The 72,089-nt window shown below is 42.6% G+C and overlaps 1 pseudogene; it reads right to left on the reverse strand.

Moving 5' to 3' along the window:
* Window positions 1-27,829: 27,829 nt before the first annotated feature.
* On the reverse strand, window positions 27,830-52,184 carry LOC147888474 (uncharacterized; annotated as a pseudogene).
* Window positions 52,185-72,089: the final 19,905 nt, after the last annotated feature.

Genomic DNA, 72,089 nt, shown 5'->3' on the forward strand with positions numbered 1-72,089 from the left:
ACTGAAGATAAAGAGGACCTACGGTAGGTACCAGCCCACTACAAGGCCTATACGATTTAGGATCATAAGATCTTATACCAACACGCCAAAAGGTCTCGGGCGGACAATTGTTCTCAATGTTATATGGGCCAACCCTAGTAAAGGAGCTAAACCTAGCCTCGGAAGAACAAGACCCCTAACCCGTATTCGTCGCTGATGACACCCCCAATAAGAAGAATGCCTTAACAACTCTCCTGTTGAGATATCGAGCTCCACTAGTGATATGCTAGGGTGACCGTTGTGCATTTATGTCACCGACTTGTTAGCTGCAGATGCGGTTGGTACACCACCCATGAATAATAACTGGATGACAACTATCTTTATGTACTCTAGTTAGTGGCTTAGTTAGTATGCCATCTAGGTTAGCTGAGTTTGGTTTTAGACCCACATATAGGGTACTTAGAGAGTTCCTTTTGGCTTTCACAACTAAGAAGAGGAAAACTGTTTTCAGCCTCCACCTTTGTGTGTATTCCCCCATTGTGTATGTGAGAAAGCTGCAAGTGAGACTCCTTCCTTCTCTCCCACTCTCTTCACATGGTATTAGAGCTTGGTTCATGGTAAGGAGCTCAAGAAATCAAACCAAGTTTGTAGTGTCTTGGTAAGAGGATCCGTGCTGCTTTCCTTTTTCAAGTTTGGGAGCAAATCTCTGTAGGTAGCACAGCCGGAAAGTGCAAGAGTGCACTGTCTCAGATTGGGATGCCCTTCGTGGTGTGGCGAGAGGGCAGTATATTTCGGGGCCATTTTGGGGCCCGCCGTTTTGGTGGCGGAAGTTTTTCGCAGGCACTCAGAAAAGCACCTTTTTTTTGCTATGCGACCACTATTGTGCAGGTTGGTGAAAAGTTGCCGCAGAAATTGCATCCTATGCCTGTGCACAAAGATATTGGGAGTGACAGAATCATTCTTATTGCCCGTTGATGCAAAATTGTCACTAGGAAGTGACAGTGTGGTCAAATACCACTTTTTCAGTTTTGCAAATTTGCCCTTGTGAGGTAGAAGTTGAGTTTTTTGTAGTGACAGAATATTTTTGCAGTGTTCTGTAATGGCGTCTAATGCTCTTTCATAGACAGTCACTGAAAAGATTGACAAGAACAACTTTCAAGCATGGAAGTTTAGAATGATGAATTTCCTTAAGGGAAAAGGCTATTGGGAGTTCATTACTGGAGCTAAACAAGAACCAGTTATTCCTAATGTTCCCAATCAATAGGAGTTGCAGGCATTTAAAGGATGGCACGAGAGAGCCAAAAAAGTTATGTATTGGCTGTCTATCAGTATTTCAAACTCTATTATTGTGCATATTTAGGATGTAAGCACGATGAAGGAGGCATGGGATACTTTGACAAAAATGTATAGCACAAATATGCAAGCCAAGAAAATGCAACTCAAGCAGGAGTTGCATTCCCAAATGGGCCGTCGAAATCAGCCACTACTTGGACAACGGATTAATCCCTAAGCCAGGCCCTTAAAAAGGATAGAGCCTGCAAAATCATTAAGGACACAGTGCCATATTAGCTGATAGCTAGCCAACTATACTGCCTGGGCAAGGATGGCATCTTGCAAAGAGGCGTGTGTGAACACGAATACATAGAGGTGCTTGAAGAAGCCCACGCAAGAATCGTAGGAGGTCATTTTGCCACTGATGTTATAGCACGTAAAGTGTTGCAAGCAGGTATCTGGTGGCCAATGCTCTTTGGAAATGCAGCTGAATTTATCAAACGATGCGACCCCTACCAGCATATCCAAATTCCGCATAGGGCAGCAGACATGATGCCCCTTACAAGAATCTTGGCCGACCAACCCTTCAAAAAATGGGGCATCGATTTCATTGGTCCCATAAGCCCAATAACTAGGGGGATCGGGGCATGATACATCATCCTCGCCACTGACTACTTCACCAAGTCGGTAGAAGGAAGAGCCATGGTAAAGGTTGATGCAAGATCCACTGCCAAAGTCATTACACGGTTTGGATGTCTAGTGGAGTTAGTCAGTGACCGAGGAACTCACTTCCTCAACGAAACCATAGCAATCCTGATGAGTGAGCTTATGATTATTCATAGGAAGTCAATGCCATACTACCCCAGAGCAAATGGCTTGGCCGAGAGCTCCAACAAAACATGCTATAAGATCATCACATGTACGATAGAAGCCAATCATACCAACTGGGAGCATAAGCTCATAGCAGCATTATGGGTCTATAGAACCTCCTACAAAGTGGCAACACATTGTACCCCCTTCAAGTTAGCCTTTGGGGTGGAGGTAGTAATGCCAATGGAGTATGTAGTGCCTAGACTCTGTCTTGCCATAAAAGAAAGATTCACAAAAAATGCGCTAGTTGAATGGCTAGTCGACCTCGAAAACTTAGAAGGGACAAGGTTGCATGTAGCCTACTCTCTCCGAGTAGAAAAGGCCCAACATAATAAGTGGTTCGAGTGCAACCTCAAGAACAAGGACCTGGTAGAAGGAGATTTGGTGCTCCTATATAGTGTCCGCAATACCAAACGTAAGCTTAAGTATCGAGGTATGGGTCCTTACCACGTAGTTGAGATCACTCCCCAGCGGTCGTGCTAATTAGCCCCCCTTGATGGAATAGAAATGGATGGCTACCTAAATGGGAGCAAATTAAAAAGATACTATGGACCACTCACTCTCTCCACCCTTCAAGCCGTGCATAGAGAAAAATAACTCAAGGCAAAGGTGGCCAGGATGAAGCGCCAGGCCATCGAGGAAGCCAGAATTTGTAATGCTAAGATCCGACAGTGTAGACAAATGACCTTGCTTAAGGCAACAATTGAACAAATGCAACTAATGGATGAGTGAACAGTAGAGCCAGCCAGGTTGCTTGGTTAACTACATGTTCCATGCATGCGCATCAAAGCTCTCGTGGACCTAGGAGCGAGCCACAACTTCCTCTCTTGAGAGGGATGGGAAAAAATACAGGTAACCCTAACCCTCACCCTTGCTTCAATAAGAGCTATAAACGTCCAACTTCTACAAACTTTGGGTTATGTAAATCTAAGTCTAATGGTTGTTCGCCAAGCTATGGATATACACTTTTATGTTCTCCCTACAAAAGCAACTGAAGAACACATTATTCTAGGAAGAACCTGGTGCTATGCTGTCAACTGTCAAATTGACTGGCATGCCCACACTGCTTCACTCACCACTCGAGGGGGTCACTATGTATAAACCCTCTATATCACGTGCGTTCAAGGCCTATTTCTAAAATCCCTTATCTGTAAATTTTTCATTAATAAAATGTACCCCTTTTCTATACAAATCTGTAAATTTTTTTCAAAACTATTTTAAATAGTCCCTTATGTATATTTATTTCTGTAAATTTTGGAAATTAAAAAAATCCTTCTGTTGAACTCACGTGATAGGGTTACATATGATGAGTGACCCCCCTGACACTCACCAATGGTGGCCAAACGGCGGCGATAGTTCTGCTATGTGGACCAAGCCCCCACTCTTTGGCTCAATCTCACCGATCCACGATAATGAAGTGAACACAGCAAAGCCGACCGGAAGCCCCAGCCTCCACTAGCACCCCCTTAAGGTCCCAGCTCGAAAAGAGAAGAAAGCTTGCCGCAATGGTAAACCAATGACATTGCCCACTTGACCGACACCACCATCTTCTACCCAAGAAATTCAAGAGGTGTAAGTACAAGATGCTATCATTCTGTGCCCAACGTCACTTCGATCAGAACCAACACCCAGAGAATGGAAAAGCAACAACGATAGCTTCGGTCGCCCGAAGAAAGCTACTCCCAAACCCATCCACTACCAGAAGAAAGGTGCACCGCTCACCCGCGCCCTTGCCTCATCCACCGCCACACACTGCCAACGAAACAATAGCAATCTTGACTAGTGAGTTTATGATCATACATAGGAGGTAAATGCCATACTACCCTAGGGCAAGTGGCTTGGCCAAAAGCTCCAACAAGACGCACTGTAAGATCATCACATGTACAGTAGAAGCCAGTCGTACCGATTGGGAGAAGAAGCTCATAAGCAGTGTTATGGGCCTACAAGACCTACAAAGTGGCCATGCATTGTACCCCCTTTAAATTAGCCTTCGGGGTGGAGGTAGTAATGCCAATGGAGTATGTAGTGCCTAGCCTCCCTTTTGCTGTGAAGGAAAGACTCACAGAAAACGCTCTAGCAAAATGTCTAGTCGACCTCAAAAAGTTAGTTAAGAGACAAGGTTGAGTGTAGCCTACTCTGTCCGAGTAGAAAAGGCCCGATGTAAGAAGTGGTTCAACCGCAACCTGAAGAACAAGGATCTGGAAGAAGGAGATATGGCACTCCTATACGTCTAAAATACTAATCGTAAGATTAAGTACTGAGGTTTGGGTCCCCACCATGTAGTTGAGTGTGAAGATAGTGGGAGAGAGGGAAGGAGTCTCACTTGAGGCTTTCTCACAATCACAATGGGGGAATACACACACAGGTGGAGGTTGAAAAACAGTTTTCCTCTTCTTAGTTGTGGAAGCCAAAAGAACTCTAGTACAAAGAAATAGAAGAACCCTATATGTGGGTCTCAAACCAAACTCAACTAACTAAGGTGGCATACTAACTGAGCCACGAACTAGTGTAGATAAGGATAGCTGTCATCCAGCTATTATTCGTGGGCGGTGTACCAACTGCATCTGTAGCTAACAAGTCGGTGACATAAATGCACAACGGTCACCCTGGCATATCGCGAGTGGAGCTCGATATCTCAACACTCCCCCTCGAGCTCAATCCCAATTCCTGCACACCAAGCAGGTCTCTGAACTTGCACAGCTTCTCTGCACCCAATGCTTTCGTGAATATGTCAGCTACCTGATCCTCCGTGCTGACATAAACTAGATCAATAAGACCTAGTAAAACCTTCTCCCGCACATAGTGATAATGCACCTCAATGTGCTTTGTTCTAGCATGAAAGACTGGGTTCTTTGCCAAGTGTATGCTGCTCATGTTGTCACAATAAATGACAACTGGCCCATCTGTAGACTGATGCATATCATAGAGTAGCTTATGCAACCAAGCTACCTCACATGCAGCCATTGCTGCACCCCTGTACTCAGCCTCTGTGCTCGACAAGGCAACTGTAGGTTGTTTCTTGCTACTCCAAGTGATTGCAGCACTCCCAAAAGAGAACACATATCCACTGGTAGATCGTCTATCAGAAATACTACCAGCCCAATCAGCATCAGTGTATCCATGCAACTGTATCTGAACCCCAGCCTCATAAAATAGTCCATACTGCAATGTGGACTTCACATACCTGAGTATCCATCTAGCCGCATCCAAATGCGGTTTCCTTGGAGCCTGCATAAACTGACTTACCAACCCAATAGCATAGCTCAAATCTGGCCTAGTAATAGTCATGTAAATCAAACTTCCTACTATGTGTCTGTACATAGTAGGGTCTTCCAGAAGCTCACCTGCATCTGCGCTCAGCTTCACATTCTGCTCCAAAGGAACTGAAATAGGCTTACAGCCTGTCATCCCATATTTGGATAGCATGTCCAATCCATACTGCCTCTGCAAGAGCTGTATCCCACTTGGTGATCTAATCACCTCAATGCCCAAGAAATAACGCAGCTCTCCCAAATCCTTCATCTCAAACTTTTGCCTCAATAGCATTTTCACATGAAGGATATCTTCATCACTATCACCTGTGATGATTAAATCATCAACATAAATGACAAGCAGCATAATCCCTTTCTCTATTTTTCTCACATAGAGTGAGAAATCTGCCTTGGAAATCTGAAAGCCAATAGTGACAAGATACTATCCTATCTTGTCAGACCATGCTCTAGGTGCTTGCTTCAAGCCATACAAGGCTTTCTTTAACCTGCAAACAAACTTAGGATGAATAGCATGAACATAACCTGCTGGCTGCTCCATAAAGACCTCTTCTTGCAAATCACCATGCAAGAAGGCATTCTTTACATCCATCTGATGTAATGACCATCCCTTTGATGCGGCCATAGCAATGGCTGCTCTTACGGTTGCCATCCTTGCAACTGGGCTGAAAGTTTCTTCATAATCAATGCCATATGTCTGTGCATACCCCTTGACAACTAATCTTGCCTTGTATCTATTCACAGAACCATCTGCATTGTGCTTGATCTTATAAACCCACTTACAACCAATTACATTCTTGTCTTTAGGCAAAGGCACCAATTCCCATGTAGCATTTACATCCAAGGCATCCATGGCTTTCTCCCATTTTTCATTTCCCATGGCTTGCTCAAAAGAAGTGGGTTCTGGTTACTGTATCACTTTGACCATATAGGCATAGTGAATGGCTGTAAATCCATCAAATTTCAGCCTATCCACTGGATACCTAACCCTGGTAGACCTACGCAAAATAGGCTCACTTCTAGGTGCTCTCAAAACATCCCTGGTCTTCCTTACTCCAGGTGTAACAACAAAAGGAATACCTAACTCATCATCAATGCTCTGTTCTGAGCCACTGGATTCACCATCCACACAAGAGTGACCTGCATTCACATCAAACATGGGCTGATTTTCCTTTTCGTGATACCTGCATACCACTCTCTGCATTGCTTTGAGGAGATTCTCCTGATCTCAATCTGCCTATCCATGGCGAAGTATGTGAACCACTGCTAGACGACACTGTAGGTCCACTTATATTTTGTGATTGCTACTGTAAATTCTGTGCAGCATTACCATTTTGTGCATCTACATCAATCATCACATTTACTGGTTTATACCAGCTACTCATCTCATCAAAAACAACATCTCTGCTCACTGTAAACTTACGAGTAGAGGGGTTATAGCATCTATACCCTTTCTGCAGAGAATAACCAATAAAGACGCACTTCTCAGCGTTTGGATCAACTTGGACCTTAACTCATCTGGCACATGGACATAGGCAATGCAACCAAAAATTTTCAAATGAGAAATATCTGGTTTCCTACCAGTGTACATCTCCTCTGGCATCATGCCATGTATTGCTGCAGTGGGAGTCCTGTTCATTATATAAACTGCTGTAGCAACTGCTTCAGCCCAATAATAATCTGGTAGATCTTTTTCATTTAGCATAGCCCGAGATACCTCTCCAATATGCCTGTTTTTCCTTTCTGCAATTCCATTTTGATGTGGGGTATGACTGCATGAATATTGCTGCTTTATACCATGCTCCTGCAAGAACCTTGCAAACTCATTTGAGAGGTACTCTCCCCCTCCATCTGACCTTAGGCATTTTATTTGCAGGCCTGTTTCTTTTTCAACCATAGCTTTGAAAGCTTTGAAGTGCCCAAACACTTCACTTTTCTTTTTCATAAAGTACACCCAAAGTTTTCTGCTGAAGTCATCAATAAATGTGACAAAATAGTGACAGCCACCAATATATGTAGCTTTAGTAGTCCACACATCAGAGTGGATTAATTCCAATGGCTTTTTACTCTCTTGAACATGCCTAGGAAAAGGTTTCCTTGCCTGTTTCCCAAATTGATAGGCTTCACAAACCTTGTGCATTTCTGCAACCTTGAATTTAGGCAATCCTGCAACAATATTTTGGGCTTGCATTGATTTAAGTCGCTGTATATTAACATGACCAATGCGTTTGTGCCAGATATCAATATCTGCAACTACACCGGTCCCATGTGCAAACATTGCTGCACTCAATTCAGGCATGTCCGCATCCAACGTAAACATCCTGCTTTTCTTCTTTCCTTTTGCTATCAAGCGACCATTATTTTTCATATCCTCAACAAAGCATCCATGAGGATTAAATCTGACTTGCAAGCCCTGCTCAACCATCTGACCAACAGAAACCAGGTTCTTGGTGATGTTCGGGACATGAAATACATCAGACAAGTATTTCTTTTTCCCATCCTGCATAGACAAAGGAATTTTGCCAATCTGCACAATAGGATGTGCAGTATCATCACCAGTCTCCACAAATCCTGGTTTTTCCATTTTCCTTACATCTTGCATCCATTCAGCATGACCTGTCATGTGGTTTGATGCACCTAAGTCAACATACCACACATCATTGCTTTCTTCTACACTTGTCATAGAATTTGTCATATGTTGCACCATAAACAAATGCTCATTTCTGTCATCACCCTGTCTACTAGAGGATGCATAATTGCCTTGCTGCAATTTTCCATCCATAATGTCATTCTGCTTTTTTGTAGCAGTCTTTAGCCATATGCCCCATTTTACCACAGTAGTAGCATTCAACATTACTGTTTGCATTTTGGCCTCTCTGCCATCCACCACGACCTCTTTGGCTCCCCCTGCCTCTAGAGTTACCATGTCCTCCTGCATAGGACTGGTTTTCTTCCATTTGCTGCATATTCTGATTTCTACCATGGCTTGCAGATCGGCCTCCTCTACCTCTGCCTCTACCTCTGTTAGCATTTGAGTAGAAGACAGTTTCTTTTGAAGTTCCTGCTGAAGAAGATGCACCACCATTTCTCTGCTCTTCAGAAATTAGAAGAGCAATCAACTCCTCAAAATCAAGAAATTTTTCACGGACGGCAATGGATGTCCGGAACTGTGCATAATCCTTTCCTAGACCATTCAAGGTCACAGAAACTAAATCGTCATCATCCACTGGCGACCCAATGGAAGCAAGTGCATCTGCAATTTTCTTCACCTTCATGTGGTAGTCATTGATGCTCATATTTTCTCTCTACACATTGTGCAGCTCCTGCTTGAGCTACATTTTCCTGGCTTGCATATTTGTGCTGTACATTTTTGCCAAAGTATCCCATGCCTCCTTTGGCGTACTTACATCCTGAATATGCACAATCATGGAGTCCGAAATACTAATAGACAGCCAGTACATAACTTTCCTGGCTCTCTCATGCCATCCTTTAAATGCCTGCATTTCCTGTTGATTGGGAACATTAGGAAGAACAGGTTCTTCTTCATTTCCTATAATGAACTCCCAATAGCCTTTTCCCATCAAGAAATTCGTCATTCTAAACTTCCATGCCTGGAAGTTGTTCTTGTCAAGCTTTTCAGTGACAATCTATGAAAGAGAATCAGATGCCATTATAGAACACTGCAAAATATTCTGTCACTGCAAAAAACACAGCTTTTGCCTCACACGGGCAGATCTGCAAAACTGACGAAAGTGGTATTTCACCACACAGTCACTTCCTAGTGACGATTTTGCATCAACAGACAACAAGCATGAATCTGCAACTCCCAATGTCTCTGCGCACAGGCATACGATGCAATTTCTGTGGCAACTTTTCACCGACCTGTAGAACAGTGGTCGCACAGCAGAAACAGGGCCTTTTTCTAAGTGCCTGCAGAGAACTTCCGCCTCCAAAACGGGCCTCGAAATGACCTTGAATCAGAAAAATAAAGAAACTTCTGTTGGGATATCTCAAGGTGTATGCCTCAGGCACACCTTATGTTTCTATGTGTGAGTGCTAGAGGCACAGTTAGGTGCCCACAAGCACAGTTAGGTGGTGGAAAAGCCACATAGGATGATTGAGTGAATCTAGGAGCAGATTGAGGAGATGATTGTGGAGCTTTGAGGTCATCAGTGATGTCAGTGACCTTGTATGAGGTGCCTACTTAAGGACCTCTTTCTTCTTCATTCTATAAGCAAGTATTCTGATTTTGTGTCAACTCTACTCTTTCCTTTCAGTGTTCCAACATGGTATCAGAGCCATTTGATCCCCCTTGAGCCCATTTCTGCCACATCATCATCTTCTTCTTCATCTTCTTCTTCTCCATTTTTCTCTTTCTTCCCAAAATCTTTGAGAGCTTGGTTCTCCACCTACAAACGACCATTGCCCAAACCCTCTGAGCTGGAAACTCCTCTAGTATGAGCGAACTTCCACCTGCAAGCAATTGAAGAAAAAACGTCTGTGGTGGCTGCCATTCTCCAAATAGCGAATTTCTTCTGTTGCTCAATACTCCCTGCCTGCTCCGCCATTGCCTGAGCCCTCTTAGGAGTAGATGGGCGACCTCAAGACGAAGATTTTGAGCCATTTTTCAAGTCATTTGGTTCAGTAACGAGGGAGAAATCGTCAAAACTCAGTTTCAGCCTGTAGCAACTCTCCCGGGCAAAAGTGCACACCATTTCGTCCAACCTCTGTGCTGGACCTTCTCTGGTATATGAGCTTTCTTTTGCTTCAAAAAGCCCTCTTTTCCTTGCTTTGAAGAGTGAGCTACAAGCCCTCCAAGTTCAGCTTTTCATTTTTGACAGTTTTGGACAAGTTTTGAAGATGATGCTACATAAAATGCTACTCTAGCATTTCTGGTCTTTTGAAGTTTTCAATAACTTCATTACAAGTGTTGCTTCAGTTTTTCTTTGATTTGCTAGACCTGGTTGTGATTGGAAAGTGTTCATTTCATCCACTTCTATGAAGCATGTAAAAGGAAGCATCATTGTTTGAAATCTAGTCACTACTATTTGCTACATTAAATGCTTATATTTTGAAGCATTTCAGTTGTTATTCTAAGCCCTGTAAGAGAGAAGACACTACCCAATACTTGGGTTAGAGCCTCTCATGGCTTGCTTATGCAAAATATGTGAAAAGCCAAAACATAAAGCAATGTCTTGTTATGCTACAAAGGATGAAAATGCCAACCTGACTTCCTTGTTGAAGATTGCCAAAACAATGGTTGCCAAAAAGGAAGCAACTACAGAGATCTACCCTCTCATGGCACTTTTATTTGACTCCAAGTACAAGAAAAAGATGAAGCTCAGATACTTAAGATATGCTTCTCTACACAACTATGGAGATGACAAGATAATTGTTCTCTTGAAGGATATGACTTTCAGATCCACTTGTTCTATCATAGTACCATCTTATAAGGCACTAGACACTGCCCATGTGGTAAGACCTTGCCTTGACATGGATATTTTGCCTCCACAAGATGAGGCATCCCATGAAGATTATGCATTTTAAACTCATCTCTATGTATGCTCCAGATCTCTCTTTTTATGTCAAGGTACTCAGCCTGGATAGTCCTCCAAAATGAATGAAAATAAATTATTGTGTTGTGTGTGTTTGTAAACACCTCTGGTCACCTTATGATGTAGGCCATGTGTATGTTTGTTCCATGGTACCTCCTACAGACATTGTGTGCATGTACATGTAGGAGAGATAACCATTGGAAGGTCTGTTTGTATCCCTTTCTGTTTACCTTACACCCAAGGAAACCCTTGCTAGCATGAGAACCTAGCCATAGATTTATCCTTGACCACCATGAGATGGCATGAGAAACTATGAGACTAGATGTATCCTTGACATAGCTTGAGGCATTCCCTTGAGGGGGGGTTTGTTGGGATATCTCAAGGTGTATGCCTCAGGCACACCTTATGTTTCTATGTGTGAGTGCTAGAGGCACAGTTAGGTGCCCACAAGCACAGTTAGGTGGTGGAAAAGCCACATAGGATGATTGAGTGAATCTAGGAGCAGATTGAGGAGATGATTGTGGAGCTTTGAGGTCATCAGTGATGTCAGTGACCTTGTATGAGGTGCCTACTTAAGGACCTCTTTCTTCTTCATTCTATAAGCAAGTATTCTGATTTTGTGTCAACTCTACTCTTTCCTTTCAGTGTTCCAACAACTTCGCCCTTTCCCGCAGCATATAATGCCCTCTTGCCACACTACGAAGGGCGTCTCAATCTGAGACAGTGCACTCTTGCACTTCCAGCTGTGCTACCTGCACAGATTTGCTCCCAAACTCGAAAAAGGAAAGCAACACTGGTCCTCTTACCAGGACACTGTGAACTTGGTTTGCTTTCTTGAGCTCCTTACCACAAACAAGGCTCTGATACCATGTGAAGATAGTGGGAGAGAGGGAAGGAGTCTCACTTGAGGATTTCTCACAATCACAATGGGGGAATACACACAAAGGTGGAGGCTGAAAAATAGTTTTCCTCTTCTTAGTTGTGGAAGCCAAAAGAACTCTAGTACAAAGAAATAGAAGAACCCTATATGTGGGTCTCAAACCAAACTCAACTAACTAAGGTGGCATACTAACTGAGCCACGAACTAGTGTAGATAAGGATAGCTGTCATCCAGCTATTATTCGTGGGCGGTGTACCAACCGCATCTGTAGCTAACAAGTCGGTGACATAAATGCACAACGGTCACCCTGGCATATCGCGAGTGGAGCTCGATATCTCAACAGTTGAGATCACTCCCCAAGGGTCGTGCCAAATAGCCATCCTTGATGGGATAGAAATGGATGGCTACCTTAACGGGAGCAAATTAAAAAGATACTACAGACCACCTCAGGGGGGTCACTATGTATAAACCCTCTATATCACGTGCGTTCAAGGCCTATATTTAAAATCCCTTATCTGTAAAATTTTTTATTAATAAAATGTACCCCTTTTCTATACAAATCTGTAAATTTTTTCCAAAACTATTTTAAATAGTCCCTTATGTATATTTATTTCTGTAAATTTTAGAAATAAAAAATATCCTTCTGTTGAACTCACGTGATAGGGTTACATATGATGAGTGACCCCCCCGAGCAGACCACTCACTCTCTCCACCCTTCACACCATGCCTAGAGAAAAAGAAATCAAGGCCAAGGTGGCCAAGATGAGATGTCAGGCCATCGAGGAAGCCAAAATTTGTAATGCTAAGATCTAACAGCATAGACAAATGACCCTCGGTAGAGCCAACTAGGTTGCTTGTTCAACTACAGGTTCCGTGCATGCACATCAAAGCACTCATGGACCCAGGAGCAAGCCACAACTTCCTATCTCAAGAGGTATGGGAAAAGCTACAGGTACCCCTAACCCTCATTGTCACTTCAATAAGAGCTATAAACAGCCAAATCCTACAAACTTTGGGTTTTGTGAATTTAAGTCTAACGGTTGTTCGCCAAGCAGTGGATATATGATTTTATGTTCTCCCCACAGAAGAAACCTAAGAATAGATTATACTAGGAAGAACCTGGTGCTATGTCATAAATTATGAAATTGACTGGCATGCTCAGATGGCTTCGCTCACCAATGGTGGCAAAACAGCGGTAGTTTCATTGTGTGGACCAAGCCCCGCTTCTTCAGTTCCACCCTCGCTAATCCACAATGATGAAGCTACACAACAAGATAGATTGGAAGCCTTGGCCACCACCAACACCCCACCAAAAGTTCTAGCTCGAAGGGGAAAGAAATCTAGCCACCGTAGTGGTAAACCAGTGCCATTGCCCATTCCACAGACGACACTGTCCTCTGCTCAAGAAATTCGTGAGTAGCAAGTACAAGATGCCATCCTCTGTTCCTAACGTCACTTCGATCGGACCCGACTCCTAGAGGACATCAAAGCAGCAAAATGAATGTTGCAGTTGCCCCAAGGAAGCCTCTTTCGAAACCATCCGTTACAAGAAGAAAGCCACACCACCAGCCTATTCCCCCACCTCATCCACTGCCACTTCGATTCCCTAGAATCATCATCTTGAGGGAAGGCCTACGTCATGATGTTGATCTTGAGGGAAGATGTTGAGAATTTAGGCTCAACATCATGTGATCACGTGTGCATAGCACCATGATGTGATCATATGTGCATAGCACTAACCTTATAGAGTGCTATAAAGAAAAGGGTTAGATCCCCGAACCCTAACCCTAAATGGATTTGTATATATTCTATTTTTCAACTAAATCTAGTGTACAGTTAGTCATTTGTGGTGTGCTCTCTAGCTGTGCCCTCTCTCCTCATCTCCACTCTTCTCCTCTCCCCTCTTCATATTTTGTCAATACTGACTATGTAAAAGAGTAAAAGAAGAACAGAGGGGTGTGGGGGGGGAAAACGAGTGAGTGAGTAGAGTGCACTTGTGTGGTGCGTGAGTGATTATGAGCTCAACATGCAAGATGATGAACAAATGCAAAAATGGATCCTAATCACCTAGTGCTGACCATGTGTGAGCATGTGGTATGTTCGGTAGGGACTAGTGGGCTGCAGGTGTGTCGGGTGAGATGCCTACTATACTGACTCACCTAGACCTGGACTCGATGATCATGATGAATGGGGTGTAGGCGGACACCATACTACAGCATAGCGTGTAAGGAGCATTTTGAGTAAGTGTCCAGCTTGTTTTTTACCTTGGACACCAGGGGCACATTTGCAGTGGACTTCGTTGTTGTAGCATGGTTTGTCTTCTTGGGAGAAGCAAGTTTTTGTGAGTCCACCCTTGGTGCCGACCCTTGCTTTCATGAGCAACATGGTACCATCGGAGGAGGTACGTTTGCCATTACTTCCAAGTGTTCATACCCAAAGGGAGGTTCTTGTGTAACTCTTCGTGGGGGAGGGGTCAGTTCTTGTGGGGTTCCTCGGCTGTTTGTGGCGATACTGGTGTTGATTCTGACCATCCGTGGTACTAATATGTACTCGGTACCTTGGTGTTGGCTTGCTTTATTTGGTTCATCATCGGCAGGTTCTTGTGGTGTTGTATCTCGAGGAGACACAGGTTCTTGTGGTGCTACCTTTGACACCTTTAGGGTTTGCACCATCGATTTTTGGACCCAGGCAACCTTCTTGCCTTGGCTGCCCAAGTAGTTGCCATTGATCAAGCTGTTGGAGGGACTGAACATTACATTCCATCACACCCTTTTAATGGGAATGTGTCAAACCAAGAGCTAGTTGGTTTTTCTCGAAAAGCTCTTTACCGAGTGGTTTGGTCAAGATGTCTGCAACATTTTCTTTGCTATCACAATGTTGCATTGTGATGTCACCAAGTAACACTCTTTCTCTGATGAAGTGCTTTCTGACATCAATGTGCTTTGTCCTAGAGTGATATATTGACTCTTGGCCAATGCTTGAGCCGATTGATTATCACAGTATATTATTCTTGGCTTTGACTCATCAAAGTAGTCTATTTTTTACAATAGTCTTCTGAGCCATATAGCCTCACATGCACCTGTAGTGAGTGCTCTATATTTTGCTTCAATTGAAAACAAAGAAACAGCTGGATGTTTGTTTGACAACCATGATATAGCACCTTGACCAAGGAAAACTGCTTATCCTTGTGTCGATCTCTTGGTCTCATGATCTCCGTCATAGTCACTATCATAGTATCCATGCAACCATGGATGATTTCCTTTGTATTATATCCCAAACTGTCTTGTACCTTTGATGTATCTCAAGACTCTTTTGGCTGCATTCGAGAGTGAGACTGTTTTGGATTTGCCATAAATTGTGCTAGTGAGCTTACTACATAACAAATATCTGGCCGAGTGATAGTCAGATATATAAGAGATCCGATGAGCTACCTGTAGTACCTGTCATTGACTGTAGGCTTTTTTGAATCTTTAGTAACTTTCGAACTCTGTTCCATGGGAGTGGCTGCAATCTTGCAATCTGCCATATAAAACTTCTTTAGGAGACTGTTAACATACTTGAGTTGACTCATGAATGTGCTATCTAAATCTCTCCATAACTCAATTCCAAGACAATAGTGCATAAGTCCAAGATCTTTCATGTCAAACTCTGCAGATAAGTCTTGTTTCAGTTTGCAAATGAAGCTATCCTTGCTTCCTATCACAATCAGATCATCTACATACAAAAGTGCAATATTAATGTCTTCCCCTTGAACTTTGTAATAGAGAGTATGATTTGCATTGGACTTCATGTATCCTAGATTAGCAAAATACTTATCAATTCTGCTATACCAACTTCTAGGTGTTTGCTTTAAACCATAGAGACTTTTCTTGAGATGGCAAACCTTATTCTCCTTTCCTAGTTCAACATAACTTGCCAGTTGTTGCATGTAGACTTCCTCATCTAGATAACCATTGAGGAATGCATTCTTGACATCAAGCTAATACACATTCCATCTGCTGAGTGTCGCTAGTGATATCAAGAACCGTATGGAATCCATCTTCGCTACTGGAGCATAAGTCTCATCATAGTCTTAACCATATTGCTGTGCAAATCCTTTTGCAACTAGTCTGGCTTTGTATCTTTAAATACTGCCAACTAGATTGTACTTCACTTTGTATACCCATTTGTTTGCTATGGCCTTCTTTCCTCGTGGAAGGTCACATAATTCCCAAGTATCATTCTTATACAAAGCATCCATTTCTTCATTCATAGCAGTTTGCCATTCTGGCTTGTCTACTGCATCTTCGAAGTACACTAGCTCTTCTGTAGCCATGATAGTAGTCATAAGAGCATAGTTGGTGGTTTCCACTTGAATTGTTTTGCCTCCCTGAGCATATGTCAATCTGGCTGGAGGTTTGCTTCCCCTAGTAGACCGTCTGAGCTGTTGTGGCTCTGCTTGGGGTGTTGCTGGCAATTCTTGCTCTTCTTCATCAACCTGTTTTGTAGATGACTGTGAAGTCGATGCTTCTATCTCCTGTGTAGGTGAGGTTTTCCATTCTGATTCCTCATCAAAGATTACATCTCTAGAGATAATGACTTTACGGTTGATGGGATCATACAATTTATATGCTTTGCTTTCTTCACTGTAGCCAACCATGATGCATTTGCATGACTTTGCATCCAATTTTCTGCGATGATCATCATGTATGTGGGCATATGCTATGCAACCAAATATGGAGAGATGCCCAATGTGTGGCTTGTGTGTAGTGAATGATTCATAAGGAGTCATACCATGTATCGGTTCACTAGGAAGCTATTGGTAAACTGAAAAGAAAGCAAGGAGTCAACACAAACTCAAAAATCTTGCTTATGGAATGAAGAAAGATGAGGTCCTTAAGTAGACACCTCTTACATGATCACTGACATCACTGATGACCTCTGAGCTCCACAATCATCTCGTCAATCTGCTCCTAGATTCTCTCAATCATCCTATGTGGCTTCTATCCCACCTAATTGTGCTTATGGGAACCTAACTGTGCCTCTAGCACACACACATAGAAACCAAGGTGTGCGTGAGGCATACACCTTGAGATATCCCAACAAAACCCCCCCTCAAGAGAATGCCTCAGGCTATGTCAAGGATACAGCTAGCACAAGGTGTCACATGCCATCTCATGGTGGTCATGGATCTATCAATGGCTAGGATCTCAAGCTATCAAGGGTTCCCATGTGTGTAAGGTAAACAAAAGGGATACAAAAGATCTTCCAATGGTTATCTCCCCTACATGTACATGCACACAATGTCTGCAGGAGGTACCATGGAGAAAAAAACACATACACATGGCCTACATCATATGGTGACCAGAGGTGTTTACAAAACACACAAAACACAATAGTTTATTTCATTCATTTTGGAGGACTATCCAGGCTGAGTACCTTGACTCAACAAAAGAGAGATTTGGAGCATACATGGAGATGATTCAAAAAGCATAATCTTCAAAGGATGCCTCATCTTGTGGAGGCACATCAACTGAAAGTAGATTGGCATTTTCTGTCTTTGAAGTTGCTTCCTTTTTGGCAACCATTATCTTGGCAATCTTCAACAAGGAAGCCATGTTGGCATTCTCTTCCTTTGTAGCATAACAAGACATTGCTTTATGTTTTGGCTTTTTACATATTTTGCATAAGCAAGCCATGAGAGGGTCTAACCCAGGAATTGGGCAGTGTCTTCTCTCTTACAAGGCTAGAATAACAACTGAAAAGCTTCAAAATATAAGCATTTAATGTAGCAAAGTCTTGTGACCAAATTTCATTGAAAGAGGAGAAATGGTGAAGATGAAGAAGAAGAAGAAGATGCTGTGGCAGAAATGGGCTCAAGGGGGATCAAAGGGCTCTGATACCATGTTGGTAAACTGAAAAGAAAGCAAGGAGTGAACACAAACTCAGAAATATTGCTTATGGAATGAACAAAGATGAGGTCCTTAAGTAGGCACCTCTTACACGATCATTGACATCACTGACGACCTTTGAGCTCCAGAATCATCTCCTCAATCTGCTCCTAGATTCTCTCAATCATCCTATGTGGCTTCTATCCCATGTAACTGTGCTTATGGGCACCTAATTGTGCCTCTAGCACACACACATAGAAACCAAGGTGTGCCTGAGGCATACACCTTGAGATATCCCAACAGAAGCCGATTAAGCATGTAGTTCACTATAGCTATTGCTTCTACCCAATACTGATTCGGAAGATGCTTTTCACTATGCATTGCTCTAGCAATGTCTACTAAAGTCCCATTCTTCCTTTTAGCTCTTGCATTCTATTAAGGAGTATCTGCACATGTGAATTGTCTTCCAATGCCATAATTTCTGCAAAAGTTCATGAATGCTGAAGACATGTATTCACCTCCTCTATCTGATCTCATGACCTTGATCTTTTTGCCTGTCTAGTTTTCTACCATGGCTTTGAATTCTTGAAACCTGGAAAACACTTCAGATTTCTCTTTCAAAGTTAGACCCAACAATATCTACTGTAGTCATCGATGAAAGTCAAGTAGTAAAGTGAACCATTGATGCTGTGGGTCTAGGCATAACCCCATACATCTATATGTATCAAATCAAGAATACCTCATGCACGAGAGGTACTTCTGACAAAGTTGGTTCGCTTTTTTTTGCTGAAGCAACATGCTTCGCAAACTTTTCCAAGAAACTGTAGCTTCGAAATCCCCATTGCCATATTATGATTCCTGAGATCTTACAAGTACTTGAAATTAATATGACCATATCTCTTGTGCCATTTTGTAGATAGTGGCATCTATTGTAGTTGAGCTGACATGGCATGCTTATTTGGTACTGTAGCTAGCATTTTGTATAAGCATCCTTCCTTGACACCTTTTGCTACTAGTTGACATCTTTTGGATTTAGCTCTGATAGTGCATTCATCTCCATCAAAGATGACTCGATAATTGTGTTCTGTCATTTGACCTACTAACAAAAGGTTATTGCTGAGCTTTAGAACATAGAGCACATCTTTCACCAATCCTTTTGTACTAGTGAAATTGGTCATAGGGATAACGCCTATCCCTGGAACCAGATTTGGTGTATTGTCTACTGTGTAGATGACATTTTTGTGACCTTCTAATGGCTTCATTTATGTGAACCATTCCTGATGATTTGTCATGTGAGATGATGCACTGCTATTGATATACCAAGGATCCTGTTCCACTTGGTCGACTTGATAGCTAAAATCCTCTTTGGGATTGAGATCATTGTCTGGGTACACTGTATCAGTTTGCTACATTTGCTCATTTGCAATGTTCATTTGCAAAATGACTATGACTAGAATGTCCACCACGATGAATTCCTCTACCTCAAAAATTCCCTCGATTATTGTTGGATTGACCGCCTTGGTCGTACAGCTTCTTGCAGCAATCTCTTTCATAGTGTCCAAACTTGTGATAGTAGTTGCACTAGATGTTTGACACATTGGTGGATGCATTCCCTCGTCCTTGGAATCTTCCTTGGTTGGAATGATTTCCTCTGCTAATTTTGATGTTGTTGAGGATGATGATGATGCTGATTCTGACTTTGCTGATGATGACCACTTTTTTGGAATGATCTACCTTTGTCTCTGCCTCTGCCTCTACCTATGCTTCTATCTGAAGCTATGAATGCTTGATCATTAGAATGACCTTTTCATGCTTGAATTTCTTGAGTCCTGAGTTCTTCACCAAGTAGTACTGATTGAAGTTCTTCCAGTGTTGGAATTTGTCATTGAATGGCAATACTTTGGACTAGATTCTCGTATCCCTCTCCTAGTCCATTCAGGATGACTTGAACCATTTCTGTGGGGTTCATAGTCTCTCCTGCTACTGCAAGTTGATTGTTATAGTATTTTATGCGGAGTACATAAGCATGACCGGTTTCACTGCTGTTGTGAAAACTCTGGTTGATTTGCTTTCTTAGTGTGAGAATCCTGGATGTGTTCTTGGACTCATAGAGAGTTGCGAACATATCCCATGCTTCTTTCAATGTCTTGACTGTGTTGAGTTGTCCTAGTTCTGCTTGATCAGATGATAGGCATACTTGTCTTATCCCATTCTGCCCGAGCTCGGGCAATGGTAGGATCTGCTACAGGTGTGGAAACTATTTTTGTAGCTGTAGATCCCGTTGCTAGTGCTGTGACAACAGATGGAGTAGAGCTACTTATGGCTGGATCATCCAATGGTCTAGGTGTAGACCCATCGACATACTCCCATTTGTCCTAAAGTACAAGAATGGTCTCCATTCAGTATTTCCATGTACCGTAATTGGAGTTGTCTAACTTAACAGATGCCTCTAGATTGAGGTTGCTAATCATAGACATGGTGCAAGAAATGTACTCAAAAGTGTCGTGAAAATCTCTATATGAATCAATTGCAAATACATTGACTATGCCAAGTGAAATCTCTGAACCGTCAGTGAAGATAGAACTGCAATATGTAAAATCTGATTTGTATTACAAGGCTTGTGGCAAATGATGCCGGGAATAGCCAAGAGGCTTTACAAGGCTGAAATTATGTGCACAATGCCGTGAAATAGCCAAATAGGCTTTACAATGGTGGCATGTGTGTGTGAAATCAAGTGCTATCTACCCATTGAAACAATGTGCAATGCCTGTGTACTCTTTGAAATCTACTCACTGAACTAATGAACGTAAGGTTTCAGGTAATGTAATGATGTGAAACCGTATGTGACCGTATGGATTGACTTCGAGTAGGTACTAGTCGAGAATTTCGGGCATGGCTTAGATTGGCAACTTGGGGAAATTCAAAGCGTCCCCTCTATGGCGATCTAGTCTACTCTGATCTAGATCTATACCAACCGTCAATCGATGAAAGAACAGCAAATAATTCCTTTTCTTTTGTTCTTTTTAAGTGATGGGTCAAATGCATCAATGTAGAGGTGAATGTGCGTGAAGGAAGTGGTTTCATCAACGAGGCTCAAATGTGAGTGTAACTTGCATCAAAATGTGCATGTGATATGATGAGCATATAGAGCATGAAAAATCAAGCGACTTTTCTTTTTGGAGTACCCTCAAATTCTTCCTGGATCAAGAGATATGACTTGATCTAGGGGAGGGGCAAAAGGAGTACAAATGGTGCTCAATGATGATGTGTCACTATGGGTCACATGCAGTGATGATGTGGCATTGTGCCTAGCAAGCAGTGTGCCAGTCGAGCCCTGTGCTGAGGTGATAGTAGTGGTCACATGCAGTGACTTTGGACCACTTTGTGTGCCTGCAGAGGTCTCTCCCCCCAATCGAATTAGCGGTCTTCTACCTAATTATTAAGTAAGCCACCCGTGATTATGTAAACCAATTCCTGGTGGATTAACCCCTGAGCTATGTGGCACAGATGATGTAATAATTGATGATGTCAGCAAAGGTGATGTGGCAATGATGATGTGGAGCTGATAACATGGAACTGATGACATGGAAGTTGAGCTGGCAGGGGTGATGTGGTAGCTGACGTGGCACCTGAGTTGGCAATGATGACATGGCAATGTCACGAGGCTATTGACATGGCCTGAGTGATGTGTCAAATAAGGCCGACATGGCACTTACTGATGTGGTAGATAGAGTGCCACGTGCCACATGTCACTATGTTAACCAAACCTTAGAAGGAGAGGGTGAATGACATGGTAGAGCTATCTACCACGTGTCATTCTTTTGGAGGGCGAAATCTTTCAGATTCTGTCAACTTCCCTGTTTGCTCTTCTGTTGTCTCAATTTTCTAATGCGGCCCGTGATCGCTACGCATTGGATTAGATAGCCCGTGAGCTCCTTGCATTAGAGGTGTGCGTTGAGGAGCCATCAACTTCTCCGATGGCAATGTAGATCTAATGGTTGGCTGGAGCAGTCAGCCGTGCCATCAAGCCTACATAGCAACTCCTCTACGAGCCTCCAAGCCTCAAACTACTTAGTTGGAGATGTCTATTGGCTCGCCCGTGGGCTGAGCCGCTTGGAGGTGGAATTGTAGATTGGTGTTGCTACCTCAACGAGAGGTTGGAGGCAAGAGTAGTTTGTTTGTTGGAGAAGGCCGTGAGCCATGCGGCTATTGTTGAAGGAAAAGCCTTGTCGGTGAGCAAGAGTCGCTTAGGTTCCTACTGGTCATGTAGAGGGCACACGTTTGCAAAGGTGGTTGCATTGTTGCAGCCTGTGGCTTGTTTACATGGCCTGTGACACAATTGGCTATTCGTTGACGGTCGGATGGCTGAAGCTCTATTGTCAACAAGTTGGGGTGTTCATTAGGATTCGGTTGGGAGTTGTGAAAACTGGGTGCTGCGATTAGAGAAAGGAGAGGTCATTTGGAGAGTCGGCTGGCTGATACACCTTGTTGTGAGTCGGTTGGGTGAGGCCAGGGCATTGTGAGCTAAGAGTAGATACCCGTTAGAGCTATAGAGGTGCTTTTTGGTGGAGCTATGTAGCTAGAAGGCGAGGCTGGAGCTTCCTCAAGAGCTATTCAGATAGGCTATGAGGCAAGGCAAGTTGTACTCACTCATTTGAAGAGGCAATGCATTGCTGGCTATGAGGCACTGGTGAGGCTCTAGCCTTGTAGTCTGTGTGAAACCTTAGGAGCTCTTACTATAGGACTCACGAGAAACCTCACAAATCTCCCTTTCTTTGAAATCTCTGAAGGATGGAATTCTCTCAAAATGAAAAACAAAAATCTATAACAATAGATCTGTCAAGGAACAATGAATCTCTCTCACACAAGGATCTCAAATAATGAAAGGAATGAGGGAAATCTCTCTCTTTTTCAATAGATCTCTCATGAACTCTTGAAAGAGATGAACGGAAATCCTATGGATGGAATTTTATTTCAATGTGGAAGTTCTCTCAATGGAAGAGAACACTCAATCTCACAATCTCTCTCACACTCTCAAGGATCACAATGCCTCAGTGGAAGGCAAGGCAGCTCTAATACCATGACAAAATATGAAGAGGGGAGAGGAGAAGAGTGGAGATGAGGAGAGGGCACAGCTAGAGAGCACACCACAAATGACTAACTGTACACTAGATTTAGTTGAAAAGATAGAATATGTACAAACCCATTTAGGGATAGGGTTAGGGGATCTAACCCTTTCCTTTATAGCACTCTATAAGGTTAGTGCTATGCACATATGATCACATGATGGTGCTATGCACATGTGATCACATGATGTTGAGTGTGAACTCTCAACAAGTATCCCATTGGTCATCGCCATAGAGGTATCCCGCCGATCGTCACAATCCCAACATCCCACTGACCATTGCCATGGCCATAATCAAATCATGCCGGTCATCGCCATACAGGTATCCCATTGACTGTCGTTGCGGTCCCAACATCCCACCAATCGATGCCAAGGAAAAACACCACCGACCATCGCCATCCCAAATCACACCGCCCATTGCCATATTGCATCACACCAATCGCGGCGGTCTTGGCTGCCAGAGGGGATGGGAAATCTATATAGATAGGCCGATCCCGCTTGGTCGTTGCCATAGTAGTTGCACCCAAAATCTTGCAAAATTTGCCCAGAATTTTGACAGTTTCTTGCCCTCTTCCACCACCATCTGAATAGCCTGTGTATGTCCTCCCAGTCTTCTTCATCCACTGACTCCCTCATCACTCAACTGCCATCCCTCTTTCCAATGGATACTAAACACGAGTTCTTTGAGTTCGAATCGGACTTGGGACTCCACCCTCGCCCTATCCCCAAAGCCACTGGTCCCTCAGACTCCCAAAGCACTCCGTCTACCATGATTCGCATGACTTCCAAGATCCCCTTGGAAGACTTGCAAGGGGAAGAAGCTTAGGGGGGTCACTCATCATATGTGACCCTATCACGTGAGTTCAACAAAAGGATTTTTTTTTTTTCTAAAATTTACAAAAATAAATATACATAAGGGACTATTCAAAATAGTTTTGGAAAAAATTTATAGATTTGTATAGAAAAGGGGTACATTTTATTAATGAAATTTTTTACAGATAAGGGACTTTAAATATAGGCCTTGAACGCACGTGATATAGAGGGTTTATACATAGTGACCCCCCCGAGGGAAGAAGAGACATCCACCACGCAGGCCACTCAAGAAGGTACGCTGGCGAGGGAGAACAAGCTCTAGCAAGATTTGGGAAGAAAGGGAAGAAATGGTGAAGATGAAGAAGAAGAAGATGATATGGCACAAATGGGCTCAAGAAGGATCAAAGTGCTCTGATACCATGTTGGGGAACTGAAAGGAAATCATGAAGTGAACACAAAATGAGAACGCTTGCTTATAGAATGAAGAAAGGTGAGGTCCTTATGTAGGCACCTCTTACACGATCACTGACATCACTGATGACCTCTGAGCTCCACAATCATCTCCTCAATGAGCTCCTAGATTCTCTCAATCATCCTATGTGGCTTCTACCACCACCTAACAGTGCTTATGGGCACCTAACTGTGCCTCTAGCACACACACATAGAAACCAAGGTGTGCCTGGGGCATACACCTTGAGATATCCCATCAGTTTTCCACAAAAGTTGCACTTCATTTTGCTCTTTCCCTTGAAGTTGTTTTTGGCCAAATATGCCTCATGTTCTTTGTAGTCACTTCCTTATTTGATTTTCCTTTCCTCTTCCAAGAGGGATGCCTCAATTTCCACCAGACTTATCTCTGGTATATTGGTGACTGTGGTGACAATAGTGCCATATTCTTCAGTTAGGCTTTTTAGTAAGATGGCAATCACAATATTTTCATCAAGATTAAACTTGATGCCAAATAACTGACTCAATATGCTCTTCATTGAATTTAGATGTGAAGATATGGATTCTCCTCTATCCAATTTTAAATCAAATAACTTGATAAGCAAGCTAAACTTAGAACATCTCCCCTGTGCTCAAAAAACATGCTCAAGATGAGTTCATGCAGCATGAGCAGTCTCACATCCATCAATCTGGTGGATAAAAGAATCACTCAATCCAAGAGAAATTATGACTAGTGCTTTTTCATCTTAAGGAAGCCATGAAGCTTCTCTTTTTCTAGTTGTAGGTTTAGTTTCTTTTCCATTAGCCACCTTCCATATTCCCTTTTTCATGAGAATAAATTTAAGTTTGGTCTGCCAAGTGTGAAAACCCTCTCCCTCAAACTTATCTATCTTGAGTTTGGAGGCCATTTGGGAAGGTCTTACCAATTTCATGTCAGTGTCTAATCCCTTTGCAAAAGATCAATCTTTCTGAACAAAGAAATCACCTTCACCATACAGATGCAAATTTCTAGATGGAAATTTTGAAAAACCTAGTTGTTTGGCATATGCATAACCAGTTGCTTCTCCCACAACCTCTTAATTGGGGTCTTCTTTTCCTTGTACTTTGTCCTTGTAGTCTTCTTAGCATTTGTAGAACATTTAGAACTTCAAAGAACATTCACTGAACTAAAAAGCTAATCTCTGAATTGTACTTTAACTCCTCAAGCATCACCTTAGCATTTAGTGTAGCATCAAACTTCAAAGAAAGTCTAGAAATTCTTGCAAAAAATAGAGGAACCTTGGAGGATTGATACCTCACTCTACACAACATCAAGTAGGGGGCATTTTGTGTGCAATCAAAGGTACCTAATAAAAGAAGACTCAGTAGAAATCTCAGATGAAATGATGTGTCACACCATCTGGGGTAGCAACATCTTCTTCAACTGTGAAAGCCATGTCTTCTCTAAACCTGACTAGTTTTTCTTTAGTTTCTCCTCATTTTCTTGACCATTTGTTCTCAAATTTCACTAGCAGGTAGCCCATAGGGTCTAGCAAGCTAAATTTACAGAAATGGTGCAAAATAAAGCGAGAAGCAGCACGAGTTGTAGAAGCTCTATTTCATCAACTCCTCCTAGGTTGAAGTGTGCCCTAACAAGGGGAAACTATAGCTGAAAGGGTAGGAGCAATGGTGGCTTGTAGGTGGAGAATAGACTTAAGGCATTTCAAGAAGGAAGGTGGAAGAGAAACTCCATTAGGGAAAGAAGATGGAATCTTCTTGGAATCTTTAAAGAATCTCATGGATTCTCTTCCTAGGCACTAGGATTCTCAACAAGCTTTAATACTACATGTTGGTTCATAGATGAAACAATGGAGCAAAGATGAAATAGAATGAAAACTTCTTTATTCATGAGTGGTTACATATATAGGCAATTGCCTCCATGTTGGTAGATCCTAGATCCACAATCATCTCCATGATTATCTTAATCAGTCACCTCCTAGGATCACTCCAAATTCACACATCACACCAACCTGACATATCTAACTTGCCAAGTCACTAGAACCTTCTAGCACACCTACACTTACACACTCCTTGCATAGGACTCGCAGCCCATAGGCACACACACACACACATCAATTTGTCCTTCACTCTTAAGGGATATATGAATGTAACTTTGATTCTTTTGTCACAAATTTTTTGCCCTTTGTAACTTTGAGTACTTTAAATAAACTTAAATTTCAAGTCAACCTATTTGTGCACTATCTATTGATGATTATTGATAAAGCTTATTTGTGGCAGAACTTGAAGGGCTTGTGTAGATGGCAATGGACAAGCTGTTTGTAGTTGAAGGGTTCACACTACATGGTAATCTTCACCGACAGAGGTTGATGGTACGTTTATTTCTCAAATTTCCTTCCGAGAGACTATGTACATGTGGTTGGGGAGAGGATTTTACAGCTACCTTTCCTTATTTTTAAGGTCTTATCATGTTATATCTTTTGGTTAAAAAGGCATTGATGAATAATTTAGCTTAGGATCAGCCAATTAAAACCATAGAATTAATATCCACTAAAAACATATCCACACCAAGCAGAAGCATCAATGAATAGAAAATTCTAAACTTTAGCCTTGGATGTGAGTGTTGTCCATCCAAATAGGTAAATCTTGTTGCCACAATCCTACAAGATGCAATGAATGTATCTATATTATCATTGCAATAGGCACATATAGTAGGTACAAAACTCATCTTCAACCTAGTATGATCTCAAATCTCTACTATATTGAAAGCCAACTACCGCTAGCTAGGGTATTATGATCAAACCCAATTATATTTTGGCATACGTGGGATTTGAGTTGGAGATTATCACTTACGATGTGGGTACTACAAGGGAACCATTGACTCTCATGGCATCAGTGCATAGTCTCTCAAAAATGTGTTAAGCAAATAGACGGATTGCAAATTCACCATAATGTCCCAGAACTCCTAGCCCATAATCCCTAAGAAAATTACACTATAGGAGACAAATATATTTTAACTTTTTTGAAGTGATAATTGCAACCTATTCTTAATTCCTTACAATGCCTAGCTCATTGACCAGCTACAAATCAAGCACAAGACCCATATCATGACTCCCATATGGAAAGATTGCTAAATGGACTATTATGCCTTCTTAATTTTTGCTTCACATCAATTTCTGGTGCAAGGACACAATGTGGGATCACCCTCTTCTCTATTGTTCCATTTTTCCCCTGATAACTTACCTTACACTCCATTCCTTTGATGCAAATTTTACATAGTCCTCTTCTTTATCAAATTTACCACTGCACGCACACAGAACTGAGCAACGAGAAGTTTTAAATGTATGCAGCTTATAGAGGGCCCGAGTATATACACATATCATTCCAATAAATATCTCACAAGAACTACCAAGGATAAATTACTGCTCGTAACCATGATGAAAGATTCGGGAGTAAGCCAAAAAGTATTAAACATACCTTGCACTTGAAAGCTTCACCATGGCAGCGTCAATGGCTCTCAAAGTCCAATCACCATCATGTAATGAAGAAGAAGGTATATTTATCGTTCTTCTCGATGGAAGGAGACAAGCCACCACCGAGCTTATTTTATCAAAGCACTTGGCACCATACCATCACAGCCCGTTTTGAAAGCTGTCCATTTCATATTGATCCTTGAAAACATAGAGGTAAACTGATTTTGACCCAAAAGTGAGACATCAGATCCAAAACATCATAAATGAGCACCCAAAACTTCATTTTTCACTTCTTGTTGCAAGAGTAACTGCATATAAGAGATATATTATGAATACCATTAATGAATGCTCACTTGTATGTCAATATTCAATTGCTAGCATGTGATCCTTTTGGTTCTTCAATCTAAATAGAAGGATGGAAAAGTAGCATGACGAAATAATCGAAAGCGTGCTCCACTTCCACATAGGATCCAAGTACCAGTTGGCACATTCACCGGTTCTGCTTTAAAGCAAAACCAAGAAGACACAAAGCGAGAATTCTAAATTTGAATCTATCTGTCTGGTGAAAATCGTAAAGTTCAAGTAACACGAGCCATAGTTGCTCAGTGCAAAGATATCAAAAGAAAGATTTTGTATGATTTAAAAGAAATTTCCATGACAGTAAGGAGGTGGTTGAAAGCGTACCCTCCTAAGGTGCTTGCACGCATTGTAGAGGCAATGACAGCAAAGATGAAGGCTGGAGCCCAAAGCCCGGGGAGGTGTAGCCTCCAAGTGGCAAAGTGAATGTAAGAGGCACCCACTGTGCAAAGGATATAAAGGTGATATAGCTGGAGGATGAGGCAAGTGAGCCATAGCCAAAATCCATGCACAAGGTTGCCGTGTGGTCCATGTAGATGATAGTCTAAACGATAGAGGGGTATTGAGCTCACCTAAAGGATCATTCTCTCTCTAACACTCTCAGTGGTCTTGAATAGATCACGGGCTTTTGTGCCTCTAAACGCAAATCGAACGGGATACGTGAACCGATCCTCCCCTTGGTGGAGAAGAATACCTGCCAGAGTGTGCTCACCAAACTCAGGATTGATATAGAAAGTCTTTGACCAATCTGGATTGCGTAGAATGGGTTCTGAAGCCAGAGCATTCTTGATTTGTGCAAACCCATGGTCACAATCCTCATCCCAAGAGAAATCAACCCCATCTTTTAATAGCATAGTCATGGGTCATGTCAAAGCAGCATATTGATCAATGAAGCGGCAATAGTATCCTGCTATATTGACAAATGAGCATACTTGACATTTGGTTGTTGGTGGGGAGAGCTTGAAGATGGCTTCTACCTTCTTGGGGTTAGGCTTGATGCCCTCAGATGAGACAATATGTCCCAGTAACCTCCCTTGAGTGGCTCCAATGGTGCATTTCTTAGGGTTGAGACTGCCATTCGCATCATTGACCCTTTGGAAGGCCAACCTAACCTTCATAACATGCTCCTTGCGTGATGAGAATATCCAAAAATCATCTAAAAACACCTCCAAGAAATCCCCCAAACAAGGAGCAAACACCATCTGCATAAATCTTTGAAAGGTAGCAGGAGCACTGGTGAGGCCAAATGGCATTACTTTCCAAAACAGATGTTGCATGTGGAACGGATAGACCAAAAGTGCTCATAGATTCTATTATGTGACCTTCATTTTGCTTGAACATCCTTGGTAAATGATTTTACTAAACACCCTTGGCAGCCAATAATGAGAGCACGTATATCCCACAGTCCATAACATGGACAAATGATTATTTTTAAATAAACCTGCATGCAAATGAGAGGGAGGAGGACAAAGCACATAGGAGCATGCATGTACCCTTCTACCATGAAATAATATTGAAAAGCAACATATAAGCTATTTTATTTGTTACTTACTAGCATGATAGGTGCTTCAAAGGCAATCATTTTTATTGTGCCAGTAAGAAGTAAAAGCAAAACACCAATCCGAAATGTAAAAGCAAAACATCAATCCAAAATGTACCCATGTAGCTAAGCATAACATACATACAACCTCACTCTAATTAAAGATATGCTATAGGTTGGTAACGAGAGGTCATATGACAAGCTACATATTATGGAGACTATAATATCTAATTTCATTTGTAACATTTGGTACCCCTTTCAACATTCCCTACAAAATTGGAAAAAAGGGGATGCACTTAAATAATGAAACCTAAAGAGTCTTGAAAATTTGTCCAGATTTTGACATTGTAAGAGATAACACTCATTTTCTAGAAAGTTAATTAAATAAACAATTGAATTTTTTATACATCTTAACATAAATACATTGCTACTTTACAAATATTTCAAATGTTCTTTTTTTTCTACATTGAACATTTTTAAAATGTATAGAGAAAACATGGAATAATCCCACAAGATTGAGCTTCCATAAGCATGTAGATACACATTAGGAGGATTGGACTCGAAAGTGGCCTCTTGCATTAGTCCCTAAGAACTCTCTAATCTCAAGATTAGGAAACTAGCGATGGAAAGGCTTGGGCACCTTGGGCATTTACTCATTAGGGGAGGTTGGACTCAAAAAGGGCCTCTTACAATAGCCAGGATGCCACTGGACAGATATGGCATGTAGATATGTCCCTTGCCCCTAAATGGGAGCCCTCAAGGGCCATATCATCAATTGAATTTTCCTTGGTTGCACAAGGAAATACATTTTCCTTGGTGCACTAATATATAACTCGAAGAACCAGCATGGTGGTTGTCATAGTTCTTCTATTTGCCAGCATAGTGGTCATCATAGATCTCCTTCTGTGAAGAGTAAAAATAGGTAACTCCATAAATCCAAGAACCAACACGATGGTTGCTCCCAGACAACCTTGAATTTTTCTAATCTGCATGGGTGCATTGCCCTGTGAGAGGTGGCAAAGCTGCTACAAAAGGCTAGGTGAGGATGAGAGGTGGTTAGGTTAGAGATTCTGCTGCGGTGATGTTCAAATTGATAGACGCGACATTTCATTATTATGCCAAGAACCAATGTGTGGTCTCTCCAAGTGAGCGTTGAATTTTAACTTTTAATTTGGATCTAAGAAAAAACACACCCTACCTATATTAATGTAAAAATGGTGTATAAAATTACCCCTACTATTAATATATTTCTGTAAGTCTTGAATTAAAATACCCCTGATATTGAACTCTCATAGTATACTTACATTTCCCAGATGGACCCCTCTAGTTCTCTATGCCCAATGCCTTTGTGAATATGTCAGCTACCTGATTCTCTGTGATGACATAAACTAGATCAATAAAACCTACTAGAGCCTTCTCCCGCACATAGTGATAATGCACCTCAATGTGCTTTGTTCTAGCATGATAGACTGGGTTATTTGCCAAGTGTATATTGCTCATGTTGTCATAATAAATGACAACTGGCCCACCATCTGTAGACTAATGCATATCATAAAGTAGCTTATGCAACCAAGATGCCTCACATGCAGCCATTGCTACACTCCTATACTTAGTCTCTGTGCTTGACAAGGCAACTGTAGGCTGTTTCTTGCTGCTCCAAGTGACTGCAGCACTCCTAAAAGAGAACACATATCCACTGGTAGATCGTCTATCAGAAATAGTACCAGCCCAATCAGCATCAGTGTATCCATGCAATTCTATCTGAACCCCAGTCTCATAAAAAAGTCCATACTATAATGTGGACTTCACATACCTCAGTATGTGTCTAGCCACATCCAAATGCAGTTTCCTTAGAGCTTGCATAAACTGACTTACCAACCCAACAGCATAGCTCAAATCTAGCCTGGTAATAGTCATATAAATCAAACTTCCTTCTATGCATCTGTACATAGTAGCGTCTTCTAGAAGCTCACTTACATCTGCACTCAGCTTCACACTTTGCTCCAAAGGAACTAAAATAGGCTTACAGCCTGTCATCCCATATTTGGATAGCATGTCTAATCCATACTGCCTCTGCAAGAGCCATATCTAATCACCTCAATGCCCAAGAAGTAACGCAGCTCTCCCAAATCCTTCATCTCAAACTTCTGCTTCAATAGCATTTTCACATGAAGGATATCTTCATCACTATCACCTGTGATGATCAAATCATCAACATAAATGACAAGCAACATAATACCTTTCTCTGTTTTTCTCACATAAAGTGAGAAATCTGCCATGGAAATCTGAAAGCCAATAGTGATAAGATACTGTCCTATCTTGTCAGACCATGCTCTGGGTGCTTGCTTCAAGCCATACAAGGCTTCCTTCAACCTGCAAACAAACTTAGGATAATAGCATGCACATAACCTGGTGGTTGCTCCATATAGACATCTTCTTACAAATCACCATGCAAGAAAGCATTCCTTACATCCATCTGATGTAAAGACCATCCCTTCGATGCAGCCATAGCAATGACTGCTCTTACAGTTGCCATCCTTGCAACCGGACTGAATGTTTCTTCATAATCAATGCCATATGTCTGTGCATACCCCTTGACAACTAATCTTGCCTTGTATCTGCTCACAGAACCATCTGCATTGTGCCTCACCTTATAGACCCACTTGTAGCCAATTGCATTCTTGTCTTTAGGTAAAGGCACCAATTCCCATGTAGCATTTGCTTCCAAGGCATCCATTTCTTCATCCATGGCTTTCTCCCATTTTTCTTTTCCCATGGCTTGCTCAAAAGAAGTGGGTTATGGTTCTTGTATCACTTTGACCATATAGGCATAGGGAATGGTTGTAAATCCATCATATTTCAGCCTATCCACATGATACTTAACTCTGGCAGACCTGCGCAATATAGGCTCACTACCAGGTGCTCTCAAAACATCCCTTGTCTTCCTTACTCCAAGTGTAACAATAGAAGGAATACCCAACTCATCATGAAGGCTCTGTTCTGAGCCACTGGATTCACCATCCACATAAGAGTGATTTGCATTCACATCAACCATGGGCTGATCTACTTTCTCTTTTCCCTTTTGTGATACTTGCACACCAATTTCTGCATTGCTTTGAGGAGATTCTCATGATCTCAATCTGCATGTCCATGGTGAAGTATGTGAACCATTGCTAGAGGACACTATAGCTCCACTAATATTTTGTGATTGCTGCTGTGAATTCTGTGCAGCATTACCATTTGTACATCTACATCATCAATCACATTTACTGGTTATACGAGCTGCTCATCTCATCAAAAAAAACATCTTTGCTCACTGTAAACTTACGAGCAGAAGGGTTATAGCATCTATACCCTTTCTGCTGCAGAGAATAACCAATAAAGATGCACTTCTTAGCTTTTGGATCCAACTTGGATCTCAACTCATCTGGCACATGAACATAGGCGATGCAACCAAAAACTTTCAAATGAGAAATATCTGATTTCCTACCAGTATACCTCTCCTTTAGCATCATGCCATGTATTGTTGCAATGGAAGTCCTATTCATTATGTAGACTGCTGTAGCATCTGCTTCAGCCCAATAATAATATGGTAGGTCTTTTTCGTTGAGCATGGCACGAGCTACCTCTCCAATATGCTTGTTTTTCCTTTCTGCAAGTCCATTTTGGTGTGGGGTATGACTACATGAATATTGCTGCTTTATACCATGCTCCTGTAGGAACCTTGCAAACTCATTTGAGAGGTACTCTCCCCCTCCATCTGACCTTAGGCATTTTATTTGTAGGCTTGTTTCTTTCTCAACCATAGCTTTAAAAGCTTTGAAATGCCCAAACACTTCACTTTTCTTTTTCATAAAATACACCCAAACTTTTCTGCTGTAGTCATCAATAAAAGTGACAAAATAATGACAGCCTCCAATAGATGCACCTTTAGTATTCCACACATCATAGTGGATTAATTTCAATGGCCTCTTACTCTCTTGAACATGCCTAGGAAATGGTTTTCTTTCCTGTTTTCCAAATTGATAGGCTTCACATACCTTATGCATTTCTGCAACCTTAAACTTAGGCAATCCTGCAACAATATTTTGGGCCTGCATTAATTTAAGTCACTGTACATTAACATGACCAATGCGTTTATGCCAGATATCAATATCTACAACTACATCGGTCCCATGTGCAAACATTGCTACACTCAATTCAGGCATGTCTGCATCCAATGTAAACATCATGCCCTTCTTCTTCCCTTTATCTATCAAGTGACCTTTAATTTTCATATCCTCTGAAACAAAGCATCCATGAGGATTAAATCTAACCTGCAAGCCCTGCTCAACCATTTGACCAATAGAAACTAGGTTCTTGGTGATATTCGGGACATGAAATACATCAAATAGGTATTTATTTTTCCCATCCTGCATAGACAAAGGAATTTTACCAATCTGCACAATAGGATGTGCAGTATCATCACCAGTCTCCACAAATCTTGGTCTTTCCATTTTCCTTGCATCCTGCATCCATTCTACATGACCTATCATGTGGTTTGCGCACCTAAGTCAACATACCACACATCATTTCTTTCTTCTGCACTTATCACAGAATTGGTCATGTGCTGCACCATAAACAAATGCTCATTTTTGTCATCACCCTGTCTACTAGAGGATGCATAATTGCCTTGCTGCAATTTTCCATTCATGATGTCATTTTGCTTTTTGTAGCAGTCTTTAGCCATATGACCCATTTTACCATAGTAGTAGCATTCAACATTGCTGTTTGCATTTTGGCCTCTCTGCCATCCACCATGACCTCTTTGGCTCCCCCTGCCTCTAAGGTTACCATGTCCTCCTCCATAGGACTATTTTTCTTGAATTTGCTACATATTTTGATTTCTTCCACGGCCTCTAGATCGCAGCCTGCTCTACCTCTGCCTTTACCTCTTCTAGCATTTGAGTACAAAAGATAGCTTCTTTTGAAGTTCCTCCTCAAGAAGATGCACCACCATTTCTCTGCTCTTCAAAAATTAGAAGAGCAATCAACTATCCAAAATCAAGAAAATTCTCATGGATGGCAATGGATGTCCAGAACTGTGCATAATCCTTTCCTAAACCATTTAAGGTCACAGAAACTAAATCATCATCTTCCATTGGCGACCCAATGGAAGTAATTGCATCTGCAATCTTCTTCACCTTCATGTGGTAGTCATTGATGCTCATATTTTCTCTTTGCACATTATGCAAATCTTGCTTGAGTTGCATTTTCCTGGCTTGTATATTTGTCCTATACATTTTTGTCAAAGTATCCCATGCCTCCTTTGGCGTGCTTACATCCTGAATGTGCACAATCATAGAATCTGAAATACTGATAGATAGCCAATACATAACTTTCATGGCTCTCTCATGCCATCCTTTAAATACCTACAACTCCTGTTGATTGGGAACATTAGGAATAATTGGTTCTTGTTCAACTCCAGTAATGAACTCCCAATAGCCTTTTCCCTTAAGGAAATTTGTCATTCTAAACTTCCATGCTGGGAAGTTGTTCTTGTCAAGCTTTTCAGTGACTATCTGTGAAAGATCATTAGATGCCATTACAATAAACTGCAAAAATATTCTGTCACTACAAAAAACACAACTTCTGCCTCACAAGGGCAAATCTGCAAAACTGACAAAAGTGGTATTTGACCACACAGTCACTTCCTAGTGACAATTTTGCATCAACAGGCACTCAAAATGATTTTGTCACTCCCAATATCTCTGCGCATAGCCATACGATGCAATTTCTACGGTAACTTTTCACCGACCTGCAGAATAGTGGTCGCACATAAAAAATAGGGCACCTTTTTGAGTGCCTGCAGAAAACTTTTGCCACCAAAACGGCCCCGAAATGACATCTAATCAAAAAAAAAATGTCACCAAGGGCTTTGGCCTTTCCCGCAGCATATACTACCCTCTCGCCACAACACAAAGGCGTCCCAATCTGAGACAGGGCACTATTGCACTTTTCGGCTATGCTACCTGTAGAGATTTGCTCCCAAACTCGAAAAAGGAAAGCAACACTGATCCTCTTACCAAGACACCGTGAACTGGGTTTGCTTTCTTGAGCTCCTTATCATGAATTGAGCTTTGATACCATGTGAAGAGAGTGGGAGAGAAGTAAGGAGTCTCACTTGCAGCTTTCTCACATACACAATGGGGGAATACTGTTATGGATAAAATTGTCTAAGGAAAAAGGCATTAATATGTATGTGTGTTTGTATATGTGGCAATAGTATAATAAAATATGGTGTGCATAGGGCCCAAGGTTGAGGTGGCAAGGCATGACCATGTGCCACCCTTCCATGTAAGAGGACCCATAAGGTGTGTTGTACATAATCCATGATAGTAATATTATAAAATGCAAGGTGGCATGGCTCCTCCATGTGCCACCCCTCCACCTAGGATGCATTAAGTGAGATATGGCTCAAAGTCCATGGGAGAAGCAATATAAAATGGGTGGAGATGGCTATTATATTGAGTTATTCCCTCCATATGAGATAGGCTCACGTGGGGGAGGTATAGAAAGACAAAGAGAGCTAGTTAAATAATGGGGAAAGTAGGATGAGGTGGCAAGATTCCTTGTGCCAACCCTCCACTTGTCCTCCTAGAGGTTTGAACCTATTATAAAATTGGAAAGAGACCAAGGGAGTATCATAGACTTGAGATATGGGGCTTGATTTATGTGGAAAATTGAGGCAAAGGGTTGTCGCACACAATTGAGAATGCGTACCCACCTAGCCCACATGGGAGACTTTTCCACACACACCATGCATGTGGGAGGATACATTAATGTGGAGAGACCCCCTCTTTTGGCTATAAAAGGAAGGGGCTATTCCTTGATGAGACACGCTCATACTTGTAAAGCCACCTAGCTAGTATTTTGATATTTCCCTCTCATCCCTTCTTTCCAATAAAGTATGGTTCACTTCCCTTGATGTCTACATCTCAACATTCCTCCTCCTATCATGTTCATGCTTCTCTTCCCCCTCTCCCTTTCCCCTTGTGTCATAGTCTCCCTTTTCCTTCCCTCCCCTTCTAATTCCTTTTTCACCCCTATGTCATCCCTTCGCCATCATGCTCTCCTCTTCTCTATGGCCTTTGAGCGTCGCCATACTTAGTCTATAGCCTCTGGTCTCGATTACATTTCCGGCTAAAAGTTTTGGTGTGGCTGCTGGATACGAATCTCCACGGCTGGTGGCGAATCTTCTATTCGTACGGGTTACATCAAAAAAACTATACCATCTGTGCTCTTTCTAAGCTACTGCGCGTGCATTCGATTCATGCGTCTCCTGCGCAACAGTTCTCTGGACTGTTGCGACTTTTGGTTGCGGACAGTTTTCTGCGCTTTAGTTCTCTGGACTGCTGCGACTTCTGGTTGCGGACAGTTTTCTGCGCGACAGTTCTCTGGACTGCCGCGACTTCTGGTTGCGGACAGTTTTCTGCGCGACAGTTCTCTGGACTGCTCTGGTCGCGGACTGTTTCCTGAGCCCCTGCAAAAGAGTAACAGCAGATCCCGCGCCCCCCCTATCTCTTCTCTTCTTCTTCTTCTCCTCCTCTTTCTCTTTCTCTTCTCCTTCTCCTCTCCTCTCCTCTCTTTTTATTAAAGAGTAGGATTGGAACCCAAGACCTCCCCCTTCACAAAAGAAAGTCTTATCATTGGGCCAACAAGTTGGAAGTGGTAAAAAAGTAATGATTTTTGTTCATATATTGAAATTGTGGGAGCTGTAACTCTCTAACCATAAGGAGTTTGCTCTTGCTGTAAAAAGCAAAAATATTTCATTTTATGTGCTCTATCCACATCTCTTGCTAGATTGCCAATTCAAAACTTCTCCAAGCTCACTTCACGAACGCACGTCTCACGAGAAGGGTGGACATTTATGTCACTTCTCGACGCGTTTAAGGAATTGGTGCCTGTTCCTCCGCACCTTACGGCTACCAATGCACGAGATGTCTTCCTTGATCTTCATGTCGACCTTCAACGACTGATTGTCCAGTGCATTATTGATGGTGATGACGGGTGGAATGACACACCGTGGATGATTCATGGTGACGAACTACTGATACGCTGGGAGGATTTTGACTTTACTTCTACTCATTGTGTGGTGATCGAACTACTTGCTGCTTCAGAGGTAATCAAAACGGTTTCCTTCTTCGAAGGGTGGGATGCTTCCCAAGCTTGGGGGGAGATTTGGCGCAACTGCCTGTTGATTCCTGTGGAAAAGCTCGTCCTAAATGGTTTATTTACAATCTCATTACAAAGGTTTCTAGGCCTCGGCTATGGTTGGTAATGTTTTGACCAAGGAATCCATTTGTACCTAATCAGCCTTTTGTGCCTCATTTCGAGCTTCAAATTGTAATTCTTTTTGGGCTTAAGATAAACTATCAATAAAGAATTGCAAGTTTATTTGGTGCTGAACGTTTGGCTCAAGTGTTGAATTCTCCCCACCCTCTCCTCCTACCTATCTTGGGCTACCGAGAAACTTGGGATGTCCGAATTCTCGTCTTGGTGTGATGACATCTTGGATTCTTCAATTTGATGGAGCTTACAAACCTTCGACCAAGGCGGCTGGCATGGGTGTGAAGCTCACTTCACTGGGTGGTGAGGAGTTTTGTTACAGCAAGTCTTCGCCCACAAGTACTTGCAATCAAGCTGAGTACTCAGCGCTCATTTTTGGGCTACAAAAGGCACAAGAACATCAGGCCAAGCAATTGGAGGTGCAAGGAGATTCTCAACTAGTGTGTGAACAAGTTAGTGGAAGGTGGAAGGTGCGGAGCAAAGGCTTGGTTCCACGACATCAACAGGCCTTGGAACTTTGCAACCAGTTTGAAGAGGTAAAAATTCAGCATATCCCTCGAGCTCGAAATCTTGTTGCTGATTTCTTGGCACGTGAAGCTTGTATTTCAATCACGCATGACGCGAGTGGAAGCGCCACCCCAACAAAGCCGCAAGCCACGAAGGAGGGTGATCGTTTGTAAGGAATGCAAAGGTTGTGGTCATCATGAAACTAAGTGTTGGGCATACTTGATACGAGTTCACCGACTTCGGAAGATCATCAGGAGGGTTCTCAAGGACATTGCTCAAAAGAAGGATGCCAGACCACACACCCCTTGAAGAAATAGCATGGCGACTACAAGAACTGGAAGAAGCAGAAGGTGATGTGCAAGCTCTCCAACTGTTGACATTTGTCATGGCATTCTTGTTTGCCTTGATGAACAACCTCATGCAACGCCGCACCTCTAACCCTCGCGTGTAATGATCAATGTGATATCATGAGGGTTGGTCCTTTTAAGATTGTCTATGTGCTATTCTATGCTGAAGATTCTTCTCGTGTAATATTTCACACTACACCAGTCACACCCTACCCTGCCTATGTGTGCTTTTTGGATATATCTTCGCCCGATTTTCAGTTCAAGCTTCCTCTTACTATTGTTCGTCCATAGATAAGCCCCTCTTTTCCATCTTCCAAGCATGGCTGACATTCCCGTGTTTTGTGGACGGGTAGAGGAAAATCCAAATGAGTATCTTGTGGCTTTCAAGCGCCGTTGTGTTTCTCTCAACTTTCTTACTGAAGACAGATGGCTATTGGTTCTTCCCACATTTCTAGAAGGTTTGGCTCAAGTGTGGTATGAGAAGCAAGCCGAAGATGTTCGCCAAAGCTGGCCAAGGTTGACAGTAGCAATGATTGAGTATTTCGGCAAAGAAGAGGAGCCAGAGAATGTGTACCTGCAGGTGGCAAATTTGAAGCAGTCAGAAGGTGAGACGGCGCGTCGATATGTGGATCGAGCGGCCGTGCTCCTGGACCGTTTGATTGCCACACAGGATGACAATGCCGGGTTTCGCTGGAATGACTCAGCATGTGCTGGGCTACCTTGTAGCAGGAGCGAGTGATGAATTCCGCCTCAAGCGTAAATGGGAGAATCCAGAAAATATGGTGCTAGCACATGAGATTGCTCAAAAGTTTGACAAAGTTCAGTCTGACCCCGCTTCAAAGAAGACGATTGTCCCTCCGCATCCCCCTTCATTCCTGCAACAACAACCTGGGGGGTCTAACTCAGAGGCATACCCCCACCCCTCATCAGGGATGTATCCACCGCCTCCACCTCAAATGTATGGTCCTCCCTTAGATGCTTACCCTCAACAAGGTGGATATCCTCATCCTCCGCCTCGAAGATTTCCCCAGCCTCGCCCACGAGCTCCCCTCCTCTCTACTCCCGTGGCCCCTTCAACTAAAGAGGCCCCCCCTGCAACAGAACCTGGAGTCAATGACCTAGCCAAGGCCCTGAATGATCTTCGGCTTGAGATGGTGGGCATCAGAAATCAAGCCAACCGCCCTCCAAGAGATCGTGCTAATGTTGTATGCTACGAGTGCCACCAGAAGGGTCATTATCGCACAAAATGCCCCAATATTCCAAGGGTGAATCTTCTAAGTGAGTCGGGCACTGAGGATTCTGATGTGGAGATCCTTGATCTCGGGAAAAGAACTCGTGCTACCTCGGACCCCTCTCCAAACCGTGGACCGGGCCGCCCCAGGAAGAAGGTGTCCTTCTCAGAGCCCTCAGATGCTGAGATGGTAGACCGACCAACAGAGAAGACTAAAAGATCTCGCAGGAGTAAGTGGTCACCCTCGGATTTTCCCATCGGCTCAGGGCAAGAGGACTATTCGGTCGTTCAGGACCTTGCTCATCGGTCTTTGAGCATCACACTCCCTCAACTAATAGCATTAAGCCCTAAGGTGAGACGTGAGCTGCAGCAAGGTCTCTCAACAAGGAAGAGCAAGAAGAAGGGAAAGGTACGAGAGGTATCTTCTATCTCTAAAGAAATTGATTGGCACCCACACACAGTAGATGTCATCATAGATAATTGCCGTGTCAAAAATGTGTGTGTTGATGGGGGAGCTGCATGTAATATCATGGTGCCCCGCATCATGAAGAAATTGAATTTGAAATGTACAAGGCGTTCCTCCACTCGAATCAAGGTAGCAGATGGTCGACGACTCGCCACCATGGGAGTCATTGAGGATTTGCCCATCACTGTCAATGGATTTACCACCACTGTCAATTTCTATGTAGTGGACATTGAAGATACAGGCAGAAGTTACCCGGCCATACTCGGGAGACCATGGTTGAGAAAGAGTGATGCAGTCAGCTATTGGAAGACAGGACACATGTCTTTTGGTGCTTCCAAGGAGAAAATCCCTGTGCAACCTGGCGCCATGGAACCGGAAGAAGAAGAGGAGCATGACAGTGATACTATCTCATCTTCAGTGTCTGAATCCATGGAAGAATCAGACGGGGGGGACGAATTCTCAGAGGAGAAAGTTTACATGATGGGGGTGTCTCCGACTCTGCCACCTGTAGAAAAGATAACAGCTAGTCCTCAACAGCTCGAATCAATGCTTTCTCCAGACCTCACTCCAGGTGAGAAAGATGAGTTTCTTGAAATGTTCAAAGATTTCCCTGACCTCTTTGCAACTAGCTACCACCATCTTCGCCATGTGACTGCCATAGAGCACAAGATAGAGCTGAAGCCTGATGCAAAGCCTGTGGCTCAGAAGTATCGGAGATTAGGGCCCCTGCAGACCGACGCTTTGCGCTCAGAGTTGCAGAAGCTTGTAGAGGCTGGGTTTATTGTTCCGGTTCACAATACTGAATGGGTTTCACCAGTGGTAGTCATCCCAAAGAAAAACAACAAGTGGCGTGTCTGCATCGACTATAAGAAGCTCAATGCTGCCACCAAGAGGGATCATCATCCTCTACCCTTTCAAGACCTCATTCTTGAGAAGGTAAGTGGTCATGAGATGTATACTTTCTGTGATGGTTACTCTGGGTTTTATCAAATCAGAATTGCCGAGGAAGATGTGCTTAAAACCACATTTGCCACACCCTGGGGGACATTTGCATTCAAAGTAATGCCATTTGGCCTCACCAATGCTCCTGCCACCTTTCAAAGATTTATGCAGATGGTGTTTGCCCCTTATTTGGGGGATTTCTTGGAGGTGTTTTTAGATGATTTCTGTATATTCTCATCACGTAAGGAGCACATCATGAAGGTTAGATTGGCCTTCCAAAGGGTCAATGATGCAAATGGCAGTCTCAACCCTGAGAAATGCACCATTGGAGCCACTCAAGGGAGGTTATTGGGACATGTTGTCTCATCTGAGGGCATCAAGCCTGACCCCGAGAAGGTAGAAGCCATCCTCAAGCTCTCCCCACCTACAACCAAACGCCAGGTACGCTCATTTGTCAATCTAGCAGGATACTATCGCCGCTTCATTGATCAATATGCTGCTTTGACACGGCCCATGACTATGCTATTAAAAGATGGGGTTGATTTCTCTTGGGATGAGGATTGTGATCATGGGTTTTCACAAATCAAGAATGCTCTGGCTTTAGAACCCATTCTACGCAATCCAGACTGGTCAAAGACCTTCTATATCAATCCTGGGTTTGGTGAGCACACTCTGGTAGGTATTCTTCTCCAGCAAGGGGAGGATCGGTTCATGTACCCCGTTCGATTTGCTTCTCGACAATTGCTCGACACTGAGCGATGCTATTCAGAGGCTGACAAGCATGCATTGTCTTTGGTGTTTTGCATTGAGAAATTTAAGCATTATGTGGCTAGAAAGTCCTTCTTTATACTCACTCGCACTGGTCTTGCAAAGCAGGTTCTTCAATCACCAAATCCCATGGGCCGGTTGGCCAAATGGTTGGCAGTTCTACAAGAATATGATTTTTCTTTCAAAATTGTAAAAGGGGGTTGTTCCAACTTGAAGAATGCTTTGATTGATTTAGAGGAGAGCCTTGATGTAACCCTTGTAGCAGCCATAGAAGTTGGGGATCCTTGGTATGGTGGTATCTACAAGTTTTTGACCGCTTTCTCCTTTCCTTCAGAAAGTACAAGCTATGAGAGAAAGAAGATCCACAGAGATAGTAGACGCTACACCCTCCTTGATGGGGTGTTGTACCGTCAAGGCATGGATGGGGTACTCAGACGGGCCATTGATGCAGATGAAGTGCCTAAGGTATTGAAGCATTATCATGATGGATTTTGTGGAGGCCACTATGCCAGTGACTATACAGCTAAGAAGATTTTACATGCTGGATACTATTGGCCGACATTGTTCAAGGATGTCACTTTGTATTGCAAAACCTGTGAACCATGTCAATTCTTCAGTAGGAAGGATTTGCGTCCCGGGCAACATCACCCAGTGATGTCCATCCATTCGTTTCAGAAGTGGGGAATAGATTTTGTCGGACCCTTGCCCATGACTGCCCGCAAAAAGAAGTATCTTTTGGTAGCCACTCAGTATGTCACTAAGTGGGCTGAAGCTATCGCCCTCTCTGCTGCAAATGGCAAGGCAGTTTCAAATTTCATCTTTGAACGTATCTGCACAAGGTTTGGGACACCCATGGAGATAGTCTCTGACCATGGGAGTCCATTCTTAAATGAAGCAGTGGAGTTACTCATGGATCGCATGGGCATTGATCATCACACTTCTAGCATCTATTATCCAGCATCCATGGGTCAAACAGAGCGGACCAATGGCCTCCTCTGTAAAACCATAGGAAAAATGGCCGCAGCGAACAGGAGCCAATGGGATCAGAAGGTCACTGAAGCCGTGTGGGCTTACAACATCACTCATAAAACATCTACAGGTCACACCCCTTTTGAGTTGGTGTATGGTACTAAGGCAGTTTTACCACTAGAGATAGAGATTCCGGCCTTGAGATTGGCGCAGGAACAGAGGATGACAGAAGATGAACATGTAGAGGCCAAATTGGTACAACTTGAGAAGTTAGATGAGACCCGACGCCTTGCACTACATCAAACAAAGATCCAAAAGAATCGACAAAAGGCCCGATTGGATGCTAAGATTCGCAAGGGATGGGAAAGACACTTTGCTGAGGGGGATGTTGTGCTATGCTTTGATAATAGATTGGACCACCAAATGGATAAGAAGTTTCTGCCACTGTGGGCTGGTCCATACAAAGTCATCAAAGAACGTAGCAATGGGTCTGTACAAGTTCAGGAGCTGCATGAACCATATGGCAAGAAGGTGATCAACAAGCGTTACCTCAAGCCTTTCTTTGTGCGTGATGGTCCCAGGCATGGAAATGCTGTGCATTCCCTGCCTGGGGGGGGGAACTGTTATGGATAAAATTGTCTAAGGAAAAAGGCATTAATATGTATGTGTGTTTGTATATGTGGCAATAGTATAATAAAATATGGTGTGCATAGGGCCCAAGGTTGAGGTGGCAAGGCATGACCATGTGCCACCCTTCCATGTAAGAGGACCCATAAGGTGTGTTGTACATAATCCATGATAGTAATATTATAAAATGCAAGGTGGCATGGCTCCTCCATGTGCCACCCCTCCACCTAGGATGCATTAAGTGAGATATGGCTCAAAGTCCATGGGAGAAGCAATATAAAATGGGTGGAGATGGCTATTATATTGAGTTATTCCCTCCATATGAGATAGGCTCATGTGGGGGAGGTATAGAAGGACAAAGAGAGCTAGTTAAATAATGGGGAAAGTAGGATGAGGCGGCAAGATTCCTTGTGCCAACCCTCCACTTGTCCTCCTAGAGGTTTGAACCTATTATAAAATTGGAAAGAGACCAAGGGAGTATCATAGACTTGAGATATGGGGCTTGATTTATGTGGAAAATTGAGGCAAAGGGTTGTCGCACACAATTGAGAATGCGTACCCACCTAGCCCACATGGGAGACTTTTCCACACACACCATGCATGTGGGAGGATACATTAATGTGGAGAGACCCCCTCTTTCGGCTATAAAAGGAAGGGGCTATTCCTTGATGAGACACGCTCATACTTGTAAAGCCACCTAGCTAGTATTTTGATATTTCCCTCTCATCCCTTCTTTCCAATAAAGTATGGTTCACTTCCCTTGATGTCTACATCTCAACATTCCTCCTCCTATCATGTTCATGCTTCTCTTCCCCCTCTCCCTTTCCCCTTGTGTCATAGTCTCCCTTTTCCTTCCCTCCCCTTCTAATTCCTTTTTCACCCCTATGTCATCCCTTCGCCCTCATGCTCTCCTCTTCTCTATGGCCTTTGAGCGTCGCCATACTTAGTCTATAGCCTCTGGTCTCGATTACATTTCCGGCTAAAAATACACACAAAGGTGGAGGCTGAAAATAGTTTTCCTCTTCTTAGTTGTGAAAGCCAAAAGAACTCTCTCTCTTAGTACAAAAGGAATAGATGAACCCTATATGTGGGTCTCAAACCAAACTCAACTAACCTAGGTGGCATACTAATTGAGCCACTAACTAGAGTACATAAAGATAGCTGTCATCCAGCTATTATTCATGGGCAGTGTACAAACTGCATCTGTAGCTATCAAGTCGGTGACATAAATGCACAATGGTCACCCAAGTATATCACGAGTGGAGCTCGATATCTCAATAGGTGGATCCTCAAAGCAAGGGCAAACGGGTTGGGGAGGAGCCCTGGGAGGAGCCCATTCTCATTGAAGACCTCTAGGGCAATGAAACAGTTGACATTGGCATCCATCTAGGAGCTAGAGTCACGCTAACTACCTGACAAAATATGGAGAGGGGAGAGGAGAAGATTGGAGATGAGGAGAGAGGGCACAGCTAGAGAGCACACCACCAATGACTAACTGTACACTAGATTTTGTTAAAAAAATAGAATATATACAAACCCATTTAGGGTTAGGATTAGGGGATCTAACCCTTTCCTTTATAGCACTCTATAAGGTTAGCGCTATGCACATATGATCACGTGATGGTGCTATGCACACGTGATCACATGATGTTGAGCATGAACTCTCAACACCTTCCCTCAAGATCAACATCATGAAGTAGGCCTTCCCTCTAGATGATGATTCTGGGGAATCCAAGAAGGACTGAGCATTACATTCCATCACACCCCTTTAATGGGAATGTCCTTCCTCTACGTCACACCAAGAGCTAGTCGGTGTTTCTTAAACAGCTCTTTATTGAGTGGTTTGGTAACAATGTCTGCAACATTCTCTTTGCTATCACAATGCTGTAGTGTGATGTCACCAAGTAACACTCTTTCTCTGATGAAGTGCTCTCTAACATCAATGGGCTTTGTCCTAGAGTGATATACTGGATTCTTGGCCAATGCTTAAGCCAATTGATTATCACAGTATATTATTGTTGGCTTTGAATCATCAAAGTAATCTGTTTCTGACAATAGTCTTTTAAGACATATAGCCTCACATGTACCTGTAGTGAGTGCTCTATATTCTGCTTCAGTCAAAGATAAAGAAATACTTGGTTGTTTGTTTGACAACCATGATATAGCACCTTGACTAAGGAAAAATGCATATCCCTATGTCGATCTCCTAGTCTCTTCCTCTATATTCATCCCAAACTGTCTTGTACCTTTGATGTATCTCAAGGCTCTTTTGGCTGCATTTCAGTGAGACTATTTTGGATTTGCCATAAATTGTGCTAGTGAGATTACTGCATTAGGAGGAGAACTTTAGAGGCAGGGGGAGCTAAAGAGGTCATGGTGGATGGCAGAGAGGCCAAAATGCAAACAATAATGTTGAATGCTACTACTATGGTAAAATGGGTCATATGGTTAAAGACTGCTATAAAAAGTAGAATGACATCATCACTAGAAAATTGCAACAAGGGAATCATGCATCCTCTAGTAGACAAGGTGATGATAGAAATGAGCATCTATTTATGGTGCAGCACATGACCAATTTTGTGACAAGTGCAGAAGAAAGAAATGATATGTGATATGTTCACTCAAGTGCGTCAAACCACATGACATGATTTGTGGAGATTGGTGATGATACTGCACATCCTATTGTGCAAATTGGTAAAATTCCTTTGTCTATGCGGGATGGAAAAAAGAAATACCTGTCTAATGTATTTCATGTCCCAAATATCACCAGGAACCTGGTTTCTATTGGTCAAATGGTTGAGCAGGACTTGTAGGTCAGATTTAATCCTCATGGATGCTTTGTTGAGGATATGAAAAATAAAGGTCGCTTGATAGCAAAAGGGAAGAAGAAGGGCAGGATGTTTACATTCGATGCGAACATGCCTGAATTGAGTGCAGCAATGTGAGTGCAGCAATGTTTGCACATGGGACCGGTGTAGTTGCAAATATTGATATCTGGCATAAACGCATTGGTCATGTTAATGTACAGCGACTTAAATTAATGCAAGCCCAAATTATTGTTGCAGGATTACCTAAGTTCAAGGTTGCAGAAATGTATAAGGTATGTGAAGCCTGTCAATTTGGAAAACAGGCAAGGAAACCATTTCCTAGACATGTTCAAGAGACTAAGAGGCCATTGGAATTAATACACTCTGATGTGTGGACTACTAAAGCTGCATCTATTGGAGGCTATCATTATTTTGGCACTTTTATTGATGACTACAGCAGAAAAGTTTGGGTGTATTTTATGAAAAAGAAAAGTGAAGTGTTTGGGCATTTCAAAGCTTTTAAAGCTATGGTTAAAAAAGAAACAGGCTTGCAAATAAAATGCCTAAGGTCAGATGGAGGGGGAGAGTACCTCTCAAATGAGTTTGCAAGTTCCTGTAGGAGCATGGCATAACCAATATTCATGGAGTCATACTACACAGCAAAATGGACTTGCAGAAAGGAAAAAGAAGCATATTGGAGAGGTATCTCATGCCATGCTCAACGAAAAAGACCTGCTAGATTATTATTGGGCTGAAGCAGTTGCTACAGCAGTCTATATAATGAATAGGACTCCCACTACAGCAATACATGGCATGATGCTAGAGGAGAGGTATACTGGGGAAACCATATATTTCTCATTTGAAAGTTTTTGATTGCATTGCCTATGTTCATGTGCTAGATGAGTTGAGATCCAATTTGGATCCAAAAGCTAAGAAGTGCATCTTTATTGGTTATTCTCTGCAGTAGAAAGGGTATAGATGCTATAACCCTTCTACTCGTAAGTTTACAGTGAGCAGAGATGTTGTTTTTTATGAGATGTGCAGCTGGTATAAACAAGTAAATGTGATTGATGATGTAGATAAACAAAATGGTAATGCTGCACAGAATTCACAGCAGCAATCCCAAAGTATTAGTGTACCTGTAGTGTCCTCTAGCAGTGGTTCACATACTTTGCCATGGATAGACAGATTGAGATCAAGAGGATTTCCTCAAAGAAATGTAGATAGTGGTATGCAAGTATCACAAAAAGGAAAAGAGAAAGTAGATCAGCCCATGGTTGATGTGAATGCAGGTCACTCTTATGTGGATGGTGAATCTAGTGGCTCAGAACAGAGCCTTGATGATGAGTTGGGTATTCCTTTTGTTGTTACACCTGGAGTAAGGAAGACAAGGGATGTTTTGAGAGCACTTGGTAGTGAGCCTATTTTGTGCAGGTCTACCAGAGCTAGGTATCCCATGGATAGGCTGAAATATGATGGATTTATAGTCATTCACTATGCCTATATGGTCAAAGTGATACATGAACCAGAACCCACTTCTTTTGAGCAAGCCATGGGAAAACAAAAATGGGAGAAAGCCATGGATGAAGAAATGGATGCCTTGGAAGCAAATGCTACATGGGAATTGGTGCCTTTGCCTAAAGACAAGAATGCAATTGGCTGCAAGTGGGTTTATAAGGTGAAGCACAATGCAAATGGTTCTGTGAACAGATACAAGGCAAGATTAGTTGTCAAGGGGTATGCACAGACATATGGCATTGATTATGAAGAAACATTCAGTCCGGTTGCAAGGATGGCAACCGTAAGAGCAGTCATTGCTATGGCTGCATCAAAGGGATGGTCTTTACATCAGATGGATGTAAAGAATGCTTTCTTGCATGGTGATTTGCAAGAAGAGATCTATATGGAGCAGCCACCAGGTTATGTTCATGCTGTTCATCTTGAGTTTGTTTGCAGGTTGAAGAAAGCCTTGTATGGCTTGAAGCAAGCACCCAGAGCATGGTCTGACAAGGTAGGATAGTATCTTTTCACTATTGGCTTTCAGATTTCCAAGGCACATTTCTCACATTATGTGAGAAAAACAAAGAAAGGCATTATGCTGCTTGTCATTTATGTTGATGATTTGATCATCACAGGTGATAGTGATGAAGATATCCTTCATGTGAAAATGCTATTGAAGCAAAATTTTGAGATGAAGGATTTGGGAGAGCTGCGTTACTTCTTGGGCATTGAGGTGATTAGATCCACAAGTGGGATATGGCTCTTGCAGAGGCAGTATGGATTGGACATGCTGTCCAAATATGGGATGACAGGCTGTAAGCCTATTTCAGTTCCTTTGGAGCAGAATGTGAAGCCGAGCACAGATGCAGGTGAGCTTCTGGAAGACCCTACTATGTACAGATGCATAGTAGGAAGTTTGATTTATATGACTATTACCAGGCCAGATTTGAGCTATGCTGTTGGGTTGGTAAGTCAGTTTATGCAGGCTCTAAGGAAACTACATTAGGATGCGGCTAGATGCATACTGAGGTATGTGAAGTCCACATTGCAGTATGGACTATTTTATGAGGGGGGTTCAGATACAGGTGCATGGATACACTGATGTTGATTGGGCTAGTAGTAATTCTGATAGACGATCTACCAGTGGATATGTGTTCTCTTTTGGGAGTGCTGCAGACACTTGGAGCAGCAAGAAACAGCCTACAATTGGCTTGTTGAGCACAGAGGCTGAGTACAGGGGTGCAGCAATGGCTGCATGTGAGGCATCTTGGTTGCATAAGCTACTTTATGATATGCATCAGTGGGCTAGTTGTCATTTACTGTGACAACATGAGCAGTATACACTTGGCAAATAACCCAGTCTATCATGCTAGAACAAAGCACATTGAGGTGCATTATCAGTATGTGCGAGAGAAGGTTCTAGTAGGTTTTATTGATCTTGTTTATGTCAACACAGAGGATCAGGTAGTTGACATATTCACGAAGGCATTGGGCGTAGAGAAGCTGCGCAAGTTCAGAGACCTACTTGGTATGCAGGAATTGGGATTGAGCTCGAGGGGGAGTGTTGAGATATCGAGCTCCACTCGTGATATGCCAGGATGACCATTGTGCATTTATGTCACTGACTTGTTAGCTATGAATAATAGCTGGATGACAGCTATCTTTATGTACTCTAGTTAGTGGCTCAGTTAGTATGCCACTTTAGTTAGCTTAGTTTGGTTTGAGACCCAATTATACGGCTCACCTATTCTGTTGTATTTAGAGTTCTTTTGGCTTTCACAACTAAGAAGAGGAAAACTCTTTTCAGCCTCCACCTTTGTGTATACTCCCCCATTGTGTATGTGAGAAAGCTATAAGTGAGACTCCTTCCTTCTCTCCCACTCTCTTCATAGAGTGGAGGTGCAGGGGGAAAGGATGATTACCTTGAGGGGGGGATGGATGGAAAAAGTGGAGGTGGCGGGGAGGAAGATGATAGGAGGCTGACCAAAAAAGTCATGGTGGAGGGGGGGGGGGTTGACGAAAAAAGTGGTGGTGGTGGTGGTGGAAATGGACGGAACTTGGAGGACGGAAAATAGAGGTAGGCAAAAAATATGGAGGCTTAACAGAATTTGGAGATGGGGAAAAGTGTGGGGAAAGAAGTGAGGGGGGGTTGGTGTTTCTTTATAGGATGTGGGGGGGATTAAGGGTTGATTTTGGGTGTTTAGTGTATTAATGTGATTAAGGCAACATTATCCTTTTCCACCACTTGGAAGCATTTTTTCACTCCTTTGAGGAATGTGTCTTGAATGGTCTTTTGAAGGGGGATCTTTTTCACACATGCAAACACATGCTCCGCTTTCACTTTAGGTGCTAACCTCCCCACCAGCAGCACCAAAATGTTGTCTCTGGTTCTCCCAAGTGTAGGTTCCGAGGGTGTTGGTCACCTACAGTCATGTCATTGCTTGTTGTAGCATAAGTGTTCACAAGTGTAGCATAGGTCCCGGGGTTGATTCCGGTGAGAGGTGTAGGCTAATCTCATGCACATGTGGTTGAGAAAGAGGGCTTGATCACAACAATGATTGATGGAGGCTCTCACCTCTAATGGAGTTCAAGGGTTTAGAAGGGGATTTTAGTGTTCGAAAAAGGGACAAGGTTGAGAGGGATATCTAGGAGTTCTAGGGTTCAAAGAGGGTTGCAGGATTTAGGACTCCAAGGTTGAGGAGTGGAGAGCTAGTCTCCTTTGTGGATTCGAATAGGGGGTGGCAGATTGAAGGGGGGGGGGGTGGGAGGTGGAAAAGGGGGGGGGGATTGGAGGGGTGGGAGGGTGGGGGTGGAGGGGGGAGGTGGAAGGGGGACCTCCTTCCAACCCCCGGCCCCCCCTCCACCAACACCCCAACACCCCTATTTTACTCATAAGGGGCCCTAAGGTCCTTGCCCTACTTCAAAGCTGGGTGGCAAAGAGCCGACAACCTGACAGGGGCACTTAGCACCAACCTGCAGTGGTCTACCTAGGGGTGGTAACTGCTTGAAAAAGGCATTGGCGCTCACCATGTAGGTGGCGCCTGCTCACCCTGCCTCCCCAGCTTGTGGCACCCGCCCCACCACCGATGGTAGTGCCCACAACTTTCTACACCCTCCTGAGTGCCTCCGCCCGCACCGTACCCGCTCCAACCTCCTCTACCAGCCTTCACTCTATGACCCTTCCCTTTGACCCTCCCCTCTGCTCTCTGCTACCCTCACCACCCCTCTCCCCTCACCCTCCTCCCCTCCTTTTGTGAGTCCCAAAAAAAAAAACTTACCCTAACCTAACCCCCACTAACCCTAGTTAGACTAGTTAGGTTAGGTGAGGTTTCATTTAGGTTAGGTTAGATTTAAATGTAATTTAATTATAGTTTAGTTAATAGACTAACTATAGTTAGCTCAACTAACTACAATTAGGCCCACAATTAGTTAGAGTAACCAAATTCCAATTAGGTTAACTAAACTAACCAGTTATGTCAGTTAATCTCCCCCAGTTAGACTTTAAGTCCATTCACACCCAGTTAGGACTCAAGACACCCAAAAAAGGCCTAATTATGACCTACATTTGACCCTCCATAACTCGCTCGTTTGGCAGCCAAATTAAACCCAATTTGAACCGTTGTTTCACACAGGGAAACACCATGCCACGAAAATTTTACAGCCCATTCCAAACCTTTTTGGCATCCCTAACACTTGTTAGTTTGTGCCCCAGTGTGGGCCCCTTTTTGCACTAAATCGTTCATAAGTTTCCCCATGACCTGATGGTCCATTTGTACTGGCACGTTCCCACACTCAAGTGGGACAATCCTAGGCACATTCTTAACACGGCGGTCCCTACTACAGTAACACATCTCTAAACCCCGTAATATTTTTACTCCTTCTTCAGGGGCCTGTATCTTAGCCGTTTGAAGGCCAAATACCACCTAGTCTGAAGCCAAGATTCACGCATGCAAAGTCCTATATCAAACTAAAAGTTTCAAGTCTTTTTACCATCATTTTGAGTCTCAGTATTCACCATTACATAGACGCTGCTTTTGACACGTTGATTGCATATTTTTTACCATTTTCGGGCTATGAAGTTCGAAATCAATTGCAGATTTCAATCTCAAATGCACTCATGCGAGATATACAATTAAGCATTGCTCTTGAATATGGATGAAGACTAGCACCTGCATACTTTCGTGAGCTTTCTTCTGCCCTCAACGCTCTCCAAGAATTCAACCTCTCATCATTGACAAGCAACATGAAGGACCTAAGGGTGGAAGAAGAAAATGATAATGACGATCTGCATCCCACATATTAATTTGGTCAACTACACAATTGCAACAACATCAACAATGGTAGAAGACACTTTGGCAAATTGGAAATGCCAAATTATAATGGGGATGAGGGGATCCATCAAATTCCTTCAACTCTTTGACGTAGCATGTTGTGCTGGGGTGATCAATCAAATGAAACCAAAGCTGCGTGGTTTTTGATGTCCTTAATTGATGAGGCCTTGAAATGGTACCTCAACCTTCTCGTAGAAGAGAGATCCACATGGGCACAGCTATCTGAGTAGTTCAGAAGAAGGTTCCAAATAGAAAGGCTACAAGATGACCCCACATTGCAACTAGGAAATATAGCAATTTGCAAAAAAGAAAAGGTCAGAACATACTTAGGAAGAATGAAAAGATTCATAGCAAGCTGTGTTCCCCGTCTGGACAACAAGTATCTCATAGCATGGTTTATCTCTAGACTGAAAAAATCCATTCACAAGGACATGAAAAAAGTCAGCAGCTATGCACATTTCAACAACGCTCATGAAGCTGCAAATTGACATTGAGGATGCCATGACTAATTTTGATAGCGATAATGACGACTATAAATCAAGTCATCGCAACAAGAAATCTTTGAAGAATGGAATCACTTCCAACAAGGATCATACCACCGAGGAGGACAGAGTGGAAGCCATGGCCCTAAGAGTAAAAGATCAAATGATGCAAGCCATTGAGCAAAAGTTGCGCATCTCTCAACCACCACAGTACCCACAGAGAGAAAATATATGGTGCCCACACTTTATGGCCAACCAAATGCCCAATCTTGAGGAATAGACTGAACCCACCAGAAGTGGCTCAACCCCCATATTATGGTGTCCCATTTGCAATGTTGCAGGGCATGATGTAAATACCTATTTCTATAATATGAGGGTAGCATAACCCTAGCCACAACAATACCAACAACCGACAATCTCAGTATACAAGCAACCAACACTAGCACCTAATGTGCCATGTCTCAACCCCCTCCCGGTGAGGACATAAGTGCCTCAACTATTGAGGAATCCCAATCCTCTGCAATATCCTCGAGTTGCCAATCTTGCTCCAATAGTTCCAGTGCAACAACTCCAAGTTGAAGAGCTAGAACCTCACTATGAGTATGAAATAGAATACTCTTTATACTACATGGATGGTGCCGAAGGACTCATTCCGATGTATGCTAATCAAGTAAGGCCCACCACATATCGAACACCCATCAAGTGTTTCAAATGTGGAGAAAACCACCACATAGCAGAATGCCCACTCAAGAGTAACCCCATTACATTTTTGCAAGGAATGTGGAGTTAGGCATGCTTGCACGGACTGCCCACTAAGAGCAAAGCCTCAACCAACCAAGGAAGTAAAACCTGATGTACAACTGGAGATGATAAGTGTGAAAAATCACAATGTGGCAACACAAAGTGTGGTATCACAACCAGTCTTGATCATAACAAGATAGTAGAAAGAAGCGACATGGCAAAAAATCCTTCCCACTCAAAAAGCAAAGATCCCTCTAGCAAAACAAGCCATGCCAATCCCACAACTCAGTGAGACCATGCCCAGCACATCTACAAAAAGTGCAACCCAAGAAGCCAAGGAAGCATACCCCAATGCTGAAACTGAGAAGGCTCGTTTTATCAAGCCTTGAAGCAATGGGTACAATAGGAGCAAGAGAAATTTGAGACAAACAGGATGACAATAGTAGAGGTCAGAGCACGTTCAACTAATTCTAAAAGCTGCACCCTATCAACTCATTATTGGGCAACTATACAAGATGGGCAAAGACCAGATTTTAAGGAGATGTGTAATACAACATGAGATCATGCCAAACCTTTGTGAAGCCCATGAAGGCATTGCAAGTGGACATTTCCAAGAGGAAGCAACATCAAGAAAAGTCCTTCTCGTAGGATACTGGTGGCCAACACTTTGGGCAAATGCCCATGAATGTGCCAAAAGCTATGATGTATTCCAATAGATTACTAAACCACAACAGAAGAACTTCAATCCCTTAACAACAGTTGTTTCACAAAAACCATTTGCAAAATGGGGGATTGATTTTGTGGATCACATCCATCCAGCAGCAAAGGGAACATAGGCACACTACATCATTATGGCCACCACTGATTACTTTACCAAATGGGCTGAAGTTGAGGTAGTCAAAAAGGCACATGCCAGAAGCATAACAAGGTTCTTGTACGAGAATGTGATCACCCAATTCGGATGTCCCATTGAAATTGTGTCAGATAGAAGCACACATTTTGTCAATGAGCTCATCCAAGAACTCTTGTCTGGCTTTATGGGGTGATCCATAAAAAGAGCACACCTGATTACCCTCCCAAGGAATGGACAAGTCGAATGCACAAACAAAATATTATGCATTGTCCTCACCAAGGTAGTAGAACCAAAGCATTTTTATTGGGAAGAGAAACTAAATGCAGCCTTATGGGCATACTGAACCACACTCAAGGTCAATACAAGAAATACATATTTTCAATTGGTGTGTGGCCTTGAAGTTGTGGCCCCACTAGAATTTGTAATATCCAGCCTATGCATAGTAGTACAAGAACATATGGGAGATCATGCATCCCTAAAAGAAAGACTCTACCAATTAGAGAAGCATACAGAGACTAGATTAGTTTCCTACCATGCCATGACAACAGAAAAACGAAGAAGGAAGGCATGGTTTGACAGAAACCTTAAAGACAAAGACATCAAGGAAGGTAACCTAGTTTTGCTGTACAATACCAAAGTCCACAAGGGCAAACTAAAATTTCTAGGTCAAGGACCTTATAGAGTCAAAAAAATGAACCCCATCGAAGCTGTGCTGCTAGAACACTGGATGGAGTCTAGTTCATAACAACAATAATAAATGGGAGCCAATTGAAGCACTACTACATCAACATGCAAACCATCCCAGACAATAATAAAGATTTGGGGGCCCCAAGTCTTCCATAGTTAGGACTAGATTGTATCACGAGCACTCACTAGCATATGTACGACTTTGCACATATAGGTAGTTTCAACCAATTTTAACCTAGCTCTTAGAGGTGATGATTGAGTCCTAGTTGCCCTATGATTTCTGTTGCAAATTAAGCATATAGAAGGAATAGCCACCTCACTAGTCATGCATGGCTCACCCACACGTTTCGAGCACCATGAATAAATTGCATGAATAAAAGCCCCAAGTGATACTTGCTTTGATCCACACACACGACTCCCTCATCACGAAAAGAGTAAAATGCATTAGCCACTCACAAAAGAAGTAGGCACTCTTAGCACATGGCACTATATTGGCACTGTCAAATTGGGACCCGATTCATGTGGGAAATGCCACAGTCCAATAAGATGTCCAATAAGATGGTAAAAAGGCTTACAACTTCATCGACAAAGTGGCACCACATCAAATGGCCCAAACCTGAACCTCAACAGCCATACTCAAATCACCAACTTAAAGAAGGACAAGATCCAGAATCACTAACCCAGAGGTTAGCACCAAAGCAATTGACTATGTAGGATGCAAGTGCAGAATAGCTTGATGGCCAAACCAATAAAGAGCTAGCAATAGATGAAACAATACAACTTGTATGGCCACAAGTCTCAACGTTCACCATGTCCCCTGATGCATACAACTTCTTGCAGTCAAAGGGTCTAGGAAGTCTTTTTGAGAAGCTAGAATCCATCTTACCAACACCTGCTATGACAGAATACATTTGTCAATTCATAACATTATATAAAAGCAAAGAGTTGGAGAACTATAAGTATGGCACAGTAACATATAATGAAAATCCGTTACAGATCTACCTCAGTAGATCCACTATGTAAGAAGCTTTCTCATTCATAGAGGCACAAGATAAATATCCAAAAAAACATTTGGATGCAAGATTCTTTGAGATTCAAGATTTATTCCCACCTAACACAAAGCCACAAAGCAGGGGAATACACATGATATGATTCTGGATCCCATATGCAAAGAGGTAGGTAAGTTTTTGGCAAACATTTTCAATCATATAGGAGTGAGAAAAAATTAGAGGTCAATAAAAACTCTTACACTCCTTTCTAGAGCAAAACTACAAGACTGGGCTCAACACATATCCTTCCTTGCTAACTAATTATGGATCCACTACACATAATGGCAAAAGCTACATTGCCCATCTATTGGCCATTATAATTGCGTTTGCAACACAACAAGAGGAAGACTCTACACCCCTCTACACATCCAACTGGAATTCCATGGATTCTTGTGGAAGTAGCTAGTCCTCCACCGCAATGCAAAAATTGGGCACAATACACTCAAGTGGCATGACTACCTCCATGCTGAATGCAAACTTGAATGGTGTCAAGACCATGGCCACGTTTTGTCTGAAGTTATCAACAATGATGCTCTAGATAGTTGAACCTTGAGCTGGTGGTAACTTATCACATTCTTTGGACTAGAAGAAGGACTTAGGCTCCACATGTGCCAGATAATTTAACAGGATGACCAAGTGAGCGACGAACTACAAGTGTCTTCCATGACACAAATCTACCCCGAAAACCTCAAGCACTTAGGGTCTTCCATGCTGGCGATCCTATGGGTTTGAATACCCATCAACCTCTCCAAGAAGCAAAAAATTGGTCACATGTGAGCGATGAAGATTGTCAACCCATCAGGGAAACAATGTGGTCATTTGTACACCACATTTGGGAAGGTAGAGTAGTAAACTTAGTCCAACATATGAGATTGCCTCAATCTGCTTTCTTCAAAAGCTAGTGGGCTCCAATGACCTCAAATGAATTTCGACTCAGGTATACTGTGTATGCATCTGAATTGAGTACCATAACATTCTTGGTATGTCTATGCATCCACAGAAAATGAATGTCTACAAATCATTGCGACAATAGTTTAATATCTCAATGCGCACATTTGCAACTCTGAATTTGGGGATAGCAAGAGGAATAACAACAAGATGAAGAAGCAAAGGCCCGATGCTGAAATGGCACAAACACAATCATTAAGCCAAGAAGATGCAATCCAAACATTGACATGAGAAGAAACCATAGAGGATGAGTCAAGGGGAGACCCCCAATTTCAAGCATTCTTGGACTAATTCAAGTTGGTGCAACAAGAATTAATCGTGTTGACTACCATTCGACCTACTTCAAACAAAAGGAAGGAGGCGTAGATGAACTACCACTAGATCTTCTAGACCTTGACGACCTTAGGGATAAAGCAACAACATATTTTGAACAAGCAGTAGAAGACATAGTTGTAGATAATAGTGACATAGAAGAAGAATCGGATAAAGATTCTGCATTCCTAGATTATTGTGTGTATGAAACTCTGGGATCAGTAGACCTAAGTGTTGTCCATTGCATCTCTCCTTATGATCTTGGGCCTCATACATTATAGTGACACTGGGGTTTTGATGTGTGTGTTGGTCATGAAAATGGCACTCCACTCTCATTTAACACACTTCATCGTGGAATGGCCTGGAGGATTCCGGCAGTGAATGCACCAAATTTCCACCCTTCCTCAGCTTGGTGAGCATCTTTGAATGTCGTGGATCTCCCTTTTCCTCTTTTAGACCTTTTCTTGGGAGTTTTTTTGGAGGAACTCGCATCCAAACTCTCATCATTGGGCTCGTTGTCACTGGCTCTATGCTTTTTCCTCAATGATTTCTTTTTTCCCTTTGTATGCCTTGTGATGCTTGGTTGTCTAACCTTGAAGTGTCTCTCCCTCATGGATCTCTTGTTGCAAGATGGCATCATTTAGAGGCATTTGTCCATGGTCACTGCCCCCCCCACACATCCTTGGCTAGTCTGGCAAAAAGTACTCATTGAGCAGTTCCACCGTAGGTTGTTGGGTGTTAGGAAGGCATTGCAAAAGTTGGCAAAACTAAGTTGCGTAATCTTTGACATCCTAATTGCCTTGTCCAGAGTTTGCATAATCATCTTCTCTTTGTGAATTTCCCTCAGGAAAGCGACCCTAATAGCATCATAGGTTGTGAAGTGATTTACAGGATATTTTGCCAACCATCTTGATGTCTTCTTCTCTAGAGTAGACTCAAACATTGTTTCCTTCTATGCCGCATCCATAACACCTAGTATGTTGAGTGCATAAATCTTATTACACTATTGGACATGTGCATCTAGATCATCTCCGGTTTTCCCTAGAAATTCGGTGTACTTGACATTTGTAGCCACTATGGGAATCGCAATGATCAGGATGACCAAAACAACAAGCACAACTAGAAGAATAGGCACAATTGGAGCAATCAAAACCACTGGAACAATTGGAACATGTCTACCTCCTGGTGTCAAAAATTGCCCGACCTCACTTGCCTCACACAATGAGGATGGTTCATTTAGCACTCACTAACCACCCGGAATAGGACATAAAGCAGGCACCAAGCACGAACACTGCCGTGCCATCGACGAATTGACCTTGCCACTTCTTGTGGGTTGCTTTGGCTCGCCTTGGGCATCACCATGCTCTAGAGCCACCTTGGCTATGTTGCCTAGGTTTTACTGAACCATTCCCTTGTCCAAGGGACCTCTGCCAGTGAAAATGGACCGCCTTGGCCACTAGGGTCCCTTGTTGTTGGACCTATGGGATTTGAAGGTCCTTGCAATTGTGTTTACATGCATGCTACTAGTTAGTTCCATGATGTGGTCAAACATATGCTGAACTTCCTCATGCATGTGCCAAACCTATTGAACTAGTGCACTTGTGAGGTGCAAGTCGTTTTTTTAGAAACCACCATGAATGAGGTGCAAGTTTATGAGCATCTTCTAGATTTTTCTTAAGAGAGAATAGCTCTTCTTGCACCTCGTAGATCTACTATTGCAAGGCATCTTGTGGAATTATATTAAGAGAGAATAGCTCCATTTGCACCTTGTGAATCTACTGTTGCTTGCGATTTGGCTATAGAGGCTACTAGTCATGGTCAAATCAAATGTCATGCCACCCAACAATGCGGGCACTGATGAAACTGCATGAGGATACACACCTTGCATATGCAGAAAAGGTGAAATTGTGGTCACCAATGTATAACGTCCTAAAGGAAAGATGCTACAAGGTACACAAAACACATACTCACATGAACAAGAATACATAGAGACTCAGGATGTAGAAAAGGAGACACATCTCTATGAAATCTGAATACATGAATAAATAGAATCATGGGATGGATCTCAAGAGATATTGTCGCATGAAATACAACTTGCGGTTGCAATCGTCATGCCCGCTCATGTGGTTGTGGGTACTTGTGCACCTAGGAATCAGCACCAATTCTACAATAACCCCACTTAATGCCTTAACATCATGCATGGAAAACAATCAAGAGTTGTTGGTAAAAAAGATAGTCTTTTAAAAAAAAGACCTAGTAGGGGATGCAGTGTCCTAAGTAACAAGGTTCTTTGTGCTACATCCTTCAACCATGATGATCTCTTCCATTGGATGTTGGTGTCAAATGATAGGGTATCCTCCTATTTTTTTATCTGTCAAAATATGGAGATCTAAGCAATTGGATTCAAATGCATGCATTCATAGTAAAAATGTATTGACTATAAGCTTCAATGCCCAACCCCGATTGTTATCCCTATCCATCTCAACATCTTGTAAAGGAATGGAGGAATTTAAAGGGGATCTATCACTCATTTCCTTCTCGGGTTACCATTTATTACAAAAATGTAATTTCAAAGTCGTACAGGGGAAATAAAAATCCTGGGTTAGCTAGTGCTCTTTCCTTCAACAATGCAGTAGGATAATATAAAATAATCTAAATAATGTAAAAACTTGTTAGAATTGTAATTTCAAGCTTCTAGGGGAAGGGAAATCCTAGGCTACAAGGTGCTTCCTTTTATCCTTCCTTCATTAATTCAGTAAATTAATCTAAACAATGTAAAACCTTGTTAAAAAGTAATTTTAAAACATCTAATGGGAAGGAAAAACTAAACAATTAGGTGCTCTCCTTCCTCTTTTTTCTAAAGCAGTAAATGACGCAAACATTGTTAAACGGTTATGCATATGGTCTTGTGAGCATTTCTTTACTGACACTTTTGGAAAAATGTCATTGCACACTAGGGACATGACCATAAATAGTGGAAACCTTGTGACTCCTCCAAAATTTTCTTTAACATATGAGGTATCCAAGGGCAAAGCAGAAGTTGATATGTAAAACCAATCGGCTAGTATTATGTCCATTTGTGCCACTCTATGGGTTTAGGACCCTGTGCATCGACATAAAAGAGCATCTTGGGTCTGGGGTTTCCAACTGAGCTAGGAGACTTGGTGGCCGACTAAAGTAGAGGGGAGCGCCATAGCTATGTGAGTATACTATATCTTGGAGTATCACAATAACTATGGTGACTATATTTGAGTGGGGCAGAACCCCATAAGTAAAGATCATAGTCTGTGAACGATAGAGCAACTATGTGGTGCCAATGTGGCTGCCCAAACTCAAACAAGCCATCTTGTCTAAGGATTTATGAGAAGCTTCCTTGCCTTTGAATGACCAATAGAAGCAAGAGCTTGTATTATAGCCAGGCTACCAATCGTTAAGTCCTGTCAGACTCTGCATTGTCTTGTATAAGCTAGATGGGGGGTTTAGGCAACTTGGAGAATGTTGTAGAGCTACAAGTAGAGAGGTTGGTCTCAAGGTAACAAAGGTCTAATGCTCTAAGAAGATAATCATGAGCCACCCATATATACTTAGTGTAGATCTTACTCCCTCAAATAGCGGAATGAATGCATAAATGAAGGGTCGTTTGTTCCCACGTCTGACAGTGAACTGGTGTGGACATGCAGCCATGGGCTATGCTTGAGTAATACTTGTGTATTAGATTTGGGAAAACCCAGAGGCTTGTTGGAGAGGTCGGATATGTTGCATGCATGAATCAAATAGTAGAAATATACATACATGTTACCTAGGAGGACACATGCATGACTAAGTTCCTGGGCAACCAATGTAAACTAAAATTTGAATACAGTACCTAAATATGGATTACAGACCTCTCTTCTGAGTAGTATTAGCTAGAAAAGAAATCAAGACAAGAGGTTAGAGGGTAGGTATGGTGACGCTCGAGGGCCATAGAGGAATAGGGAACGTGAGGGAAGGAGCGTTAACATGGGTGGGGAAAAGGGATTAAGAGGGGAGGGAAAAAAGAGGGATACTATGGCACAAGGGGAGAGGGAGAGGGGAAAGAGGAGTATGCACATGGGTGGAGGAGGAATGTAGAGACGGAGACATCAAGGGAAGAGGGTCATGCTTTATTTGAAAGGAAGGATGAGGGGGAAATATCAAAGTACTAGCTAGGTGGCTTTACAAGAATGAGCGTGTCCCATCAAGGAATAGCCCTCTCCTTTTATAGCCAAGAGAGAGGGTCTCTCCCAATAAATGCATCCTCCCACATGCATGGTGTGTGTGGAAGAGTCTCCCATGTGGGCTAGGCGGTTATGCACTCTCAATTGTGTGCGATAACGCTTAGCCACATTTTTCCACATATATCAACTCCCATATCCCAAGTCTATGATACTCCCTTGGTCTCTTCCCAATTTTATAATATGTTCAAACATCTAGGAGGACAAGTGGAGGGTTGGCACAAGGAATCTTGCCACCTCATCCTACTTTCCCCATTATTCAACTTGCACTCTTGGACCTTCTATACCTCCCCCTCATGGGCCTATCCTAGATGGAGGGAATAACCCAATATAATATCCATCTCCACCTATTTTATATTACTTCTCCCATGGATTTTGATCCATATCTCACTAAATACAGGCATGGGACCGCCTAGGTGGAGGGGTGGCACATGGAGGAGCCATGCCACCTTAGCATTCTATAATATTACTACCATGGATTATGTACAACACACCTTATGGGTCCTCTTACATGGAAGGGTGGCACATGGTCATGCCCTGCCACCTCAACCCTGGGCCCTATGCACTCCATATTTTATTATCCTATTGCCACACATATAAACACATACACATATTTCTGCCTTTTTCCTTAGACAAATTTATCCATAACAGTTTCCCCCCCAGGCAGGGAATGCATAGCATTTCCATGCCTGGGTCCATCATGCACAAAGAAGGGCTTGAGGTAATGCTTGTTGATCACCTTCTTGCCATATGGCTCATGCAACTCCCGAACTTGTACAAACCCATTGCTACGTTCCTTGATGACTTTGTATGGACCGGTCCACAATGGAAGGAACTTCTTATTTATTTGGTGGTCTAATCTGTTATCAAAGCATAGCACAACATCCCCCTCAGCAAAGTGTCTTTCCCATCCCTTGTGAATCTTATCATCCAAGCGAGCCTTTTGTCGATTCTTTTGGATCTTTGTTTGGTGTAGTGCAAGGCGTCAGGTTTCATCTAACTTCTCAAGTTATACCAATCTAGCCTCTACATGTTCATCTTCTGTCATCCTCTGTTCTTGTGCCAATCTCAAGGCCGAAATCTCTATCTCTAGTGGTAACACTGCCTCAGTACCATATACCAGCTCAAAAGGAGTGTGACCTATAGACGTTTTATGAGTGATGTTGTAAGCCCACATGGCTTCAGTGACCTCCTGATCCCACTGGCTCCTGTTCCCTATGGCCATTTTTCCCATGGTTTTACAAAGGAGGCCATTAGTCTGCTCCGTTTGACCCATGGAGGCTGGATAATAGATGCTAGAAGTGCAATGATCAATACCCATGCGATCCATGAGCAATCCCATTGCTTCATTTAAGAATGGACTCCCATGGTTAGATACTATTTCCATGGGTGTCCCAAACCTTATGCAGATATGTTCAAATATGAAATTTGAAACTACCTTACCATTTGCAGCGGGGAGGGCGATAGCTTCAGCCCACTTAGTGACATACTGAGTGGCTACCAAAAGATACTTCTTTTTGCAGGCATTCATGGGAAAGGGCCCGACAAAATCTATTCCCCACTTCTGAAACGGATGGATGGACATCACTAGGTGATGTTGCCCAGGATGCAAATCCTTCCTACCAAAGAATTGGCATGGTTCACAGGTATTGCAATACAAAGTGACATCCTTGAACAAGGTCGGCCAATAGTATCCAACATGTAAAATCTTCTTAGCTGTATAGTCATTGGCATAGTGGCCTCCACAAAATCCATCATGATAATGCTTCAATACCTTAGGTACTTCATCTGCATCAATGGCCCGTCTTAGTACCCCATCCATGCCTTGACGGTACAACACCCCATCAAACAGGGTGTAGCACCTACTATCTCTGCGGATCTTCTTTCTCTCATAGCTAGTACTTTCTGGAGGAAAGGAGAAAGCAGTCAGAAACCTGTAGATTCCACCATACCATGGTGGATCCCCAACTTCTATGGCCGCTACAAGGGTTACATCGAGGCACTCCTCTAAATCAATCAAAGCATTCTTCAAGTTGGAACAACCCCCTTTTACAATTTTGAAAGAAAAATCATATTCTTGTAAAACTGCCAACCATTTGGCCAACCGGCCCATGGGATTTGGTGATTAAAGAATCTGCTTTGCAAGACCATTGCTACATATTATAATGAAGGGCTTTCTAGCAACATAATGCTTAAATTTCTCAATGCAAAACACCAAAGACAAGGCATGCTTCTCAACCTCTGAGTAGCGTCATTCGGTGTCGAGCAATAGTCGAGAAGCAAATCGGATGGGATACATGAACCGATCCCTCGGGGGGGTCACTATGTATGAACCCTCTATATCACGTGCGTTCGAGGCCTATTTGTAAAATCCCTTATCTGTAAATTTTTCCTTAATAAAACGTACCCTTTTTCTATACAAATCTGTAAAATTTTTTACATTTCATTTTAAATGCTCCCTTATGTATATTAATTTTTGAGAAATTTAGGAATTAAAAATATCCTTCTATTGAACTCACGTGATAGGGTTACATATGATGAGTGACCTCCCCAAGACCGATACTCCCCTTGCTAGAGAAGAATACCTGCCAGAGTGTGCTCACCAAACCCAGGATTGATATAGAAAGTCTTTGACCAATCAGGATTGCGTAGAATGGGTTCTGAAGCTAGAGCACTCTTGATTTGTACAAACCCATGATCACAATCCTCATCCCAAGAGAAATCAACTCCATCTTTTAATAGCATAGTCATGGGTCGCATCAAAGTAGCATATTGATCAATGAAGCGACGATAGTATCCTGCTATATTGACAAATGAGCATATCTGACATTTGGTTGTTGGCGGGGAGAGCTTGAGGATAGCTTCTACCTTCTCAGGGTCAGGCTTGACGCCCTCAAATGAGACAATAAGTCCCAGTAACCTCCCTTGAGTGGCTCCAATGGTGCATTTCTCAGGGTTGAGACTGCCATTCACATCATTGACCCTGTGGAAGGCCAACCTAACCTTCATGATGTGCTCCTTACATGATGAGAATATACAAAAATCATCTAAGAATACCTCCAAGAAATCCCCCAAATAAGGAGCAAACACCATCTGCATAAATCTTTAAAAGGTAGCAGGAGCATTGGTGAGGCCAAATGGCATTACTTTGAATGCAAATGTCCCCTAGGGTGTGGCAAATGTGGTTTTAAGCACATCTTCTTCGGCAATTCTGATTTGATAAAACCCAGAGTAACCATCACAGAAAGTATACATCTCATGACCACTTACCTTCTCAAGAATGAGGTCTTGAAAGGGAAGAGGATGATGGTCCCTCTTGGTGGCTGCATTGAGTTTCTTATAGTCGATATAGACCCGCCACTTGTTGTTTTTCTTTAGGGTGACTACCACTGGTGAAACCCATTCAGTATTGTGAACCGGAACAATAAACCCAACTTCTACAAGCTTCTGCAACTCTGAGCACAAAGCATCGGTCTGTAGGGGCCCTAATCTCTGATACTTTTGAGCCTCAGGCTTTGCATCAGGCTTTAGCTCTATCTTGTGCTCTATGGCAGTCACATGGTGAAGGTGGCGGTAGCTAGTTGCGAAAAGGTCAGGGAAATCGTTGAACATATCTAGGAATTCGTCTTTCTCACTTGGAGTGAGGTCTGGGGAAAGCATAGATTCAAGCTGTTGAGGACTAGCTGTTACCTTTTCGGCAGGTGGTGGGGGTGGAGACACCCCCATCATGTAAACTTCCTCATCTGAGAACTCCTCCCCCCCTCTGATCCTTCCATTGATTCAAACACCGAGGATGAGAGAGTATCACTGTCTTGCTCCTCTTCTTCTTCTGGTTCCGTGGCACCTGGTTGTTGCACCGGGATCTTCTCCTTAGAAGCACCAAAAGACATGTGTCCTATCTTCCAATAGCTTTGTGCATCACTCTCTCTCAACCATGGTCTCCCAAGTATGGCTGGTGTGACGCCAAAAATTGATATTTTTAATTTGGCATTGATATTGTTTTTCTCTATGTTTGATAAGGGTTTGAGTATCAAGTGATAGCCTAGCGGCTCTCACTTATTTCTATTTTCTATGATATTGTATGGGATTGAGAGGATGAGTGGAATGGCTCATTGTAAATACCATAGGTATAAATTATAAATACCTTGGTATGGGGTGAGAGTTATTTGCGTATGGGATATTATGAGTTTTTTAGAAAATAGGAAGAGTGAGTCATATAAAGAGGTGGGCTCATGTCCATGTGTTCCAATAATATAAGAGAGGCCACATGCCAAGCATGTGGAAGGCATGTGGAGGAGTGTGAAGTCAAGAGGAATCCTTCTAGAACTCCTATGTGGAATAAGGAGGATGTGGACATGTGGAAAAGAGAGGGTCCCTATGGGCTCCATGTGAGGAGACTCTTGACTTTCTCAATATTTTAAGAGTCTTGAGCATCTTTTGATGGGAAACATGGCAAGAGTAGCCAAGAAGGACATGGATGGTGACATATGTGCTTAGGTGATTGATGGGGAAAGGAATCTACAGGCAGCAATTGTAAATGGGTGAAGGAAGGTAACAAAATCTCTATAAAAGGAGCCCTCCTCTCCCTTGTTCATCAGAATCTCTTCTACCATTAGGCCTTATGTTGCTGTAGTTCTGGTCTCCCCAAGCCTCTTCCATGAGCCTTCTCTTCCTCTTGTAGATATTCTCTTATGTAGACTCTTGAGTCCTTCTCTCTCTAGTTTATTCTCTCTCTATGAGTAGTCTTGGAGCTTCTGCTCCCTCTTGTATGTATGAAACTTTTTCTTCTCCCTTGTGTTTGTAGTGTTGAGGTGGATTCTCACTCTATTTGTAATGAAGGTCACTTCAGGTTCTCTCTCTCTTGAGTGTCTCTTCCCTTTTCTTTCTTTCAAAGCCTTAAAAGTTCTTTCTATTCGGCTGCTCACTGTGCACACATGGTCCATTTGTTTCTCGAGCCACTATGCAAACTTCTTTCCCTCTTCTAGGCGAAATCTATGAGGGGTGGATCGTTGATGAAGGTGGAGTCTTGAGGGAGCATCCTGCTCAGGCGAAATTAGCCTGGGTGGAGGGTAGTTTTCATGACAGTTTGACCCCCTGTTAGTGTTTTGCTCGTAACTTTCTGCTCGATAGTCCGATTGTAATGAAATTTATATCAACGCAAAGCTCTCTTCAAGGCATGTTTATATAATCAGATCTTGAATCAGATACTGATACAAAAAGTTGTGAGTCTCTGTGTTTGACAGTCTGTTTTCATGACAGTTTTTACCCCCTTCCAGTAAACTGTCCATATCTCTTCAACCGTCTGTCTGTTTTCAATGAAACTTATATCAGCGCGAAGACCATCTCAGGGTGCATCTCTTTGTGTACTTGAATATTTGATATCATGTCTTTACTGAAAGTTATAGGCCTCTGTGTCTAATGACAGTCTGTAGAGTGTTTTGAGCTAAGTATAAAGGTGTCTATGAAGGAGGTGCAATGTTTCCTCGGAATCTACCCATCCGACCTAATCAGCCCCTTCAAACTCCTCGATATATATCAGTTCATGTCATGCTGAGCCGCAAGATCTTCTTTCAACAACGTATCACTCTTCTCTTTGGTGTAGACCGGCTCACTGAGATTATGGCCTCTGCTGATCCTTTCCTTCTCCCTATGCTTGACTACAACATCACTTGGGATGTTATCATCTTCATTCTCATCTAAGGGAGGAAAGTATGGTGTCATATATTGGCATAAAAGCTTCTTTATAATGTCTCATTCTCAATGATAAGTATCTTTGGCAGTCAGTTCGAATGCTACAGGAAGTGAAGAGGTACGTGAAGTTTATTACCCCCAACTTCATGTCACATCTTTTGGTGGAGACGCCGGGTACATTTGGTATTGGATTCATCCCACCTTACTAAACGGTCTCGGGTGTACTTGATTGCATGTTATGCCTAGAAGAGGCATGTGTTTGTATGAGATAAAGAAGATGCCTGGAAGAACTCCGTTAGAAGAGATTGCAACCCGTTTAAGAGAACTTGAAGTATGTGAAGGTGATGCTCAAGCTATTCGCACAGTCACCATAATCATATCCTTTATGTTTGCATTATTGAATATGTTGGTGAGTCGACAACGCCGGCAGCAGGCACAATGATAAATTGGGGATTGATCCATGCACTTGCAGCTTGGTGTGAAGAAGAGTTGAGTCTTTGGGTAGTTTTCGACTATAACAGTGGAGTGGTGATTATTAATGCTTTCGACTTCTTTTGCTATGCAAATGATGAAGATTACAATATCTTGAAGCTTTTATGTGCACTTCCTATTGTGAGAAGGGTGATTCTAGAATGCATGTATACACAATGTTTTCATGGTGCTAGTTGGTCACTTATTTTTGAAGATTTTGTTGAGGATCACATTGTGGAGGGTTTTCAACAAGTGGTTATGCATAATAAGTTGGTCTTGGTATACTAAGGCTCTGTGGGATCTTGTTCGAATCTTATTTGGGATATTATTTGGATCTTGGTGTTTCCTTTTTGTGTTTCATCATGGTGAAGATTCCAGTGTTTCGAGGGACCCAAGGGGAAGACGCGGAGTCTTATCTTTGGGATTTTGTTCGAGGATGCCGGCTTTCTGGATGGTCCATGAAGGATCGGGCGGAGATTTTTCCTGATTTTCTTGAAGGTGTAGCCTTGAGTTGGCATGAGACCTTACCGGACTCTACCAAGGAGGACTGGGACCAAGTGGTGGCAGCAATGAAGCAGAGATTTGGGGCAGTGGAGTCGCTAAATGCTTTGATGTTGTAGTTGGACCGGTTCTATCAAGGAGAGGGTGAGTTGGTCTCTGCGTTGGCAATCTGATATGAAACTTTATGGACAAAGTATGAAAGGGCAGCTTTGCGAGCTGTGGCATCTACATCATCGGCCCCTCAAAGTCTCTCAGGGATGGAGCACTTAAAGATGAGCTAATTTGTTATGGCTTTGGAGCCTCGTCTTCGTTCAAAGGTAATGAGTAAAGATCCAACAACATACGTGGAGGCGCTTCGCATTGCGACCAAGAAAGAAGCTTCTCTAAAGATCGAATCCTCTTTTGTGTCTTCAACAGCTTCAACTTCTAAGGTGGAGGTAATGGGCACTCCTCAGGTACCAAAATCCTCTGAGTTAGATCATAATATCTCCCAATTGATGGCAGAGTTTACTGATTTGAAATTGCATTTGGTTAATGCACGACAACCTAGAGCACCAAAGAGTGAAGATAGGCCTCGAGATAGGAGTGGGGTTACTTGCTATGAATGTAATGAAAAAGGTCACTATCGCCCCGAGTGTCCTAGATTGAGAAAGAAAGAAGAAAAACAAGTATCCTTGTTAGAAGCTTCTTCAGGGGATGAGGAAAGAGAGGTAAAGATGGCTAAATGGGGGCGTGGTAAAGCAAAAGAAGAAGAAGAAAGCAAGGAAGAAGTAGATCAGAAACATCAGGAAGAGGAACACCGTAGTAAGAAAAAGAAGGCATCTAGAAGGAGAATTAGCCAGTCAGACTTTCCTTTAGGACAAGGAATTCAAAGCTATGACTTGTTGTCCGACCTTAAAGAAAAGGAAGCTCATATCACCTTTGGTCAATTACTTGCTTTGTCTCCAAAACTACGGAAGGAATGGGGAAAACTAGCAAGCACAAGGGTATCAAAGAAGAAAAAGAAGAAAAGTGCCAATCCTGTTGTTCAAAAGGTAGATATAGATGTTGGTGATGATGTACCTGTGGTTGATGTGATCATTGATGGTCAAGTGATTTCTAATGTGTACATTGATGGAGGTGCATCGATTAATGTCATGAGTGAGAAGACCATGATAGATGCTGATTTAAAATACTCTAGTACTACCTCTCCTTATCGCATCAAATTGGCTGACAACATTAGGGTTAAGACCTTGGGAGTTGTGAAGAATCTAGAAGTGGATGTATGTGGAATTTCTGTGCCGACTACTTTTCAGGTGATCCCTACCAAGCCAGATGCACGTGCCTATCCATTGATTTTGGGAAGGCCTTGGCTATGCAAGGTGAAGGCTGTTCAAAAGTGGGATACTGGAGAATTGATTTTGCAGGGAAATGATAAGAAGGTGCGCTACAACATCAAAAGCCGCAAAAAGGAAGTTGTCAAGGAGGAGTCTTCAACATTAGAGAGTTCAAGCTCTGACTTAACCGATGAAGAAGAAGAGACAGGGTGTAGCTCCGAGGAGTCCAACTCAGAGGGTGAGGTGGAAGGAGTGGCCTTTGGTCTTTGTCTTGGTGCTGATCAGGATGAGTCAGGAAGGAACAAGGTGGTGGTGCAAGAAGATCCTATAGAGACACTTCATGTGGAGGATGTGGAGCACATTAAACGATGCCAACGCAATGAAGAGCTTCTTGGTGATTCTCTATCAGGTAGTGAGAAGCTCCAGTCCTTAGATATGCTACCTTAGATATGCTAGATGATTTTCCATGTCTCTTTGCAACAAGCTATTCACAGGTTCGGCCAGTCTCTCTTGTGGAGCACAAGATTGAGTTGAAGCCAGAAAGCAAGCCAGTTGTGCAACGCTTAAGGCGATTGGGGGTGATCCAAGATGAGGCACTAAAGAAAGAGGTAACACAACTACTTAAGGTGGGATTCATCTTTCCTGTTGATGATTTAGAATGGATATCTCCTGTAGTTGTCACACCAAAGAAAGAAAATAAGTGGCGAGTTTGTGTGGACTTTCGTCCTTTGAATGCATGCACTAAGAGGGATCATTTTCCTTTGCCATTCCAAGATGAAATACTAGACCAAGTAGCAGGGCATGAGATGTATTCTATATGTGATGGGTATTTTGGGTACTTTCAAATTCGTATTCAGGAGGAAGATCAAAAGAAAACATCATTTATCACACCTTGGGGAGTTTTTGCTTACAGAGTGATGCCTTTTGGGTCGACCAATGCATCAGCTACATTTCAAAGGTTCATAAGTCAAGTCCTGGAGCCTTACTTGGGAAAGTTCATACGGGTGTTTTTGGATGATTTTTGCATTTATTCTCGGCGCAGAGATCACATGGAGAAGTTAAAGATGGCCTTAGCTAGGATTGATGAAGCAAAAGGGTGTCTAAATCCTAGCAAGTGTCATTTGGCTCAAACAAAAGTAGTCTTGTTGGGGCATATTGTGTCTCAAGAAGGCCAGCAAATGGATCCTGACAAGGTTCAAGCAATCATGGCATTGCCAAGTCCTGAGAGTGTCACTGGTGTTCGCAGAATTCTAGGAAAGAGCAAGTATTATCAATGCTTTTGTGATGATTTCACAGAGATAGTGCATCCCATGAACTTGTTGACAAGAAAAGGAGTTTCTTTCCAATGGGGTATGGAGCAACAAGAGTCTTTCCAGCAACTTAAGGAGGCCATGAGTAAGGGCCCAATATTGAAGCCCCCTGATTGGTCTCAAGACTTTTATGTAAATCCAAGTGTATCTTTGCATTCAATTGGTGTTGTATTGCTACAAAAAGGAGAGGCAGGTAGAATGCAACCCATCTATTATGCCAGGCGACAGCTTACAGATTATGAAGAAATGGAGCAGCAAGCTCTCTCTTTGGTGTTTTCCGTCTGAAAGTTTCGCTCCTATTTATTACCTCGACCATTTTTCTTCCTTACCTCTCAGTCTGTATTAGCATATCTAGTTCGCAAGCCTAATCCTGGGGGGAGATTTGCAAAATGGTTGTCAGAGCTTCAAGAGTTCTCTTTCTCTTTTGTCACTGAAAATCCCACTAGGTCCACTATGGCAGATTTGCTCACAGGGCGGGTGGATCTAGGAGAAGAAAAGAAATGTAAGGAGAACATTAAAGATGAAAGGGATACACCACCAACAGCTTTTGTTTTGTATTTTGATGGGGCTTTTAGTCCTTCATGCCAACAAGGAACCGGGGGGATAGTCTTGATGAATCCTGAAGGTCAAGAGGTATGGGCAAGAGGACAACAGCTTCCAAGTATCACAACTAACAATGCAGCTGAGTATAATGCTTTGATTCTTGGTTTGGAGGGTTGTCTTCAAAGTCAAGTTAAAGAATTGGAAGTAAGAGGAGATTCTCAGCTTATTATAAAGCAAATGCAAGGGCATTGCAAGACAAGAAGTCCTCATTTAAAGGAGCTTAATCAAAAGGCTATGGCACTATGTAGTCAGTTTGATTTTTGCAAGTTTGTTCATATAAACAGAAAAGAAAATCAAAGGGCAGATGAGTTAGCTACTCAAGCCATTGTAGTGACAGACCGGGGGGTGGTTTCTTGGGTAGACACTAGATGGCCAAAACTACAAGATGTTCAGCAATATGTGGAAGAAGGCATGTTTTCTCGAGGGTTAACTCCACAACAAAAGCAGAGATTGGTTACTTTTGGCCACGCCTCCATAAGGATGTATATGAATGTCACGAATGGAACCTTTCAGCTTGAGGATGTTGATGGCATGGTGATACCCGGACGGGATGCGTCAATTTTATGAGCAAAAACCAATGAGCAGGTTTATCCGAGCGTGTT

Source organism: Dipteris shenzhenensis, chromosome 21, assembly GCF_047967505.1.
Source record: "Dipteris shenzhenensis isolate YYH24624 ecotype China chromosome 21, Dip_SZ_1.0, whole genome shotgun sequence".
Classification (NCBI taxonomy): Eukaryota; Viridiplantae; Streptophyta; class Polypodiopsida; order Gleicheniales; family Dipteridaceae; genus Dipteris; species Dipteris shenzhenensis.